Here is a 72,089-nt window from a genome sequence, read left to right as displayed (position 1 = left end):
AGTTCTTCGCTGATGCCTGAGGCCCTGGCATGAGCTCGCACCTGGCCTGCCAGCATCACAGCTGGGATGTTCTTTCCTCTGGCTAAATAAATGCCCAGCTGTTCATTGTTGGAGGTGACAATAACCTGGTGTCAAAGTTCTCTATTTCCATGACTCTATTTCAGTGACGTTATTTTATTACCAAGAGCTGAAACTTTTGATTGGATAGGAACCAGTGCATTCTGATTGATTTAGAGGACACCTCTACTGTGTGTTTCAGCCAATCAGATACCACCTCAACCTTGAAAACACCATAATTTAAGGGAAAAATCTTGTCCTCTTCTCAATGGTTGCAGAGGGCCCTCTTGCCACTGAATTGGTGCAACTCCACTACAGGGGTGAGGGCATCCTGCATGATGTGTCATAAAGACCAATTCTCCAGTGACTTCCTATGCTGCCTCAGAATTTGACATTCCTGCATGTACCCCAGAACTTGACAGTACTGCAGTCAGCCATTTTGTATGTGCAGCCACTGCCGAAAGAAAACCAAACATCACATAGCTAGGAATAATCTTATGCCTTTGTGAGACAAGGTCAGACAGCTGCATATTTGTAGTTTGTTAATTAGAATGGGAGGATGGGTTAGAAAGTTATGGAGGAAAGTGAGTGAATAGCGACGTTCGTTTTAGGTGCCCCTGACTTATTGTTGTTATGACTAAAAATATTAGAACTAAACTTGAGGTAATGAGTAGTTTGCTGAAATTAGGAGAATTGGTGAGCCAGTAGAGGTTATTATGCTGATCCACTAGGAGTCACTATAGGTTGTGTGTTTTGTTAGAGTAAGTTATGAAAGAGTAGGCAGAAGTAAATACCTTGGAGCTGTCCCAGGGAGCTTTTCTTCGGGGAAGGAGCTGACATCTAAACTTCCCATCAGCTGGACAGAAAGAGGGCCCCTGGAAATCTGGCTGGTGATTACACAAAACCATCTTAGACTGTGGGTAACTATATCTGGGATGTCCTAATCTTATTGCTTATCTCTGTGTGTGCTTAAATCTAATAAACTGTAGTTTTAGATAAGAGTACGCTTACTTGTATTAATCATTATTCAGACAGAAATTGCTGTGTTCCCATTGATTTATTCCTAGCACCATCTGGAGTGAAACAGTTAAGTTACCACTGCTGTGGATTCTGAAAACCCCAGATAACACCTACATGTCTGTGCACAGTGAGAGCTTAGATGTGGGGTGGATGTGACAGAACACACCCCTGTATTCACAACCTACGCACTATTGTCATAATCTTTGTACAAGGTATGCCTCTTAAGGTATCATTTGAAAACTCTCAGTTTGCTGGCCAATATTTTTCTGATAAAATATGTGTGGCAACACTATATGTGAAGTTATAAGATTTCCATGTACGATGTTATTAACACACATTCCAAACCCCACAGCACTGCCCAGGCAGAAGTCAGGTCTGTCCTAAACAAAGGAGGGAATATGTGCTTCCCTTAATTTGCATTTAAGCAGTAAACAGAGTAATCAAGCAGGAAAGGAAAACAAAGAAAATTCAAACATGTGAAAAAACCTGGCAGGGAACATCCTTCCACATAGACTCTTTGTCTCCTGGGTCTCAGCTGGAAATGTTTTTGAAGAGGTGCCTGAAACTACAAAAAGGAGGTACAAACACCCCAAGGAACCCCACTGTCTCTTCCTGCCCACCTCATTCATCCCTGAGAAAAGGCAAGGAAACAATTATTGGACTCTGAGGGGAGGGTTTCTGACCTAAAAGCTTGGTCAGTAATCTGCAGGAGCATGTAGTGAGAAAGTTTGCTTTGCAACTCAGATAGTTTCTTAAGTAGATACTAGTAAGTGTTTTACCTTTATTTTTCTTGCACTCATTTCTGACTATTATGCCTCATTACTGGTACTCACTTAAAATCTATCTCTTTGTAGTTAATAAACTTGCTTTATTGTTTTATCTAATCCAGTGTGTTTTAACTGAAGTGTTTGGGTAATAAACTGGCACATTATTCCCTTAAAGGAATAACAGACTTAATATATTTGTACTGTCCAGGAGAGTGCTCGGCAGTACAGGACATACATTTCTGGAGGAAGATCCGGGACTGGGGATGGGAGAGGGGAGTGTTAGGATCACCCTGCAGTATAACTAAGGTTGGTGAGAGCCAGGGCATAGCTGGCAATCTGCAGTTACACATGGATGCTCAGGGTGTGGTTTGCATGCTGGAAGGTTGTTTGTGAGCAGCCCGGGTGTGAGCTACTACAGCAAGGCACCCAAGGTTGCAAGGCTGGGGTGACGCAGCCCCCCACTAGTCTGCATTGTGCCCTGGTATGGCACAGTGGGATCATTGTAGGTCATTTACTTCTGCATAGGGTATGTAGAAACACTGCAGAGACTAGCAGTGGAATAGCAGCCACTGAAGCTCTGTGGTCTGACAGAGAAAATTCTGTGCCTGTCCTGCCCCAGAGGAAACTCCCAGTGCAGAGCCTGGCTGTTTGGGCTCAGCACTGGGGCGGAGATCAGGACTTTAATGAATAAGACACACTTGGAGTGGCTGAAGCTTATTTATGTCAAGCTGTGTGGGTGTCACCAAGGGATCCCTCATGTACAGCACCTAGCACAATGGGGCCCGATCTGCACTGAGTGCTACCACAATACAAATGATAAATAATACTCTTAATACAATAAAAATAGACATGCTTATTATGGTCCGATAGGGCTTTAAGGTTTTTAATGATCCCTGAGCACCTCAGTGATTTCTCTGGTCCAGGGTCTGTAGGCTCTTGTACGTAGATGGTATCAGAAGTAACTACATCCTTAGCCAATGGCAACATATCCACGGAGGGAAAGGAGATGGATCAGGCTCCCTCACTGGAATGCAGAGAATTAGCCCTCGCCGAATAATAAAACAATCTCCCCAGGCACTCTGGGGGGCCATACAGCTTCTTGTTCCTCAGAGGTAGGATGACTATTATAGGAAATCTTCCTAGCAGCCAGAGTAATTCTCTTGAGGAACAGTCTCCCCAGGGAACTGAGTGCTTGAGATGTTAGAAACTAGACTGGATAAGGCCTTCCAGGGCAATGCTGGGAAAGAGAAGATGGGGAGAGCCGTGAGTGCTGAGTGAGGATGACAAGGGAGAAGGAGGAGAGACTGGAGATTGGCAGGGAGAGAGCGCAGGGACTGTCTTTTCATTTATAAGGTGCTGAGCAGAATAGAGTCCTGGGCTCTGAGGTGCTACCACAGTACAAGACATAATAATAATAATTCATAATAGGGACGTTGCGGGGAGGGCAGAAATACCAGAGAGTCTGAGAGCACTAGTGGGGCTGGAGAGTGGCACTGGAGGGGCCCAAAGAAGCAGTGGAAGAGAGCTGGAGGAAGATACCTGGAAAGAACACAGCAGGCCAGATGAGTGCTAGCAGCACCAGACTGAATGCTGGGAAACACATGGGAGGGAGGAGGGACACTTGATGCTGCTGGGAAGTCATTTTCCCTGAGAACATTTCTCATGGGCAATTAATTAAGGTTCTTGGTGATCTTCAGCAAGGGTCCTCCTAGGATTCTAAACCCAGTTGCTTTTGAGGTTCACTCTCATCAAAAGGGCCTTTTGTCCCTGCCAAACTGTCATGGATAAGGGTAAAACCCCACATAGAACCTTCAAGCAGCTTTTAAAGGAAGCCCCATGCAGGGACAGGATCCTAAGGTCCATCCGGTGCTCCGAACTCATGATGTGATAATATGCCTCAGTACCAGCGAGCGATCGCTTGGAATAATGTGTGTCATTGAAACAGTGCTCTCTTTTGCTTGGAGATTACCGCTCACTGACACCACATACATTATTTAAACTGTAATTCTGAGCGACTCTGGCAGTGCAAGGGATGTGGTTACAGTAGAAAATTATTAGGCATATTTTTTTATAGAGTTTTGCTCTCTTACAAACATCCCTGATTCGATTTCTGATATTTATAATCAGGACACAAGCTGCTGCTAAGCAGTAAAATGCCTGGAACAAACTCATTTGAAAATTCTGAGCCAGAGGAATAAATCCCACCTTTCCAGGAACAGTGTGCACCCATCAGAGAGCTTGTTTTTTTAACCACAGCACCATATCAATGGCAAAATGTGAGGGGGAATCCCACGGAGAACTGATTCATGTCCTGCCTAGCTCTTCAGATCTGAACCTGTATTGCTGAAATAGGGGCCTCGTTCTCCACTGCCCTGCACCTTGGGCAGTCACTGACACCAGTACAAAGTGGCCGTGCACCGTAGGCGTGCACAGCCCATTTCATTAGGGTGTGCACCCAGGGAGCCACACCCCTGCCCTGCCGTGCCCTAGTCTCGCTCCCATCCACTCCCTCCTACTTCCCGCCCCCTGACTTCCTCCCTCAGAACTGCCAAACCCCCCTGCTCCTTTCCCCCCCCCCACTACCCTCTCCTGGGACCCCTGCCCCTAACTGCCCCCCAGGACTCCACCCCCTACCTAAGCCTCCCTGCTCCTTGTCCCCTGACTGCCCCCCTAGGACCCTACCCCCTACCTGTCCCCTGACTGCCCTGACCCTTATCCACACCCCCGCCCCCAGATAGACCCCCCGGGACTCCCGACCCATACAACCCCCCCCCCTGCTCCCTGCCTCCCTCAACCCCTCTCTACACCCCTGCCTCCTGAGAGCCCCCACCCAGAACTCCTGACTTATCCAACCCCCCCAGCTCCTTGTCCCCTGACCACCCCCTCCAGAGACCCCCCCCACTAACTGCCCCCCCAGGACCCTCCTTGCTCCCTGTCCCCTGACTGCCCTGACCCCTATCCACCCCCCGCCCCCTGAGAGACCCTGGGATCCCACCCCCTATGCAACCCACGCTGTCCCCTGACTGCCCCCACCCCTTATCGAACCCTCCTGGCCCCAGACCCCTTACCATAAGATGATGCTCCTAGCCTCCCCATGGAGCCAAACACTGCCCCACGGGAGTGCGCAGCCCCGGCCCCCAGAGCGCTGCACGCACGGCAGCATGGCTCCAGGGGAGGGAGGAAGGAGGGGGAGGGCCCAGTAGCTTGCTGTGCTTGGCAGGATGCTCTTGCCCAGGAGCGCGGACCCCGTGGCTTGCCGCACCGGGGAGTGGAGCCATTTGCCCACCCCTGCATTAGGGTGTGCCTGGGCACTCCCGATACACCCCGTGCGCACGCCTATGGCGTGCACACACTTCCATTCTGAGCTAGTAGCACTTTACATGCACTTTGCAAGGGGGAAGTGTAAGCACAAGACACAGGGCAATGGAGAATGAGACTTGATTTAACATAGCCCAGAGGCCCTTTGGGTGGGTGCTGCAAAGGGGCTGTAAAGCACATATCCGCTCCCCTGGGGGCCTGTAGGCCGGTTCTCAGGCAGGCAGGGGCAGACTGTCGGAGTAGGAGGGGAAATAGCTGGGCCAGTCCTTCACCTGGATCATTCTGTGCACTAGAGGTCTGTGCCTTGAGCTGCAGAGGTCCCTGGTAGATGAATAAGCACAGAACAAACCACCTCTCCTCGGGCTTTGCACCAGCCCAGGGCTGACTCTCCCACATAGTTCCTCGAATGCCCTCCAGCGCGGAGCTTTAAACATAGTGCTCCTTAATACAGGAAATTGCCTGTTGGATTACACTTAACAGGAAGCCAGATGAGTGAAAAGTAAAGCCTGGGGTGGATTGCTAGCAGCAAACCCCAGGCTCCTTGCCTTTCCTTACAAAAGGATGTCACTCCTTTGTGCGTTCGTGATCAATAGACAGCGTGTGCACCCTGTGCAGCTCTTCCCTTGCTGGTCTGCTTTTTTAACACCTCCAGATTTCCTTCTCCTGTTCACGCTTTCCCATTTATTTTACCTGTAATTTTCAGAGCCTCTCAAAACCCAACAGAGCCTTGGCATGGCAACCAATGGGAAATGCAGTCATTGGTCAGAAACTCCATTATTGGGTTTGAGGGGGATTGAGACTAGAGGATTTTCAGCTCAAGCCTGGGAGGCAGTCTGTATAAGCCTATGGAGTTCTGGGAACAGTAAGAATTGTGCACACACTGATCAGTATAGACCTGTGGTGGGCAACCTGTGGCCCGCGGGCTGCACGCGGCCCGTCAGGGTAATCCGCTGGCGGGCCACGAGACAGTGTTTACATTGACTGTTCGCAGGTACAGCCGCCCACAGCTCCCATTGGCCAGGAACGGCAAACTGTGGCCACTGGGAGCTGCGGGCGGCTGTGCCTGCAATGGTCAATGTAAACAAACTGTTTCGCGGCCCGCCAGTGGGCCCGCGGGCCGCAGGTTGCTCACCACTGGTATAGACTGTACATCGCACTCACTTATTCAAAACTGCCTCCTACCATTCCAAGCGCTGCCCTTAAAGATGCTCATGTAACTCACACGCCTCCTGGGTGTGGTGCTCTGTCCCCTCTAGTGGCACTGATTGACTTGCCCCCCCTTCAGGGGTCTGAGCTGAATCTACCTGAATGTATCCCTGAATCCTGGGTGTTCCCTGACTTCAGACAATCAGCTGTGAGTGGAATGTAGCAGAGGGGAAGAGCAGTGGGGTGTTAAAGGGATCTATGTCTGTCAGACTTTCATACTGCAAGGTGGGGAAACTGAGGCAAGATTCTGTGGGATAGGTGTTTGCTTAGGATTTGCATATTTTTAAACCATTGTTGCAGTGTTTGCTCACATTAATGCTGAGTTCTCTCCCCCTTTTAATAAAAGTTTTCATTTGTTATACTCAGTGCCCGCGAAGTATAGTCTCTTAGAGGTGCCTGGGCTCATGTTTAATTTCCCCAGATTTCTGAGTGGGGAGTGAGCTGTTTCTGTTTTATAATGTTAAGAGGAGCCAGTAGATATTTACCCTGCCCTTGTTGCTGCTGACACCCCCCGGGCAGAAGGGTTACATGAAAAAAAGCTCAGTACAGACAAAGCTACAGCATCTAGACCAGGGGTAGGCAACCTCTGGCACGCGTGCCGAAGGCGGCACGCGAGCTGATTTTCAGTGGCACTCACACTGCCCGGGTCCTGACCACCGGTCCGGGGAGCTCTGCATTTTAATTTAATTTTAAATGAAGCTTCTTAAACATTTCAAAAACCTTATTTACTTTACATACAACAATAGTTTAGTTCTATATTATAGACGTATAGAAAGAGACCTTCTAAAAACATTAAAATGTATTACCGGCACGCGAAACCTTAACTTAGAGTGAATAAATGAAGACTCAGCACACTACTTCTCAAAGGTTGCCGACTCCTGATCTAGGCATATGTTTGAGTCCCATCTCTGGTCCCTGCTAAGAACAGGAAGAAGAACAGGACAGTAGCCAATTTAATAATGTCTTGGTAGCAATTCTTAAGACATATAGGGCCATTGTTAAATAACAGTCTGCAGATTTCACACTAGTAGCCAAAGCCTGGTCTCAGTTGGCCTACTCACAAGCTCTTGGTACAATCCTGGTTTTATAGCTCTCTACATGCTGTATTACCCTTTCAAATATGAGGCCACTAGCCCTTGGACTAAATCAGAGGCACCAGCACTAATGGCCCTTAATGCACCCAGGAGCTGGGCCCTTTGGGCTCTCTCTGACTCTGGTCAACCCCAAGCATTCAAAAATCCAATGAGGACCAGCAATTAGTATTCTACAGATTTCTAGCTTAGTGTGCTTAGCCATGCTAGTCTCCCATACCACGTGGGGTTTATATGAAAGAGACCAATCTAGCTGTACCACCTGAGCCGAGTGAAATGCACAACATAAATAAATAGCACAAATGATGAAAGTAATATAGTTTAATAATCCAATATGTGATTAGCAGAGATGAGCACCTCAAATCCAAGGTCTTCAGATTTTTGGGTGTGAGGGGGAGAGATTTGAATACAGAGATCTGTTCCGTATTGAGTCTTATCATTGTAGTGTCACAATATAACTGCCCGCCCCCTCAGGGGGACCCCTGGGTAAGCAGTTTAGCATTGTATGTTGCTAGTGCTTGTATATGTAGTGGAGTGTATTGTGGGAAGGGTTGAAGGTGTGAGTGTGGAGTGAAAGGGTCCTTTGCAGGTTACGAGAGGCCGTAGAGGGAGAAAGGAATGGGTTAACTCGATGCTCCAGCTAGGTCCGAAGATAAGAAGCTGACTCCAGCCACCCAAGGCCAATGCACACAAACAAACTCTCTAATACCCAAAATCCGGGAGCTCACATCTCAATCCCAACCAACCATGAGAAAAGAAAAAGAATTGAGCTGAACAAAACTGCAGGGACTGCAAGCTAGTAAAACTGCGAAGGTCTGCGAGTTGGAAAACAACAGTCTCATGTCCTTGAAGCCAGTGTGTTTTGGGAAAGTTGAGGAAGCTGCGGAAAGCCAGTTGGGACTGGTACAAAGAGCACGGGGGACAAAGGTCCCTGAACAAAACGCCCCCAGAAGAACCCAGGGCTTAAAGCCCTCCCGAGAGCTGAAGCAAGTCGGAGATCAACAGTGAACCCTGGACGGCCTGTGCATAGGACAGAACTCTCGTCCACCCTTCCCCCTCGTCTTCGTACGTTACACCCAGGCTTGTTCAGCCTTGGGTTGTGCGTGTGTGAGTGTGAAAGTGGGTTAGGGCACGGGCACTAATGCTTTCTTCCTTCCTCTAAGTAACATGGGGAGCATCTAGCACTCACTGCTGTTATTTTATTAATAAAGCTTTAAAACTTAGTCATTTGGTGTGCTCCTTCATCTCCTCTCTTAACAATCCGACAGCCTCAGCCTGATCACCTGACGCCTCAAGCAGATTGGTAACAAAAAATCTATGACAGTAGTGTCTTTGTGTTCTGTATATGGTACCTTTAAATTGGTAAACATTTCCCCTATGTGCACAGTCCAGCAGCTATTTTGTACTCAGAGCTCAGTAATGGCTGTCCAAGGAGTCACACGCACTGAGCTTTCTCTTTACTTTTGTACTTTCCTGTTTTGTTAAGAATATAAGAACGGCCCTACTGGGTCAGACCAAAGGTCCATCTAGCCCAGTATCCTGTCTACCGACAGTGGCCAGTGTCAGGTGCCCCAAAGGGAATGAACAGAACAGGTAATCATCAAGTGATCCATCCCCTGTTGCTCAACCCCAGCTTCTGGCAAACAGAAGCTAGGGACACCATCCCTGCCCTTCCTGGCTAATACCCATTGATGGACCTATCCTCCATGAATGTATCTAGTTCTTTTTTGAATCCAGTTATGGTCTTGGCCTTCACAACATCCTCTGGCAAGGAGTTCCACAGGTTGAATGTGTGTTGTGTGAAGAAATACTTCCTTTTATTTGTTTTAAACCTGCTGCCTATTAATTTCATTTTGTGACCCCAGTTCTTGTGTTATGAGAAGTAGTAAACAACACTTCCTTATCTACTTTCTGTACACCAGTCATGATTTTATAGACCTCAATCATATCTCCCCTTAGCCATCTCTTTTCCAAATGTTACTCTTACATTTGGTCAGAATAGGCTTTATTTCAAATCCTCTGGTTTTGTGTTGTGATGTGACTAAACACAGCTCAGTGGTTTGAGCATTGGCTCTGCTAAACCCAGGGTTGTGAGTTCAATCCTTGAGGGAGCCACTTAGGGATTTGGGGCAAAATCAGTACTTGGACCTGCTAGTAAAGGCTGCAGGCTGGACTCGATGACCTTTCAGGGTCCCTTCCAGCTCTATGAGATAGGTATATCTCCATATATTATTAAATCTGAATCTATGTGTTTGCAGCATGCATAACATTTTGATCTAGTGAACAGGGAATTGGTGTGGGAATCAGTGAATAAGGGCTCTGAACTACTGTGTCACTTTGGGCAAGTTAATTCTCTCTGTGCTTTGGTTTCCTCTACTACCCTTTGTCCATGTTGTTTTGTCTAGTGTCACAGGCTGGCTAGGAGGAGTCAAGCTCAACTTTGCCTGTGATGCAGGAGCTATCTCCCAGCTGATCCTGATTTTGGTGGCTTAATTGCAATTTTTGGACAGACTTGAGAAAGGTCAGGAAGGTCTAAAAAGAGAGAGCTCAGGGGTGAAGGGGAAAGCTCCAGGAGAGAGGAAGGAGGTTGGGAGTGCTGCTCCAATGAAGGGCTTGTTAGGACTGAGGTGGGAAGGAGAACTAGAGAAAGCCATGGGGGAGCAGCGGCTGTAGTAAGCCCTGAAATAAGGGCAAGACTCCAGGTGAGGCAGCCCTGGGAGTTGTCATTCAACTGAGGAATGGAGCATAGCGAAAACTTGAGAGGGATGAAATTTCAAGCCTGTGGCAGGCAGAAGTGGTTTAAGTTTATATTTTCAGTGGGGATTTGTGGGGGACTCCACTGAGGAGCCTTATGAGCCTCTGTTCTGAAAGAAAAGTGAACCTTGAGAGGGTTTGACGCCTGGGAAGATAGAGCGATCATGGAGCTTTGAGGGAAGGGGTGGAAGGACCCATGGTCCCAGAGTCAGGGGCTGAAGACCTGACACAAGGCCAATGAGCTATTTGTGGGTGGGACTTTCTGTTCTCCCAGAGGCGATCTGAGGGGGAACGTAAGTGACTTGGCCAGAAGGCTGAGTCATGAGAAGAAACAGTCTGCTGCAGGTCTGGAGTAGCAGTCATCAGGTGGTGCCAGGGAAGAAGCCTGCTATGCCATGCCCAGCCACAAGGGGACATGTTGGCTAGTGAGTTGCTCTTCTACAGTGAGATTGTATTTGCACAATGGGACTCAGATCTAGGTCTTTGCTTGCTGCTGTATAGCTGAAATAATAATAATACTACAGCGCAACGGTGAGCACTATCTTTTACAAGTAGCCTCCCTGAAATTAAGATGCACACTAGAGTAAGAGAGATCAGAATCTGACCCAAAGTCCAATGACGAGACAAAATAACCACACCCACAAAAGCACAGATTTCTCCTGGTTCGGAAATGTCCTAAACGTTAAAATGAGGTTTGGATGAAAATAATTATTGCTGAAAAAGTTCAACGTTTTTTAAAAAAAGGAGTAGGTAGGCAATATGATCTCCCTGCAGATAACTGTCCAGGACTTATATCTGGGACAGAGAAGATAACACATAATTCACAGAAAACAAAGGGTGCAGGGGAGAAACTTGTGAAAAGCTTTCGTCAAAGAAAATTGAATTTAGGGGCTGAATTTGTCCTATAAATCTGGGAGTAAAAATAGCCAAGGCTGGCTGATAGTGGTCTGAAAAATGAGTTCAGTAAGAGCGGTCACAGCTTTGATGGATAGGGGAGCTGCTTCTTATCAGGTCAGGCCAGTAATGGAAAGGCAATGGGATAATCATCAAATAATTCTTTTTACTACCTATCAGTTACACATAAGTGGCTGCTGTACAGAACCAGTTAACTGGTGACAGTAAATCTAAGTTCAGCTTGTACACATGAAATGAGGATCTTGTTACGCTCCTTCCTTCATTCAGTTTTATTTTGTTTTTCTATCTCTGTTGGGATATCACTTGTGGGGTATATTTTTTTAGCCAGCTTCCCTTAGGTCAGTGCATATGGACAGGCCTGGTTACAGAGGGGTTCATGGTTCCCTCTGAAATTGCGCAGGGTGGTATTGGGTGGCCTAGGGGATTGTTAATGGAATACAGTTATTTGTCACTTTCAGGTCATTGGGTTAAATGCAGCTACCCGGGTTGTCCGTGACCAAGTGTCACTTAGTCTGATGATATCTTTGGAGCTTATGTGAAATGAGTTTGCAGTGTCAGTCTAGCTTAATGCAGGCAGGTCTGTCAACGTTACAAACTCTGCCCGAACTGGCAATTCTATTGGTGGTCTCAGCAGAGAGAGAAAGAACTGTATGAGAAGAGGGGACATCTTTTGGAGAAGAGGTAAAACTCAAGTCATCCTGACCACTCATGATCTTTGCAGATCCCATGGCGCTTCTTGCAAGAATAGGAATCTTGATCTGACTTCAGATATTTAACTTGGGATATTAACATTTTACCTATGTAGAATTTGCCTGCAGCTGCATTTGCATAGAGTGTTCTTCACTTCCTTTGCTAAACTCGAATGGACTTCTGGTGCGCACATCAGAGATAGTTACATTTTGATGGTGGGGGAAAGAATTCCTATCATGCCACAGTAAATCACTTTGAGACGCTTCTGACCTATGTCCTTATTCCTGCTCCTATTGAAGTCAATGGTAAAACACCTTCTGAGTCCAGTGGGGCTGGTTGAGGCCCTGTAATGATGTATGTTGTCACTTTAAGGCCACATGGGGATGTCTTTGGGATCAGGCTACTCCATTCCAGTTCTGCAGAAGACCCAGGGAATGGGAGAGAGAGATAGCTATTGAGAGGGAGAGAAGAAGTAATAAACAGTTGGTTTCTGGAAATCCCCCCGTATCCTGTTCTCCTTAGGCCCAGGACTACCAGCCTTGTAGAACTGGGTGGGGCAGGGCTCTTAGCCAATCAGGGCAAATTCTGGAAAGGAGGCCAGCATATAATCTGCCTCTTCCCTCATAACAGAGTTGATGCTTGATGGAAGAGGCCTGCTGGTTTGTGAGTGAGGCTGAATTACTTGGACTTTACCTCCAGACTGCACAGAAGACTGTGTGTGAACTCCACCCCGAGGGAGCGGAGGAAGTGTCAGGGGACAAAGATAGTTTGGTTGCTGAACATTTCATTTAACGTTCTGTGCACTGGAGAGGCTTTGTTGCCAGTCTGTGTAGAGGCTGTCTGGGCGTAATTTAAAGGGCCTGCTGGGAGAAGTTAGCTCAGGGTCGTAGCCTGCTATATGCCCTATCTAACTGTGCTATAAAAATCCTTTGGTAAGATTATAATGCTTAACTACCTCTCACCAGGTGATGGGTTCATCTCCTGGCTTCAGTGTTGTGATGAATCTCTTTAGTTCTTGAGCACTGACAAGATACTTGGTGCTGTGGAGAGAAGAGTTACTGTGGTGATCGGTGTTATAGAAATACTGTAGTTAGATGAGAGAGAGAGGGTGCATGGTCCATGCCACTAGGTGCTTGCAATCTAAGAAGAGAAACCTAGAATTAAACAGGAAGAACTGATGCTGGCACGGCAGAGTAAGTTTGGCTCGTTTCTTTTAACTATTGTATACTCTTCATGGTAGAGAGTGTGTCTTGCTCTGCTCCTACAGCACTTGGTACCATGGAGACCTGACTTGAGTAGGCCCTCTGGCTGCTACCTTAATCCAGATGCAATAACTGTCAAAAGGCAATATACATCCTCCCCCTACCTCTCTCTGCCCCATATGCACCCCTCTCCACCTGCCCACCCCTATGTGCGCATACACACAGTCTGTGGGAAGACATGTAGTGCTTGATTGCTAGCTATATCCTTCATCAGTAAATCCTGTACCTTTGCGCTTTTCAGTCGCGCCGTAGCCAGCTTCTGGTTTTAATTAGTTATGTGACTTTGTTTCTCTACACCAGAGACTTAAAGGAAAAAATGGTTCCAGTTTCCCAGGCGCCATGTCACACTGCACATCCGTCAAAGAGGACGTGGGAGTTTTCCAAGAATGGTTTGCTCTGCTTTCCAGATAACCAGAGTCTTTCGTTCTCTTCAGGGGCAGCCTGACTTAATGTTTACAGAGCGCTAAGTATTAATAATTAGCTAACTAAGCCTCCTCATAGTGCCCCCGAAAGTAAGGCTTACTTTCATGATGGAGACAGGGAGCATGGGCCATCCTGGAACAGCCTATCCCCACATGGTAAAGGACACAGGAAACCCAGGAAACTCTGTCAGGTGACCCTCTGGGACTGTTGCTTCCTACAGCAGACAAAGGTCTTGGGAAATCATGGAGGAGGCAGAGGGTGTTGTGTCCACATCTCATGGTACCCAGGCTATGCAGAGAAAAGAAGCAATGACTTAGCAGTGCTGGTGATGCCCAGCCTTTCCCCTCTTGCTGGGGCAAGGAGCCGGGCTGTAAGCAAACCCACCCTCTCCAGGTGCAAGTGGGGGTTAATGCTGTGTGGCAGAGCTCTGACCTTGCCCCCGTGGGTCCTGCGCTTCTAGGCGGAATATGCTAGCCTCAGTGGCTCACTGTGACTCTCTACGTAGCCCCTCTCTCTTTAGGGCCAGGGTTACAGTCTACTGAGCCCTTTTCATCATAGGCCAGCAAGGAGGTTGGTGAGAGAACTCCCACAGTCTCTGTTGTCCCTAGGGGCTTGTTTTAGAACAGTTTAGCCTCCTGTCCTGACAGGGGCCTGACTTCCCCTCCCAGGAGGTGGGTTGGGTTCCTGTAGTGGTGGGTTGGGGGGAACCCAGGCCCGCCCTCTACTCTGGGTTCCAGCTCAGGGACCCTAATGGTAGCAGCTGTTGGCAGCCAACCTTTCACTGCCAGAGTTGCTACATTTCCCTGGGCCACTTCCCCACAGCTCTCCTGCTTCTCCCTTCTTCACCCTTACTTTAGGGCTCCCTTATCAATAACTTGAGGGTGTCTTCATTAACCAGCCCTTCAGCCACACTTCCTCTCCCTGGCTCTACTCTGCCTGACTGGAGTGAGCCCTTTTTATAGTATCAGCGGGGCCTTATTTAGAGTCAGGTGGTCACATTCGCTTAATGGCCTCACCTGACTCTTTGCAGGTTAATTGGAGTCAGGTGTTCTCCTTAGCCTGGAGCAGCCCCTGCTCTGGTCAGTCAGGGAACAGAAAACTGTTAATCCAGTGGCCAGTATATCTGCCTTCTGCTATTCTGCTGTACTCAACTGGCCTGGGTCTATCACAGCTGGTAGGAACAGAATGAACTCCACTGTGATATCAGCATGGATAACGACAGTGTTCTGCACAGACAGCAGCTGCTTCCTGATCTCTCCCCTCCTCAGAGGGCCCCTTCTGAAGGCTCCACACCATAGACCAAGGGTCTGCCTCTGCCTCCCAGAGAGGGATGAATCACGCGCAGAGGCCCTGATCTTCTGTACCCCTCCCCCATGCTGCCACAGACTCTTGCTCCCCTTACAGGTGACAGGGAATATGGGATTCAGAGAGGTTGAGTGAATTGTCCAGGGACGCAGAGGAAACTGGGTGGCAGAGTCAGGCTCAAGGAGGACAGATCTCTTCCAGGCTCAAATGCAGGGAAAGCTCATTCAAATCAAAATCCTTTGAGTACATCCACTTAGTCTGTGAGTCCAGAAATGCCTGACGTGTGTGTCCTACTAGTCTAGAATAACCTACTCTTCCTAGAAGAGCTGATCAAGATGTTGCCTGATGTAGTGGTGAATTCCGTAAGTCTCCCTGTCCTAGGAGATGTTAGCATCCACTGGGGGTAATAGAATAGCCTGAACTCTACATGTTATATTTCTCATAAACAATCTCTGGACCTGTGAAAACACCGTTGGCCATATTTTGGACTGGATTTAGGCATAATTAATGGAAGGACCACCCTCCAATTCTTGTCAGATGCTCTATCCTGCAGGTGAAAATGAAAACTTCTCTTTGCAAATCTGGAGGTGGACTGGTGACTGTCTCTGACAAGGGAAAGGATGATTGGTCTACCTACATGCAGAGCTAAATGCCTACCTCTAGTTTTAAAACACAATTTCCCTCAATAATGTTGTGCCCTCACCCTCCCCAGCAACCACACTCACTCACTGACACAGCCATAAAGGGGCAAATCAACAAATATAAAAATCCTGTATATGCTGGCAAAAGAAACTGTACTCCTGTAGGCCTGAGCCAGGATCAGGGTCCCATCATGATAGAAGCTGTACACACAGCTGCCCTGAAAAGCTTACAATCTTAAAATACATAGACATAGGTGGAAGAAAGAAATTCTCACTATCCCCATTTTACAGATAGGAAACTGAGGCACAGAGCAGTTAAGTCAGTAGTTCTCAGCCTTTCCAGACTACTGTACCCCTTCAAGAGATGGATTTGTCTTGTGTATCCCAAGTTCCACCTAACTTAAAAACTACCTGCTTACAAAATCAGACATAAAAATACAGAAGTGTCACAGCACACTATTACTGAAAATTTGCTTACATTCTCATTTTTACCATATAATTATAAAATAAATGGCACCCCCCCCCAGATTGAGATATAATATAGAGAGCAGTATAAACAAATTGTTGTCTCTATGAAATTTTAGTTTGTCCTGACTTTGCTAGTGCTTTTCATGTAGCCTGTTGTAAAACTAGGCAAATATCAAGATTAGTTGATGTATCCCCTGGAAGACTGTGTACCCCCAGGGGGACATGTACCCCTGGTTGAGAACCACTGGATTAAGTTACTTGCCCAAGGTCTCCCACAAAGTCTGTGGCAGAGTTGGGACTTGAACCCAGCGCATTTGAACTGTTGCCTGCAATAGGATGGGGCTGGACTTGATGACCTCGGAGGTCCTTGTGTTCTTATGACATCCTAAAATGACAGCAAGTGATACACTATGTGCTATAGGTAATCAGTCAGCCTCAAGATGTGAGGTTGTCACTAACATGTCCTTGGGCATGTGCAGCCTTTGTTTGAGATGCATAAGCATTGTAGCTGATGTCCCCTGAGCAGTCTGGGTGTTGCCATTCAGGCAAAGGGCACAGATGGAGCAGAGAGAGGACTAGCAGCGAAGGGGGAGAGTGCCGCTCCTTTGGAAGGGCTTTCACTCGCTCCTGGAATAACACAGCCTTGGTTTAACTCAGGGGGAAATGACACTTTCTCTCCTCCCATCCCCCGCGACAAGCTGATTAGGAGTTTCTTGGTGTCTACGCTTCTCCTTGGGCTGCTACCCCAGTTGACTGCAAGGATGACGCAGCAGCAGCTTGTGGCTGACTCACCCTGTCCACGTCTCTGTGACGAACCACAGGCAGGAGGGGCACAGAATAGTTGTCTGTTTCCCTAGCTTAAATTCCTGCTTCTCGGTGAAGCCAGCGAGATGCTCCTAGCAATGGTGAGTGAGTGTCCTGTTCCGGGGAACCTTTGGGCCCACTCACTACAGATAGTTGTTTCTTGTGATATCCAGCACACCCACAGATTCCTAGCAGCCTGCTTTGTTGATTGGAGACATACAGTACAAAAAAGACAATAAAAAAGCCAGAAGGATGGTTCCTGGCACAGAGGTGAATGCAGTAGTCTTTCACCCATTTCAAGGAAGGGGGAGAGATTTTTGGGATATGAATGAGAGCAGCACAGGAAGGCAGATGATCGGATCTGAGCCAGAAAACCACAAGCAACCGGGAACAGCTGCATGTCGTACAAACATCCCTGTCTGTCTGTGGCACCGTCTTGGGACGTCTGATAAATCTCCTCTTTGTCTCAGCATGAATTAAAAAGCATAACTCCCCTTTGTCACCGGCGTCCTTTACACTCATGCTTGTTCTTCGACACTGCCTCCCAGTAACCTGACTCCTCCCCAGAGCGAATGCACGGTGGAGTCTCTTTGAATCTTTATCTTGCTGTCTGACATGGTCTTACTCTGAACATTGTGTGACTTTGCAAATTATAATCCAATTTGAAAGCGATACTTATCAAAAGCAGTGTAAGTTACTTACATCATAAATCCTCAGCTTCAATAAAAATGGTCTAGGCATCAGACACACACAAAAATTCTCTGTCCAGAATTTAATGTTATAATCTGTCAAGGGCTCTTGTTTGATGCTAGGGTTCAAATTCTTGTGTGTAATGCAGGAGTCGGCACCGTTTAGATGATCTAGATTTTGAGTCCTTAGACTACTGATCGCTCCGTTTCCCAAGCTGCTTCACCTTCTGTTCCTTATGCCAAGAGTCTCATTTCCCTGGGTCGCAGAGCATCACATCACCTCATCAGCAAACAGTTTGTGACATCAGCATCCAGGAGTTCAAAGGCTGACCTGGCTAATGTTGCCTCTCTTCTTGTCCTCTCAAGGACAGCCACAGCCACATGATGCAACATCTGGCAGGAAGGGAAAAACCAACAGGAATGATAAGCCTGAAGATCTCTTCTTCTTCAAAAAAGAAATAGGAATGAAAATCTAGTGCTTATGAAAATGTGGGGTTCTTTTGCTATGGACTCGTTCAATGCCTAGCCCCATGAGATCCTTGGCCACGACTGGGGTTTGTAGGTTCTACAGTAATACAAATAATTAATAATCGTTTCACTGGCTAGAGTCCGGTTTAACCCAGGCGGACAGTGTGTATGCCCTCTGTGACAAAGTTCCTCCTCTATCTTGGTGGGTCCTGCGCTTATTGGCAGATTTTCTTGCCTCAGAGATTCACCGTGTGGGTTGGGGAACAGCCCAGAGACCTTCCCCTCTGGAAGAACCCATAGTCCAGGTCAATTGGGAGGTTTGGGGGGAACCCGGGCCCGCCCTCTACTCCAGGTTCCAGCCCAGGGCCCTGTGGACTCCACCTGTCTATAGTGCCTCCTGTAACAGCTGCATGACAGCTACAACTCCCGGGGCTACTTCCCCATGGCCTCCTCCAAACACCTTCCTTATTCTCACCATAGGACCTTCCTCCTGGTGTCTGATAATGCTTGTGCTCCTCAGTCCTCCAGCAGCACACCCTCTCACTTTCAGCTCCTCACACCTCTTGCTCCCAGCTCCTCACACTCACACCACAAACTGAAGTGAGCTCCTTTTTAAAACCCAGGTGCCCTGACTAGCCTGCCTTAATTGATTCTAGCAGCTTCATCTTAATTGGCTCCAGGTGTCCTAATTAGCCTGCCTGCCTTAACTGGTTCTAGCAGGTTCCTGATTACTCTAGTGCAGCCCCTGCTCTGGTCTCTCAGGGAACAGAAAACTACTCATCCAGTGACCAGTATATTTGCCCTCTACCAGACTCCTGTAACCCACTGGTCTGGGTCTGTCACACCTCCTACATAGTGCTGCCATGGCATAGCTTTCCCAGTGTGTAACGCTCTTGATATTTTAGCTCTGGCTTGCCTCTGATCAGTGATGTGAAAAGATCTGTGATACAAAAAAATACAATGTCATCCAGGGACCAGGACCAGCCCATCAAACTCATTCCCCATTTGGCTTAAACAATCCTGGAAGTTAGAAGTGAGAGACTAGGGCAGTGGTTTTTAACTCTTTTATACCAGGACGCCCTCTTCCAAATCAGGATCACCTTGACTCTACCCTCCCCATCTAGCCAGAACCCTCTTATCAGTAGCAAGGACAGGATGGTTGTGACTCCCTAACACCTGTTTGTGAACCCCATAGCGAGACCCTAGATTCCTACACTAAGTCATTGTGCCACCTACTTACTGAAAACCTGATCTGGAATAGGCTGTAGTTAGGCATTGAAGCTTCCAACGAGATTCCAAGCCTGAAGAATCTATTCAGGTTTGGGATGGCTGAACATGGGAGCAGGACTATCAACTGTCTTTTACCATACAGGACCTGAAGAGCACCACATATGGATGTCAGGAATGGAGGAGGGAATCCCTCATCCAACAGGTTCTCCTCTGCTAGTGCTGCTACCGGTGGTAGATAATCACAAGACATTCCTAGAAGAAATAGTGCAATTTAGGAATTGCCATACTGGTGTTCAGACCCATGATCCATATAGTCCAGTCTTCTGTGTCTGATGGTGGTCAGTGCCAGATGCATCTGAGGCAGGCAAACGAAATCCCAAAGGAGGCAGATAGGGAGTAATCTGCCTCCGTGAGGGTCTTGGCTTAGACCCTGAAACATGAGGTTTTAGATCTCTTCCCAAACTCTTCTTTTAGCATTAGCTATTATAAGTCTGGCTATTTATTCATATAATTATACACCCCATCTTTGAATCACGCGGAAGTCTTGTCCCCAGTGGTATCTGGTGGCAGTGAATTCCGTAGGTTTATTATCCAACTGAGTGGGAAAGTGTTTCCTCTTCCGTTTTGAATTTGCCACCTTTCAATTTAATTGAATGTCCCCTTGCTCTCGTGTTATGAGACAGGGAGAACAATAGTAGTGTCAACTCTATAAGCCAGGGCTGAAGATATTAAGGCAGACCCGGGTGAATTCAAAGGATGTCTTGCAGTTCCAAAAGAGGGGACAGCGGTGCACCTGCCTTTTCACACTTCATGGGGTTGAATGTTATGAATCACTAAATTCTAATTGCTGCAGGTTTCATGGAAGAAAGGCTTGTAATGCTGCCTGGCCCTCTTTGTACCTGAGGTGTGTGTCATTTAGAGTTACCATACGTCCAGATTTTCCCGGACATGTCCGGCTTTTTGGGCCTCAAATCCCCGTCCGGGAGGAAATCCCAAAAAGCCGGACATGTCCGGAAAATAGGAAGGAAGGGGTCGTGGGGCTTGGATCCGGGCTGGAGCCGCTGGGGCCGGAGCCGCTGGGGCCGGCGATGCTCGGCCGCTGGTGCTCAGCCAGGTCCGGTGCTGGTGCTGGGCTGGAGCCGCTCGGTCGGAACTGGGGCCCGAGCCGAGCTGGGCTGGAGCCGCTGGGACCGGGGCTGGGGGTGCCCGAGCTGCTGGGGCCGACAGTGCTCGGCCGCAGCTGCTCGGCCAGAACCGGGGCCGGCGGTGCCTGGGTCGCTGGGGACAGCGGTGCTCTGCCAGGGCTGGTGCTGGGCTGGAGCCACCAGTGCTCAGCCAGAGCCGGTGCTCGGCCGGTGCCGGGCCGGAGCCGCTCGGCCAGAACCAAGGCCCGAGCCGAGCTGGGCCGGAGTCGCTGGGGCCAGAGTGGGCCGGAGACGCTCGGCCGGAACCAGGGCTGGCGCCCCAGGGTCCGAGCAGAGCTGGGCGGGAGATGCCGGGGCCAGAGCCTCCTGGCCGGGGCCAGAGCCTCTTGGCCGGGGCCGGCTGGCTGCCGGAGGGAGCCGCTCGGCCCGGGGGACTGGACTGGGCTGTGCCTCCTTGTGCTCCACCACCGCCCCAGCCCCAGCTTACCTGCTGCCTCCCTGTTTCAGGCTTCCCGCGAACATTTGATTCGCGGGAAGCAGGGGAGGGGGAGGAGCAGGGGGCGGAGCTTTCAGGGGAGGGGAGGGAGTTGGGGCGGGGACTTGGGGAAGGGGCGGGGTGGGGCCGGGGCGGGGTTGGGGCGGGGCCGGGGCCCCATGGACTGTCCTCCTTTTTTTAAATTAAAATATGGTAACCCTAGTGTCATTCCTCCTGTGCTATTGAACAAAGTGTATCACTGTCTGGGTCATAAGTGCTGACTCTGTGTGTGCTCTGGGACTGGAGCACCCACAGGGAAGAAATGGTGGGTGCTGAGCACCCACCAGCAGCCCCCCATCAGCTCCTCCCCACCGTGCCTCCTGCCCGCTGGTGGGCCCCGCCGATCAGTGCCTCCCCCTCCCTCCTCACGCCTCCTGCCTGCTGCAATCAGCTGTTTCGCGGTGTATAGGAGGCTGGGCGGAAAGGGGGAGGAGCGAGGACAAGGCACGCTCAGGGGAGGGGGCAGAACGGGGTTGGAAAAGGTGGGGCGGGGGTGGGAAGAGGTGGGGCAGAGGTGGGGCCTTGAGGGAAGGGGTGGAGTGGGGGCAGGGCCTGGGGCAGAGCCGGGGGTCGAGCACCACCTGGCACAATGGAAAGGCGGCACCTGTGGTCTGGGTGGCTGAAGCATGACTCTTTTATTGCTGAGTAATATTTGATGCAACATTCCAATGTTGCCTCTTTGTTTTCACCAAACTATAGCCCAGGGTTGCCATGTGGCTCCAAAGCTATGTAGCTGTGATGGAAGTGGGAGTTTTCTGTAATATTTTTATGAACTATCTGTATGACGCAGAACCGATCACCTGGGTACCCAGTGGGTGCAGAAGGGTTACAATGGTGCTGCTGGGGCAAAGCAGGAGACATGAGAGGTTTGTGTCACACAACTGTCTGGGGGGATATGCATGTGCCATGAAGGACTGGCTGGAATCAACCCCTGTGAATGGAAGACCCTGACAGAGACGATGGAAACCTAAGGACTGAACAGTTAACACTTATCAATGGGAGGCTCCCAGCAGGCTGAATGTGAGAACTCCGCATGGCTTTGCAGCCGGAGGATAATGGGTGGAGGTGATAGGAGGTGGTGATAAGAATTGGGCTCACAGAGACTCAGGCCTTGGCTACACTTGCAGCTGTACAGTGCTGTGAGTTAAACCTGACTTGGTGCAGCTGAGTAGGGAGAGCGCTGCAGTCTGTCCACACTGACAGCTGCCCAGTGCACTGTCGTGGCCACATTTGCGACAATTGCAGCGCTATTGGGAGCGGTGCATTATAGGCAGCTATCCCACAGAGCACCTTTTCCCATTCTGGCGCCGTGGGTTGTGGGAAGGGGGTGTGGGTGTGGGAGATTCTGGGTCCTGTCCCAATGCCCCGTGATGCATCGCTTCGCATCCCAGAAATCCCTTTGTTTCCATCTACCTTTGGTGCCATCTTTCAACGGTTTCTGTGCAGCGCGATCTGTCTGCGGGAAATGGAGTCCGAACTGCTGCGGAGTATGCTGACGAGTCTCGCCAGCACGTCACGTTTGGCTGTCGAACTATTCCTTAAGATCCAAAGTGACAGTGAGAGTGAGGGTGAGGAGTCCGACGATGCTATCGAGCCGCGTAACGCGTACGACACGAAATTGCTTGTGGCATTCACGGACATGCTCAGCACCGTGGAACGCCGCTTTTGGGCTCAGGAAACAAGAACTGAGTGGTGGGATCACATCGTCATGGAAGTCTGGGATGACGAGCAGTGGCTGCAGAACTTTCGGATGAGAAAAGCCACTTTCATGGGACTGTGTGAGGAGCTTGCCCCCACCCTGCGGTGCAAGGACACGAGATTGAGAGCTGCCCTGCCAGTGGAGAAGCGGGTGGCTATTGCAATCTGGAAGCTGGCAACTCCAGACAGCTACTGATAGGTCGCAAACCAGTTTGGAGTGGGAAAGTCGACCGTTGGAATCGTGTTGATGCAAGTATGCAAGGCCATTAATCACATCCTACTCAGAAGAACCGTGACTCTGGGTAACGTGCAGGAAATAGTGGATGGCTTTGCACAAATGGGGTTCCCTAACTGTGGAGGGTCGATAAATGGGACGCACATTCCTATTCTGACACCACCCCACCTAGGATCCGAGTAGATCACCATGGGCATTTCATTGACATTAACACAGGCTGGCCCGGAAAGGTGCATGACGCATGCATCTTTCGGAACACTTGGCTGTTCAGGAAGATGCAGGCCGGGACTTTTTTCCCAGAGCAGAAGATCATGGTAGGGGAAGTTGAAATGCCCATTGTGATCCTTGGAGATCCCGCTTACCCGTTAATGTCGTGGCTCATGAAACCCTACACAGGGAGCCTTGACAGCAGCAAGGAACGGTTCAACTACAGGCTGAGCCGGTGCCGAATGACTGTGGAGTGTGCCTTTGGCCGTTTAAAGGGCCGCTGGCGATCTCTGTATGGGAAGCTGGACTTGGCCGAAAACAGCATCCCCGAGGTTATATCCGCATGCTGTGCCCTCCATAATATTTGTGGAGGGAAGGGTGAAAGCTTCACTCAGGCATGGACCTCCGAGGTTCAACACCTGGAGGCTGAATTTGCACAGCCAGAGAGCAGGGCTATTACAGGGGCCCAGCGTGGGGCTGCAAGGATTAGGGATACCTTGAGGGAGCAATTTGAGGCTGAAAACCAGCAGTGATATCTGGTGCCCTGCACGGGAGTGAAGTGCAGTAGTTCCAATCTTTAGGAATCAGTGTCTGCTTAGCAGACAAGCAGACTTGCAGTGCCTGTTTATTTCCTGGGCTAAGGAGTCTTTTACTTTATGCAATAAGAAAGTATGTTTTCAAAGCCAAAGAATCCATTTATTGAAAAGAAAAAAAAATATTTATTGAAAAGAAACAAGGGGGTGGAGTGGGGAACAGCACAATCACAGATTCGCCTATGTCCTGTCTGGTGTGCTGTGCAGTGAGTGCTGCACTTCAGGACAGCTACACTGCATGGTGATGGGGGTTGAGTGCAGAGGGTAAGGGTTGTGGTTTTCAGGGCTGGGTGGTGAAGATACTGGTGTTGGAGGCAGCGGGTGGCATGAAGAACATGGAAGTTGGGGAAAGTGGGTTGGAGGTGACAGTGGGGCACAACGTAAAGAGTTTTGGGACAAGGGCTGTATGGGGGGTGGCGTTTGCGTTTGCAGTACTGCTCCTCTTTCTGCATGGCTACCAGCTCCTGGATAGCATCTGCTTGGCGCTCCAGGATGCTTATGAGCCTATCAGTGCTTTGCTGCTGGTGCGCGGTGCTTTGCCGCCGGTGCGCTGCGTTTTCCTGGCGGATCCTGCTTTTTCTCTCCCTCCAGTCCTGTGCTTTCTCATTCTCTTTAATAGATTGCCGCATCACTTCTTGCAGCATGTCTTCTTTGCGTTTTCGCGGTCTCTTCCTGAGTCTTTGAAGTCTCTGAGCAAGCGATAAGAGGGATGGCTGAGGTCTCAAGGTTGATGTAGCTGTATGATGGGGGCGGGATAGCTCAGTGGTTTGAGCATTGGCCTGTTAAACCCAGAGTTGTGAGTTCAATCCTTGAGGGGGCCACTTAAGGATCTGGGGCAAAATCAGTACTTGGTCCTGCTAGTGAAGGTAGGGGGCTGGACTCGATGACCTTTCAAGGTCCCTTCCAGTTCTAGGAGATGGGATATCTCCATTAATTAAAAAAAAATTATTAAATTAAAATTAATAGGCAAAATGAAGCATTTAACAGAGGCAGCATTGTTTATCCCAGACAGAGTAATGATTCCCCCTGCACTTAAGGAGTAGAAAACACACAGGGTCTACACAATAGCATAATTTTTCTGTCCAAAACAGAGCACACATATCCCATGGGAGCCTCAAAATGGTGAGTAAGGGGGACTGATTGTTTCAAGGCTGCACTGTCCTCTGGGTTTCTGTGCCTTGGGGAGAGCCAACAGCTTCAGGGGGCACCTACACTGAACACTGTCCCAACATTTTCTACAGGAGTTTGTCCTGGACAATATCTCGCTGCTGAGGGTGACCTGGAAAGCAGGGGAGGGTCTCCTACTGCAATGCGGCTTCCACCCTGGCCCATATGCAGCTTGCCTGTGTGCAGCAATGGTCCCCCCACCCCTCGCGGCATAGTGGCGTGGACACATGAGCCTGGCTGGGACAAGGACCACGGTGGCTCTCCCGATAAACCTGCGCAAGCACATTGCACACGTTCTGGATGAGACATTCGAGGAGATTACCGAGGCCGATTACCGCGATGTGATAAACCACATCAATGCACTATTCCGCATCTAGGCATGCATGCCTAACCCTCCTCTCCCAAAGAGCCCGCACCGAAAAAATTCCTTCCCGAAAAAAAAAACCGCTTACTGGGAACCTGCTCTTCAGTTTGTCCTCCACCAAGTACCGGCTGCTGCGACTGGCTACCTTCCTCCTGGCTCGAGAAGAGCTCCTGGCTGCATGGCTCCAGGGATTCCGGAGTGTCTCCATCCGGCCCACCACCATCACTCCCGTTTTCCTCCTCCTCCTCCTCTTCCTCCTCCCGCCCCCACACCGGCTCTGAAGTGTCCACGGTGGTGCTCGGAGTGGAGGTGGGGTTAACCGCAAGTATCGCATCCAGCTCTTTGTAAAATCAACAGATCGCGGGGGGAGCATCCGAGCAGCCATTTGCATCGCGGGCTTTGCGGTAGGCACTCCGCAGCTCCTTCACTTTAATCCTGCACTGCAGGGCGTTCCGGTCATGGCCCCTTTCCATCATGTCCTTTGATACCTTCCCGAAGGTGTTGTAATTCCTACAGCTGGAGCGCAGCTGGGACTGGACAGCTTCCTCCCCCCAAACACTGATGAGGTCCAGCAACTCGCCATTGCTCCATGCTGGGGCTCGCATGGTGCGTGGAGGCACCGTCACCTGGAAAGATTCGCTGATAGCACTCCACGCCACGCCGGGCTGAGCAAACAGGAAGGGGATTTTTAAAATTCCCGGGGAATGTAAAGGGTCGGTCACATAGTTGGTTACCTGAGGCCAGGGCAGTAGAGTTTGAACTGATGACCAGAGTGGCTAGAACAGGCATTGTGGGATACTGCCGAATAATTCTGGAGGCCATTCACAGCGCATTGGGCAGCCACACTGGCGCCGCAGCGCTGCAGCGGCAGCGCAATACTTGCTAGTCCTCTCGGAGAGGTGGAGTACATGCAGCGCTGCAGCCATGGAGATACAGTGCTGCAAATGCCTTGCCAGTGTGGACGGGGAGTGAGTTACAGCGCTGGGGGAGCCTTTACAGCGCTGTAACTCTCAAGTGTAGCCAAAGCCTCGGGGTTCTTGGTGGGACTAAAGCCTTGTCTATGCTACAGAGTTTTGTTGACTCAAGCTGACGATCAAAAACCAGTTTAACTCCATCAATTGTGCATTGTCCACATAATGCTCCTACTGTCGAGGGAGCGTGTCCCCAGTTGATGCTCTAGCATCAGCAGTAAGAGCAGTGCACTGTGGATAGCTATCCCCACTGTGCTACTCACCACCTTCTGCAGCTAGCAGCTGTGGGAAGGCGGAGTGGATCGCAGTGCATCATGGGTGCAGGCTCAACAGCCCATGATGCAGTTTTTTCTGTCCCATCATTCCATGGGCTTCCGACTGTGTTTCATGCCATTTTTCAACGACCCCTGTTTACTGAGTGCCTGTTGTCAGAAAGGATGGATCCTGCGCTGCTCTCTACTGTTGGGGTCATGTTTATGAACACATTGTGGCTGGTCATGCAGTAGATCATGAGCTCCCAATCTAAACATGAATCCGAGGTGCCTGTCCTGCTGTATGCCATGGAAAGAAACAGCACCAGAATACTTTTGGCATTCATGGAGCAGCCGCACATGGTGGACTATTGCTTTTGGGCTTGGGAAACAAACACTGAGTGGTGGGATCGCATCGTTATGCAGGTCTGTGATGATGAGCAGTGGCTGCAGAATTTTAGGATGTGGAAAGCCACCTTCCTGGAACTGTGTGCGGCACTCACCCCAGCCCACTGGCGCAAAAACACCAAAATGAGAGCTACCATCTTGGTGGAGAAGTGTGTGGTGATCCCTGTGTGGAAGCTGGCAACTCCAGACTGCTACCTGTCAGTCACAAATCAGTTTGGAGTTGGGAAGTTCACCGTTGGGGCTGTGTGGTAACGCAAGTGTGCAGGGCAAATAATCGCATTCTGCTATGAAGGACTGTGATGCTTGGAAATGTGTATGAAATAGTGGATGGCTTTGCAGCAATGGGATTCCCTAACAGATGGCATGCATACCCCAATTTTGGCCCCAGACCATCTTGCCACAGAGTACGTCAATAGAAAGGGGTACTTGTCTGTGCTATTGCAGGCGCTTGTGGAACACTATGGTTGTTTCACTGATATTAACACAGGATGGTCAGGCAATGTGCATGACACATGCATCTTCAGGAACACTGACCTGCATAGAAAGCTGCAAGCAGGGAATTTCTTTCCAGACCAGAAGATTCCAATGGGGCGGTGTTGAAATGCCCATAGTGATCCTGGGAGATCCAGCCTACCCCTTACTCCCATGGCTTATGAAGCCTTACATGGGAAATCTAGACAGCAGCAAGGAACGCTTCAACAATAGGCTAAGCAGGTGCAGAATGACCATGGAGTGTGTGTTTGGCAGATTAAAAGCATGCTGACGCTAGCTTTATGGCAGGTTAGACTTAAATGAGGAAAATATTTCCATGGTCATAGCGGCCTGCTGTGTGCTGCATAATATTTGTGAGGCTAAGGGTGAAAATTTCCCCCTGGGGTGGAGTGTTGAGGTGGATCGCCTGGCTGCTGATTTTGAGCAGCCAGATACCAGGACCATTAGAGGGACACAATGGAGTGTGTGGGGGGGAAGGTGGTATTCAAATCAGGGAGGCTTTGAGACACCATTTTGACAATGAGCTCCAGTAATGTGTCTTTCTATACATCACTCTGCCATGCTTTGTTAACTGGCCGCTGTGCATGAAAATTTTGATGATAGCTTCCCGATCGTGATTTGTAGTCTGCAATTGTTCCAACTGCCATTGTGTATTAATTCCAGCAGCAACCACCATGTGTAGGAGACAAACACTGATTATCTTTCAGAGAGTATGTTTTTATTAAATACCAATTAACCACACACAGAAAATGTTTGGTGGAAAGGGAGATAACAGTGAAGGGCAGTGTCTTGAGGTAGGCTCTCATAGCTGTGTGTAACTCCAGCTCTCATTTTGGAAGCTGTCCGAAGGGGTAGAGTGAATGGGGTACTGAGATGAGCTGGGAAGATGCAAGGAACGCATGGAAGGAGTTTGGAGAGAGCATACCAAGCACTTCAGTATCGGCTGCAAGGGACGGGGAGCACATATGTATTCTGCCTGCAGCGTGAATAGGCACTTCAACATCTTTGTTTGCTCCTCCATCACTTTTATCATCCACCCCTGGCCCTTTAAAATATGCTCCTGATTCTCCTTTCAGTCCTGCCTGTCTAGTTTGATTTTCATTTACAGTCTCTCTCCACACCCTGTGTTCTTGTTTTTCTGTATCTGAGGATTGGAGCACCTCTCTAAACATGTCCTCTTTGCTTCTCCTCAGTCACTTCCTTATCCAGCAGAGACGCTCCACCAGTGTGTAGGGGGTTTCCTTGAAGGCCACTTCTGCTGAAGCACAAGAAACAATAAACAGAAGCATGATTGTTAGTGCACTCAGAGTGCATAACATTGAATCATGATCGTAAAATACATCTCTTTTAAAATACAAATCAGTTTCTCACTGTCCCTTGGCTAGCACACAGCTCAGTGAATGCCCTAAACATGGTGAGTTCGGCCAGGGGAAGGCACACTCAAGATGTGGCAAAGGGTGTAGGCAGTTTTATAAGGAGACTACTGCAAGCAACTAGGGACAACATTGCAAATTGCCACCATTTTCCACAGGCAGGGGTCATTGAAGCTGATATCTCACTACTGAAGGTAAGTAGTGGCATCTTCTGCATTCTTGTGGCTTCAGACTGGGTATCTATGCTGCTCGGCTGTGTGCCACTTTGGTTCCTGCACAAATGATTGCTGATTGGTGTGGGAAAGTGTCCTACAACGGGGGAAAGAACAAAACAGTTCTGCCAAGGAACCTTCAGCAGAGGATTGGCGAGTACCTCCAGGAAAGTTTCCTAGAGATCTCTCTGGAGGATTCCCATGAAATCTCAGTGTGTATTAACACACTATTCTGCCCCACTGCATAGCTGCACGGGGGAATGTGAAGCACACACAGACAGTGCGAGTTTTGTACATTTCTAACCCTTAATCCACTTCTAGCATATAACAAAGCAAAGGACAGCTCTACCACTCATAACTGAGCAGCATCAACTCCGAAAGGTCACTTACCAGAGCTCCCTTCTCCTGCTTCATGCGCACCAGAGTCGGAGTGCTGGGACTGGCTTGAACTCTTCTGGGTTGAGAAAAGGTCCTGGCTTGGCCTGATACCAGACAATCCTATCGCCGGTCCCATCTCATCCACCACTTCGTCCTCGGGGTTGAGTCCACTGTTCGCTATCTCCAGCCTCCCCACCCCCATGTATCCACAGGGCTCTTGGTGGTGGAGGTGGGGTCGCCGCTGATTATTGCGTCTAGCTCCTTATAGAAGTGGCAGCACAGCACCAGAGCAATAGGTTGACTCCCTTGACTTCTGGTACACTTGCCTCAGCTCCTTTATCTTCGCATGGCGCTGAGGCGTGTCCCATTCATAGCCTTTATCCAACATGCCACGTGAAATCAGACTGTAGGTATCAAAGCTGGAGCGGACCTGGGACTGCACAGCCTCCTCTTCCCACAGAGCCAGCAGATCCACATCTCAGGTGCGCTCCAAGTGGGAGAGCGTTTGCTGCACGGAGCCTCCATGGTCAGCTGAGAAGATGTGATGTGAGCTCTTGACACCGAGCAAACAGGAAGTAGAATTTCAAAAATTCCCAGGTCTTTAAAGGGAGATGGGCAAGTGCCTGTGTACCTGGATGCAGGGCAGTGGATTTCAAACTGCTGACCAGAGCAGTCAGGATGGGCATTGTGGGACACTCCTGGAGGCCATTTACAGCAACATAACCAAGCAGGGTGTCTACGCTGACACTTTGTCAATACAACTTTGCCGCAAAAAGCTCTACACCTCTCGTCAAGGTGGTTTTATTTTATCAGCAAAGCAGGAGAGTTGTGTCGGTGGAAGGAGTATTGTAATGTGTATATCCCCACTGTTTTGTCAACAAAAGCTGACTTTTGTCAACAAAATTCTGTAGTGTAGACAAGGCTTTAGACAAAGGACCAAAGAGAGAAAGGAAACCAATATGGTTCCTACAGCAGCATAGAGCCCTGGCTTTAGCCAGTATGGACTGTCTTAACCTTTGCTGCCCTATGTTAAGCTAAGGACTTCCCAGTGTTGTATTCCAATTGACTAATAAACCCTTCTCTGTTTTGAAAAGGCTGCATGGAGTTGCTGAAGTTACTTGCTGATATGCGCTGGTCCCTGTAGAGGATAAAAGTCTCTGAGAAACAGGAGTGCTGGAGCTCAAGGCTCAGCCGAGGAGGTGCTGGGGCCATGTGGCCTATCCTTGTGGAAAAGTGTGACCCGTGTGGGGTCTGGCATTCTGCAGGAGTTCAAGGGGGAACAGGCTGAGGGGAAAGTGTGGTGGGGGAGAGGAACATTACCGTCTGGGGCAATAGGCTTGAGGGATGACTGGGACACAGAGGGGAACTTTTCCACCCTTCATCTTCCTTTGACTCCAGTTCTCAGTCTGTTCTTCTCTGAGCCCCTGAGCTGTCCCTTCTTACCTTCCTGCCACCATGGGCATGAGCAACTGGCTGCTGCCAATGCCACCTCCTCCACTTAGTGTTTCCATACTGTCTTCAGGGAAGTGGGGGTTGTACATGATGTGCAGCAGAGATGTACTCTCTGACCTGAGTGTCCAAGCTATAGCTGTCCTTGGTGGCTTGGAGTCTCTGCAGGGGAAGCCCTGCTTGGACCCTGCAGCTCTGCTTGCTCCGGCGGGGAAGTTGTAGTTGGAGCTGGAACAAGCTCACAAGTAGAGATGAGGGAAATTCAGAATTTCTGTCCTAAGGAATGTGTCAACATGTCAACACTTGCTTTTGTCCCATCTCCCATCATGCACCCAGAGTCATGTGTAGTCCTTTAGGAAGTCTGTTCCCTATGAGAGAATGGGGGCCTGAACTACAACTCCCATAAGGCAATGTACTAATAAGCCATGCAGTCTTATGTTTTACTGAACTGATTCAAAACAAAACATTTCAGGTTAGTTCAACAAAGCCAGATATTTTGATTTGGGTTGTATCTACCTGAAATGAATTACTTCTTTTTGTTTTTTTTCCCCCTTCCCTGATGGAAAATCAGATATTTCTGGCAAAATCAAAAATTTCCCATGGGCAAACTTTAGTTTTGCAGAAACTTGATATTCCGTGGGAAAATCATTCTAACAGAAAACTCCCAACCAGCTCTACTCATAAGGGAATCTCATGGTTGATTCCAGATAGCTACTTGCTATCTCTTGTTTCAATTGAAAAACATGATAAACATTTCAGGCTCTAACGGGACAACGCCCAGGCCAATAGACCCAGACATCCACCTCAGCCTCTGTTTTATATTCCTCTCTAGGTACGGCATAGAAGACCCACATGAAAGGATTAATTATAAAAGGTTGAAGTTTCTCACCTGAGAAGGAATGGAGCAGGATGGGACTTCTTCCTGAATTCCTGAAACTAACTTAATCCATCTGCCTGCTATCAGATGGCCTCCTTTTATTCCCTAACATGTACCTCATACATGCCCTCTGTCCTCATCACCAGTGGTAAAAAGTTCCATTTCCTAGCACTGCAGAGTTGTGAGATACTGAACATCTAACTAGTTAGTGCATGACTGAATCTTGCTCATCCTAGGCCCAATGACATTTTAAGTGGGCAATTCCACACTTGTGAAAGAAACATTTTTATAGCAGGTTGATTTTTTTTTTCCAGGTGAGGCATTTGTTTGAAGCTGCAAGTTTGGAATTTTAGAAATGATCTTGGTGGAGATTAGTTAGTGGTCAGAGTGGAGGTGAGGTGACTTACCACAAGGCTATCATCACCAAATATGTGGAACGAGTAGATCTCGTATGTGTGTGTCTAGAGGTGGTGGCTGTACCTATGGGTTTTCTTCAGACCATTACCATTTCATTGAAATTTTGGAAGACCCCATTATTCACAAGCAGCCCTTACCCTCGTACTTTGTATATGCCATCCATCTTACAGAAGACCTATTCTAAAATTGAATGAGAAAGTTAGAAAATATTTCATGGGTACTGCACTTGTGTGAATCCTGCTTACCTTAGTTACCATCTGTCCAGCTATACCAGGTGATGGGAGAGAGAAATTAGTAACTATACATATATTTTAAAAAAAGTCTAAAGATCCTCTGAGTTGTGATATTACAGACCAGTATCTTGCATTTTACCAGACTAGAAGACTATGAGTGCAGGGTCTAGGAATCACTGCTCTAACAGGATACCTGATCTATTTATAGTCTTACTGGTTCAGAAAATACTGGACTTTAACATTAGTCTAAGGCTAAATATTGTCAGTTTTAGTTCTTGGGCCCATAGAATACAGTGTCCCTGCTTTGACCCATGGGTGTGTGGGGGAAGAGAATGTTTTTTGAGGCAGGTTTTTTTAATTTTTAAATGGTAGGGCTGCTTGAACACAAAAGTATGGGATGTTATCCTGGTAAACATTAGTACATTGTTGCCAACTTGCATGACTTGATCACAAGTCTAGTGATTTTCGATTTTCTTGAAAGCCCCAACTCCTGGACTCAATAGCAAATCCATGAGACTCTTAGCGTGCATTAAAAAGAAAGGTAAGTTTTTGGCCTTTGTGGTTGCAGAGAAAAGCTTGGAGAGGTGAAGTAAGTGCACCCTAAAGGCTCCGAAACCAGAAGGTAAATAAAACAATCCAAAATCTGTTCTTTTGAAAGACACCTAAGATTTTCTGGAACCCCTGATTTCTGGATTCTTGGGGTCAGCAAGATCCCACACCAAAGGCTCTCAAGCAAAATAAACAGTCATGGGACAAAGGGTAGGGTCCTCTCATAGATCACTAATTGGTTAAAAGACAGAAGACAAAGGGTAGGAATAAATCATCAGTTTGCACAGTGGAGAGAGGTAAATAACTGGGTCCCCAAGGAACTGCTGTGACGTTGTGCAGTCTATATGGTTTTATAAAAACTTGATAATAAGTCAATATAATGTAACTGAGATAGTTTTAGAGAAAATACGGTAATAAGTGAATGTAAGTAACTGGGATATGCCTCATGCAAAAGGTCTCTTGTAAGGTATCATTACAAAGCTTATAATCTACTGAGTGTGATCATCTGATTTGTATAAATGTACCACTCTTGTATCTAAAACTAGAAATATAAAATGTAACTCTGAGGGCCTATTGTAATTGTGTAAAGTGTGGACCATTAATGATGGTTTGGAATCTTGATGACTCCCATTGTCTGCAGATGGCTGTATTTACCTGTGAGTCTTCCTGTATATGTGTGTGCTGGCAAGTGAGTAATGAAGTCTTGCAGTGACATGTGATCATGTCACCTGAACTGGAATCCATCTTTAACCTGGTGCTTTTCCAGTGAGGGGGGGTGGAAACCCAGAGAGACAAAGAGTTCCCGCCTTATGCAAAAGATATATAAAGGGGGGAAGAGAACAGAGAAAAGGAGGAAGCCATCATGAAGAATCCCCTAGCTACCACCTGAGCTGCAACAAGAGCTGTACCAGGGGAAAGAATTGTGCCCAGGCCTGGAAGGTGTCCAGTCTGAGAAAAAACTTACTGAAGCATCTCTGAGGGTGAGATTATCTGTATTCAGTTTGATTAGGCATAGATTTGCGCATTTTATTTTATTTTGCTTGGTGACTTACTTTGTTCTGTCTGTTACTACTTTGAACCACTTAAATCCTACTGTCTGTATTTAATAAAATCACTTTTTATTTAGTAATTCACTCAGAGTATGTATTAATACCTGGGGGAGCAAACAACTGTGCATATCTCTCTATCAGTGTTATAGAGGGCGAACAATTTATGAGTTTGCCCTGCATAAGCTTTATACGGGGTAAAACGGATTTATCTGGGTTTAGACCCCATTGGGAGTTGGGCATCTGAGTGCTAAAGACAAGCACGCTACTGCGAGCTGTTTTCAGGTAAACTTGCAGCTTTGGGACAAGTGATTCAGACCCTGGGTCTGTGTCTGGGGCCAGACGGGAGTGTCTGGCTCAGCAAGACAGGGTGCTGGAGTCCTGAGCTGGCAGGGAAAGCAGAAGCAGGGGTAGTCTTTGCACGTCTGGTGGCAGCTCCCAAGGGGGTTTCTGTGATCCAACCCGTCACAACTGCACTGGGACCTCTGCTGTTCAACATATTCGTAAATTATAAATGATGTGGAAAAGGTGGTTAACAGCTAGGTGGCAAAATTTGCAGGTCATACAAAATTACTAGATAGTTACGTCCAAAGCTCATTGTGAAAAGTTATAAAGGGATCTCACTAAACTGGATGACCGAGCAACAAAATCGCAGATGAAATTCAATGTTGATAAGTGCAAAGTAATGCACATTGGAAAACATAACATCAACTATATATACTAAATGATGGGGTTTAAGTTAGCTATTACCACTCAAGAGATCTTGGAGTTGTCATGGGTAGTTCTCTGAAAACATCTGCTCAATGTGCAAGGGCAGTCAAAAAAGCGAACACTGTTAGGAACCACTAGGAAAGGGATAGATAATAGGACAGAAAATATCATGATGCCACTATATAAATCCATGATATACCCACACCTTGAATACTCTGTGCAGTTCTGGTCACCTCATCTCCAAAAAGATATATTAGAATTGGAAAACGTACAGAAAAGGACAACAAAAATGATTAAGGGGTATGGAACAGCAGGAGAGATTAAAAAGATCGGCACTGTTCATCTTAGAAAACAGATGACTAAGGAGAGATATAATAGAGGTCTATAAAATCATGAATGGTATGGAGAAAGTGAATAGGGAAGTATTATTCCCCCTTCACATAACAACTGAACGAGGGTTCACCCAGTAAAATTAATAGACCGCAGGTTTAAAATAAACATAAGGAAGTACTTCTTCCCACAATGTTGAATTCATTGCCCCAGAAATGTTGTGAAGGCCAAAAATATAACTAGGTTCAAAAAAGAGGTAGATAAATTAATGAAGGATAGCCATTGATGAACCTACTAGCCATGATGGTCAGGGACACAACCCCATACTCTGAGTGTCCCTCCATCTCTGACTGCCCGAAACTGGGCTTGAACAACAGCATATGGATCACTCAATAATTGCCCTGTTCTGTTCACTCCTGCTGAAGCAGCTGGCAACACTGGCTACGGGTGGAAATCAGGATGCTGGGACAGATGGTTGCTGGGATGGTTGTTCTTATATTCTTATGACAATACCAATAGTGGCCTAAATACAAGCCTATGCTATTGGTTATTAATACCACCACAATATGTATCCATCTAGGCTTTGGTTTTTATCTCCTTCAGGCCGTAAAAGTCGTCAGACTTTAACGAGGCATTAAAAATAAAAACACACAGCTCGATAGTATCGTGTATGTGTCTGTGTGTGTTCTTTCATTCCATGGACGAGCCAAAAAATTCCAGGTACTGAAATAATGATTTGCCCTCAGATGGACGTACAATATTATCCTAAAAGTTATGTTCATTGAGAGTGTTTTCAGATAATATATCCTGAAATTCTCTGAAGATTTTATTTTTCCATGCACAAAAAGTAAACTGGTACTTTTTTAGACTAAGAACAAATGAATAATACAGAACAAAGGCAAAGTCTCCAAAGGAGCGCACACAGTGTTTGACAATCTTCTGACAATCTGTACTAAACTCTAAGAACAAAATGGCTGCTTACTATGCCCACCAGGGCGGATACTTAGAAACTTAAAGATGCAGTGCAAAGAAAATAAAAGGTATCACTGGTTCCTAGTCACACAGCCCAGTTATACTGTTCAGCCCTTGAATAATCTTTATTTGGGAAATGTTCCTGTCTGTAAACCTCCAGTCACTGCAGCTGAAGTGTTTAGTTCTTGATAGATCAACTTTTCCTCTAGTAGTTGGCTTGTGATTTCCAAATAGTCATGGCATGTTTAGTCCATGTATTGATTCTTGCATTTAGTTAATTGCTATAAATGACATAACTGCATTGGTCTTTATAATAATGTATTGACTTATATTGCAATTTTTGCCTGTAGCAGAGCTGAACTCAGATGTGTGCAAGTCACATCTCTGAATCACACAGTGGTGCTCGCTGATATTAGTAATATTAAATTTTTATTCTGCTCTGATGATCAGCCTATCTAAATTAGGCAGAAGGGAATCAGTGTGGATGTCTTGGCATGACCTCTTCAATTCTTTGAATTAGAAAGCAGAAGGAAGGCTTCTATGAATATTCTCAGGTATTTAGGAACTGGTGGAAGAACATGCACAGCAGATTTTGGTTAATACTTTTATCTTCCGTATATGTGCTGGAAAATTCCAAAAATATGAGAATCATAGAATGGTAGGACAGGAAGGGATCTCGAGAGGTCATCTAGTACAGTCCCCTGCACTCACGGCAAGATTAAGTATTATCTATCGGGTGATCGTTGTCCCATTTTGGTTGGGACAGTCCCTTTTTTAAGCCCTGGCCCAGCTGTCCCGACTTTTTGGGCAAAGGTGGGCATTTGTCGCATTTGCTGTTGCCAACTTGTTCAGTTGGCAAGAGCAAACAGGACAAATGCTCACTTTTGTCAAAACATTAGGGTGTGGAGGAATGTGTGGGAGGGGGCGAGCGGCAATGCCAGCCCTATGAAGGGCTTGGACGGTGGGCAGGCAGGGCTTGGGCGAGTGGCTTGGGCCAGCCTCAGGGGAAGGCTTCAGGCAAGCAGTGACACCAGCCCTGCATGGCAAGGAGGGGGGAGGGCTCAGGTGAGCAGCTCAGTACTGCCCCACGTGGGGAGGGGGGCTCAGGCGAGTGGCTCAGGCCAGTCCCAAGGGCCGTGAGGAGGACAGCTAGCCCCATGAAGTGTCCCATTTTCCCTTGGGGAAATGTGGTCACCCTAATTATCTAGATGATCCCTGACAGGTGTTTGTCTAACCTGCTCTTAAAAATCTCCAATGATGGAGATTCCACCACCTCCCTAGGCAATTTATTGCAATGCTTAGCCACCCTGACAGTTAGGAAGTTTTTCCTAATGTCCAACCTAAACCACCCTTGCTGCAATTTAAGCCCATTGCTTCTTGTCCTGTCCTCAGAGTTTGAGGAGAACAATTTTTCTCCTTCCTCCTGGTAATGATTTTTTATGTACTTGAAAACTCGGTCTCTCTTCTCTAGACTAAACAAACCCAGTTTTTTCAATCTTCCCTCATAGGTCATGTTTTCTAGACCTTTACTCTTCTCTGGACTTTCTCCAATTGGTCCACATCTTTCCTGAAATGTGGTGTCCAGAACAGGATACGATACTCCAGTTGAGGCCCAATCGGCAGGGAGTAGAGCGGAAGAATTACTTCTCATGTATTGCCTACAACACTCCTGCTACTACATTCCAGAATGATGTTTGCTTTTTTTGCAACAGTGTTACACTGTTGACTCATATTTAGCTTGTGATCCACTATGACCCCCATATCTCCTTCCGCAGTCCTCTCCCACTTGTATATGTGCAAATGATTGTTCCTTCCTAAGTGGAGTTCTTTGCATTTGTCCTTATTGAATTTCATCCTATTCACTTCAAACCATTTTTCTGGTTTGTCCAGAACCTTTTGAATTTTAAACCTATCTTCCAAATCACTTGCTAGCCATCTCAGGTTGGTATTGTCCACAAATGTTATAAGTGTACTCTTTATGCCATTATCTAAATCATTGATGAAGGTATTGAACAGAACTGGACCCAGAACTGATCCCTGCAGGACCCGACTTGATATGCTCTTCCAGCTTGACTGTGAACCATTGCTAACTACTCTCTGGGAATGGTTTTCCAACCAGTTATGCACCTATCTTATAATAGCTCCACCTAGGTTGTATTTCCCTAGTTTGTTTATGAGAAGCCTATGCGCGACAGTATCAAAAGCCATACTAAAGTCAAGATATACCACATGAAGTGCTTCCCCCCTATGCACAAGGCTTGTTATCCTGTCAAAGAAAGCTATCAGGTTATTTTGACATGATTTGTTCTTGACAAATCCATCTTGACTGTTACATATCATCTTTTTATCTTCTAGGTGTTTGCAAATTGATTGCTTAATTATTTACTCATTATCTTTCCAGGCACTGAAGTTAAGCTAACTGGTCTGTAATTCCCCAGATTGTCCTTTCTTCCCCTTTTTATAGATGGGTGCTATATTTGCCCTTTCCCAGTCCTCTGGAATCTCTGCTATCTTCCAGGAGTTTTTAAAGATAATCACTAATGGATCAGATACCTCCACAGTTAGCTCTTTGAGTATTCTAGGATGTGCTTCATCAGGCCCTGGTGACTTGAAGACATCTAACTTGTCTAAGTAATTTTTAACTTGTTCTTTCCCTATGTTAGTCTCAGATCCTACCTCATTTTCACTGACATTCATTATGTTAGCTGTCTAATCACTACTAACCTTTTTGGTGAAAACTGAAACAAAAAAGTCATTTAGAACTTCTGCCATTTCCACACTCTCTGTTATTGTTTTCCCCTAGCCCCCTCATTGGGTAATGGGCCTACCCTGTCCTTAGTTTTCCTCTTGCGTCTCATGTATTTCTTGTTACCTTTTATGTCTCTAGCTAGTTTAATCTCATTTTGTGCCTTGGCCTTTCTAATTTTGTCCATACATACTTGTGTTATTTGTTTATATTCATCCTTTGTAATTTGATATAGTTTCCACTTTTTAAAGGATTCGTTTTTGAGTTTCAGATAATTGAAGATCTCCTGGGTAAGCCAGGGTGGTCTCTTGCCAAACTTCCTATCTTTTCTATGCAGTGGGATAGTTTGTTCTTGTGCCCTTAAGAATGTCTCTTTGAAAAATATTCTGGTTGCTTATCCTGTCATATCTAGGGCAGAGCTGTCCATAGGATTTTTTCTTGCCAGACCTGTGAAGTGCTTTGCCACCTAGATCAGGATGCTGTGATATTACAGGCTAATATCTTGTTTCCTATCAGATTTTTAGACAGGTCGTGTTCTGCTGATATTGCAAAGTATTCCTTGACTCACAGAAGAGCTCCAATTCTGTAAGTCTTGAATAAAGTTACAGAAAAACTAAATTCTGCAGAAATCATGATATAAAATAGCTACGGTCAATAAAATGTGCCGTCCTGTGTAGATGTGGTGGTCAGGAATGGAATCAGAACCCTGAAAGTGGAAGGGGAATTTAGATCGGCATAATCTAACTCCTCAGGTAGCAGATGAGCATGCCCTGCAACATATATTAATTCAGGAATGTTCTTCACAGTTGTAAACACGTCAGTATTGCTTCCTTTTGGCTCCAAGAGGTGCAGTAGTCTAGTCAGAGCCGGGGAGAGGAAACTGGGACACTTGGGTATCATTTCCAGCTCTGTCGCTGAAGGGCTATGTAGAAACTTACTTGACTTCTCTATGCTTTACCTACCTATGTAATGGATGTAACAATACTTACCTACCTTCCAGGGGTGTGGAGACTTTCGTTTTTTGTAAAGGGCTTTGAATCCTAAAAAAAAATGTGGTGTATAAATAGGGGTGGAAGGATTTGATTTTCATCTGTAAAGGTTGATTTCACCATATACACACACAAACCATCGAAAAGCTATTACCAACAATCATAGCAGAGATTAACAGATAGGCACAGTAAGAAAATGTTGCTTGAGAACTTGTTAGAGTTTGATTTCAGGGTATTTTTTTTTTGACATGTGATGTTGGCCATTTGTGTTTTTAACAGTTATAAAGTGCAACTCTTTGAATCTCAATGTCTGTGGTAATTAAATAATTATTGTCTGGTCCCCGTAAGTTCCTGCAACTGTAAAAATTTTAAATTGGGAAAAAAAAAAAGAAAAAAAGAAAAAAAAGAAAAGCGTAAGTCCCATAATTTTGCACAACTGTGAAAATTTAAATCAATAACAATTGAAAATAATGCTTAAAATAAATATTGATATTATCCATTGAAATGATAAAAAATAAATACTGCATTCTGCCAATAAATGCTATTATTCGTAGGATGTATTTTCACTGTTTCCAGGTTGACGCAATGGGAACTAGATATGCAAATATAGGACTGGAATCCTAATCCAAGTGCAGAATACCAAACTGTAGACAACCCATATATTGTAGATCCCAGGTTCTCTTGTGGCCTGAGACATATTGGATAGGTATTTTTTCTCTTGCAGCATTAAACATAGATGAGTAATTCTTATAGACTTTAAAAATAGCCCAGGCAAGGCACTACCATCTGCACAACGAATATCGTTATAACCATCACATCTTGAAATTGCTTAGCCTTCTTTAAAATGGTCCTTGTTCCAGCAATTTGAGCTTACTGTAATGATAATTATGGTAACATTGCCACCCTGGCTGGGGTGAGGGGATCAGAACGGGTGAGTATTAAATTACTCCTTGAGGTGACTTGAATCTCGACAAAAATATGTTTTCCGTTGCTATTTTAGTTGCTGGCTGAGCACTTCTCTGACCGCTCACTGCCTCTGCTCAGCAGCATGGTAGCTTTTTATCACCCCTCTCTCCCAGCACAAGACTATTTTCTTGATCAATGATGGAGATGCCTCAACCTGCCCGCTCAAGAGCTTCATTTGCAACTTGCCAGGAGACCTCTGACTTGGTCTGTTTGTGCAGTAGGCCCTCCTCTTTAGATGGAGAGGGAGGATCAGATTCATCCCTGTGCTGGGGCAGAGGTAGGAGAGAGGCAGCTTGTGCTTTCCCATCCAGGGCTTAATGAGCCCGCCAGCATATGGAAGGGCTGCCCTGACATACACCCGTTATTGGTAGGATGCAGGAAGATTGCGACTGAAGGAATTTGTGGGTTCAATTCCAGGTGCTGGTGAGGGCTTGTGCTTCTGAGTCCTCTAGCCTGCTCCTTTCCCAGTCCTGTCTCACTTGCTTTTCTTCCCTCTGGGCTTCTCATCCTAGTCCTAATCCCCCCCTGCATCCAGGCTCCTCAGCAGAGTCCCAGACTCGTCCGTCCTCCCCTCCCCCTCCTCTGCTTCTGGTCCCCTGTGCTTTCCTGTCATGCTACTCCCTGGGCTCTGTGCTAATGCCACAGAGGCCCCTAACAGCCAGAAGGAGCAACTTCAGGGAATGTTCTGCTCAGCCCCTTTGGACGTGGGTTGGAGCATGCTAAGTGCATACAGAAGCTTAGCAGAATTTAGCTGCCAAATGTAACATACTCTTACTGAGTGTATGCGAACGGCAATTTTTTCAATGCTTATAACAGCCAAATGTGTCTGCAAAAGGCACATCTCTGCCATGCAAGCCCCCCCGCCCCCTTGCAAAATTTCAAGTCCCTGCTTCAAAGATTAGAGGTGCTGCAGTTTGCAGTTAAAAGGCTGTTAGAATGTTTTAACATAGGCAAAATGTGTTGCCTCATTCTCTGAAACAGCGAAACCGTTTTTGCTGAAACTTTCTCCAAAAAGACTTAGCTTAAGGCAGATACACAGTATGGAAACTTTCAGCCCAAACACTTAAAATTCGGTAAAGTTTCATAAGCAACTCAAACCAGGGTCTTATGAGGGAAAATGCCAGGCAATCTTTAACTACAGGCGGTGCTCCCAGTCCGGCGTATAATACACTAATCAATCCTTAAGAACACTAAGCGGCGGCAAATCTGTTTTAAATGGCAGTCCCGACCGATCATTTTTAATAGAGCTAGGCAGTGAATTCCCTCATCAAAGCATGTAATTAAAAGAAAGTTCTAGCTCCCATTGTCTGCTGATAACTAATCAAGTAACTTAGTACTGATCTTAATGGAAGCTTGGGAGCACAGGACAGTGAAAGATGACTGAGACAGGCACACAAGGCACATGGAGAGAAGCTCAGGCAAAATATGTCAGAACCGTGAATACATTCACTTTCTGCCTGCACAGCTTTGCTTGTTTTCCTCCGGCAAAAACTGCCTTTTTGCTCCAAGCACAGCTTGTGGGTCATTGAAGATGGAAGGGCAAATTCTGCTGCTTGTGATTCACTTTTGTGTGTGGAAACCGAATGTAAAGGTTTTAACCACAGTTACAGGGATACAATCAGACCTGTGGGGAGTTTACAGAGGTTTGCTATGTAGGAGCCTAAAGATGCAGGTAGGTGTCTAGTGGGGTTTTCATAGGCACAGGCTTGGCTCCTAATTCCCATGGACTTCCTGCTGCGGCACATCTATAAATCCCACCTGGCTTCTGTCTTGCATCTTTTGGCCCTCTAATACTTTGGTAAATCTTGTCCCCTGTCTACACTAACTCTTAACCATGTAGTCACCAGGGGCCAGATCCACAAAGGGACTTAGGCACCTAAACCCCAGTTTTAGGCACCACTGTGATCCACAAAACCCCTCATTGGCCGAATTGTGCTTGGTTACCTACATTTTCCCTGTAAAAATCCCCTAAGCCCCTAAGTTTCTGCCTCTGGGTTTGCACACTGCTCACTCACTCTCGGTGTCCAGAAGAAATCTGATGAGGTTCAACAAGGACAAGTGCAGAGTTCTGCACTTAGGATGGAAGAATCCCATGCACTGCTACAGACTAGGGACCGAGTGGCAAGGCAGCAGTTCTGCAGAAAAGGACCTAGGTGTTACAGTGGACAAGAAGTTAGATATGAGTCAACAGTGTGCCTTTGTTGCCAAGAAGGATAACAGCATTTTGGGCTGTATAAGTAGGGGCATTGCCAGCAGATCGAGGGACGTGATCATTCCCCTCTATTTGACATTGGAGAGGCCTCATCTGGAGTACTATGTCCAGTTTTGGGCCCCACGCTACAAGAAGGATGTGGAAAACTTGGAAAGAGTCCAGTGGAGGGCAACAAAAATGATTAGGGGTCTTGAGCACATGACTTATGAGGAGAGGCTGCGGGAACTGGGATTGTTTAGTCTCCAGAAGAGAAGAATGAGGGGGGATTTGATAGCAGCCTTCAACTACCTGAAGGGGGGATCCAAAGAGGACAGAACTAGACTGTTCTCAGTGACACCAGATGACAGACCAAGGAGTAATGGTCTCAAGTTGCAGTGGGGGAGGTTTAGGTTGGATATTAGGAAAAACTTTTTCACTAGGAGGGTGGTGAAGCCCTGGAATGGGTTACCTAGGAAGGTGATGGAATCTCCTTCTTTAGAGGTTTTTAAGGTGTCAGGCTTGACAAAGTCCTGGCTGGGATGATGTAGTTGGGGATTGGTCCTGCTTTGAGCAGGAGGTTGGACTAGATGACCTCCTGAGGTCCCTTCCAACCCTGATATTCTATGATTCTATGTGTACCTCCCACCTATGCTCCATGCACCGAGGGAAGATAGATTGCGACGTGCCTGTCTCACCATGGGGCCCGATCTGGTGGGCATTCTCAGAGGCCACCTACCTGACTGGGTGTCATGCGAGATGTGGGGGCAGGGATGGTGCCCACCTTGTAACTTTTAGTCCAGCGGTTAGAACACTCCCCTGGGATCTGGGAGACCTAGCTTTAATTCCCTCCTCTGCCTACGAGGGAGACAGGACTTGAACAGGGGCCTCCCACGAGAGTGCTCTAACCACTGAATGAAGTGAAATTCGGATGTGAGGCTCCCTCAATCTCTCCTGTTGACGCTGTTTCACTTTGGTTATCTACTTAGCCATTGGAGCAGGGTGACTGGCCCTAGGTCTCCATGTGGGTACCAAGCTACTGAGGCATTCCCGGCCTCTCTCTTTCTGTTCCAATGACTCTTTCATTATTTAATCCAAAGAGAAGCAGCCTCCATAGTCTCCACACTATCCCATAGCCCAGTGGTTAGAGCACTTTTCTGTGGGAAGCCTCTGTTCAAATCTTTGCTCCCTCCCGGGTAGAAAAGGGAATTGAACCTGGGTCTCCCACATCCCAAGTGAGTGCTGTAACCACTTGGTTAAAAGTTTTATTTGGGGGCCAAGTGATGATGGCACCAGGCTTCAGGAAAGCACCTATCTTTGTGAGGGTCCTGGCTTAGGACATACCAATGAGGGGTATCTTCCTGTGGCTAACTTAGGTGGGTCCTCGCCTAGGATGTTGGTTTTTGTGGATTGGATTCTAAGCTTCCTATCTCTCCCCATACATTGTATAGGGAGTCTAAGCCCCTAACTCAGGGTTTAGGGATCCAAGTGATGTTTCTAAGCAGCTAAAAGTTAGATATGGTGATGCTGAGCATTGCAACACCTAAGTCCCTTTGTGGGTCTGGGCCCAGGTTCCTGGGCTTGGATATAGGTATAGTGCAAATTCAGGCACTGTTACTTGTGGTCACTTCCTCAGCACAGTCCACTTCCCAGAACAGTCCATGTTAACTCCTCCTAAACACTCATTCTCCTGAGCTGCTCAGTCCTCCTGTTTTTGTCATGTCACACCTTGATTACTACAACACCCTTCTCTGCGTCCCCTCAAAGTTTGCTGCCCTTTCCTCTTACACCCCCCCACAAAGAGTCGGAACCTCAGATACAAACACTCCCAGAGTTTGGCAAACTTTGAATCTGACTCCAGATATAGACTTTACAAAGCTGGGCCCATCTTTTGTTGTTACACGGTGTGATATTTATTGGGACCAGTGCATTATCAAATTGAACGGTTATTTTTCAGGTATTTCTCCCCTTCTGCAGCATCCATAAGGTACAATTCATCCTTGAAATGAATTGATTCTAAGCAATATATTTTATGGTTACTTAGAAAAGTTAACAGATAACTTATAAATATTAATTCCAAGCAAACTGGGTTTTGTTTAAAAAAAAAAAATAATTTCATAAAGGAAAGTAAATATCCAGAAAAGAAGTCAGAAACATTTTGGGTGAATAATTTTATATAGCCTCGTCTTAGATTTAGTTGCCAGTTTGCCAAACGGTACAGAAAATATTGTGATGTGAATTGCATACATTTACACATATACATGATACATCAGACAAACTCAAATATGCACAATAAAGTTCCTACTGTATGTGACTCTCTGGGTACCTTACACACAGTGAACTTAAATATCAGTTTTGTGTTTCACCCAATGCAGTATTAAAAGAAAACGTTTTCTAATTCTGTCTCTGTTGTGATCAGTTGACATCCTCCATCCCTGTAATAAAAGCAGTCATTCCACTCATTAAGCACCAGGAAGCAATCCTAGATGGCACTTAATTGAGTGCTCCTTAAAGAAAAAGTTGAGTCAGCAGCTCTGAACTGTAAAGATTTATAACTTGGTTTCACCTATTAGTTTACCACTGAGAGATGCTAGGGCCAGCGAAGAGAGATGAAAGGGTAACCTTGAATATTGTAATGAAGACATTTATTATCTCGGTGGTGGTTGGGACTACATATAGTTTCTACAAAGAGTTGTCTTCAGAGCTAGTATTTAAGTTCTTCTTGCGTGTGTAGCAGTCATCAGTTCTTGCAGTATTATCCCACATGCTCTCTCACAAGAATATTGCATTGACCACTGATTTATCATGAGCTACACTCTTCTTAGGAAATCATTTGCATAGACTTTTGAGAGCAGAAGGGACCATTAAAATCCTCTAATCCAACCTCTACCATTACACAGGTTATCCACGGTCATCCAGTAATTCCTGCATTGAACTCAATAAACTGTGGTTGAGTTACAGCACTCCTCTTGGAAAGAGATCTGCATCTAAATAGAGATTCCAAGTGATGGGGACCCTTCCACTTTCCTTGGTAATCTATTCTGGTAATTAATTACCCTAGTTATTAAAAATTGTGCACCTTACTTCTAGTTTGCCTTCCTAACTTCTGTTACCGGTTGTTGGCTCTTGTTATGCCCTTCTCTGTTAGATTAAAGAACCCTGTATCAGATACCTTCTTCCTGTTCAGGTACTTATTGACCATGATCAAGTGGCCCCTTACCCTTCTCTTTCATAAGCTAGATCAAACTCCTGTAGTATTTCATTATAAGGCATATTTTCCAGACCATAAACCATTCTTGTTGACTATAACAGCATTTAAAAGAGAACTGGATAAATTCATGGTGGTTAAGTCCATTAATGGCTATTAGCCAGGATGGGTAAGGAATGGTGTCCCTAGCCTCTGTTTGTCAGAGGGTGGAGATGGATGGCAGGAGAGAGATCACTTGATCATTGCCTGTTAGGTTCACTCCCTCTGGGGCACCTGGCATTGGCCACTGTCGGTAGACAGGATACTGGGCTAGATGGACCTTTGGTCTGACCAGGTACAGCCGTTCTTATGTTCTTATGTTATGTTGTTGCTCTCCACTGAATCATTTGTAATTTCTTCGAAGTATGAACACCAGAACTGGGCATAGTATTCCAGTAATGGTCTCACTAATACGAAATGCAATATTGCCTCCTTCCTATTTCTACTCAGTATTCCTCTGTTTATACGTTTTGTCTGGTTGGGAGAATGTGTAATGAGATGCGCTAATGTTGTTGGTTTAACAAAGATATTAAATTGTGCCACTTGCAAAGACATAAAGAGAAGGATGATCCCTTGCATTCTTCCCCTATTTCCCTCTGCAACTTGCCAGGAACAATTTTGCTGCAAATATGAATGCCAATATGAATCTGTATTTTCAGTTTGAAAATGCTTGCTGTACAGACAAGAACTGGAAATACAGAGGATTGGCGTGTTTGTTTAAACTCCTCACAGCAAGGTTCCTGCCACGGTTGAGACCCGTGGGACCTAACTATAAATAATAGAGGAGGATTTTTTTATTATTTTCCTCCCAGAGAATTCATAACACTTGTCTCATGACAAAAATAAAATTAATAAGAAATAATAACACCCTACTTCATGAGAATGAAAGATCAAACAGAATTTGTTTTAAATACCTCCATTGTTATTTAGTAGAATTCCACACCTTGACTGTACACTCTTTCTTGACAGCATAAAAAACTACTTAATGCATTTATGTCCAGTCCCTTTTTACACTTCATCTCTTTTTCTTATTATAAAGCATTATCAGACAAGTAGCCAGTCAGTGCTCTCTGTATTGTACGGTTCATTAGCAACCGTGCTAAAATGTTCATGAGATTTTCAACAGCCATGCCATGGAGCTTATGTACGTATATATTTCTATATTTGGGTCAAATTTAGTGTCCAAAATGGTCTCAATTAACCTGCCTATCAATTTGAGTCTCTGGTCCTCCTTTATACTGAGTAGTTTTAAATGACAGGTTATAATTTCATCTACCACAGTCTGTCTTTTCCTATTCAGAGTAACATTCTCTATTGCTAAAACAACTGGTAATATTTTAACATTATCTAGTTCGGTATTAACTCCAGAAAACATAGTACTCATTGGGCTAGACTGCGACAAGCCTTGTGCAAGAGGGGACGGGTGGGGCACAAGAAGAACATAGCCAGAAAAACTGGGTAGGCATGAGGGGATGGGGAGAGCAGTGGGCACTGTGGCCCACATTCCTAGAGGCTGTGTACATGAGTTGCACCTGGAACCATCTCAGCACTGCCTCCAACCATGCCTAGTAACCTAAATTCCCAATCTGGCCCATGGTTCACCGTCTTTGTTCAGATGTCTATGTATTCACCTCTAGTATGAAAATGTGTAGGGCACAGGCATCAAAGTCAGAGAAGCGCCTTTGATCCAGATTGTTACCCAGTGGACTGCTATACTATGTGATAGAGAGCTCAATGCTGCAGTGCAAGATGATCTCCCCTTTGGCCATTGATTTGAAAGAGCAAACGCAGATTTGTCAGCTTTTAATTTAGCCAGTCAGTTGTGCCCGTTTCCAGGGACATGGGGGTGCCATGCAAAATTACAACAGTCACGAAACCCAGACAGGACCCATTGGCACAGACAAACAAGACACTCAAAATAAAAATGGATAAAAAGAAAATCTCGAAGGGAAGAGTTGACGGGAAAACAGAGGCATTTCTCCAAGAAACTTGTGGAACAAAATTCCAAGAGGAGAAACTTAGACAGTGGGCCAGACTGACAAAGGGATTTAGGTGCCGAAAGATACAGCTAAGTGCCTTTGTAAGTCCCACTAGATGCCTAAGTGAGTTAGGGGCCTAACTCCCATTGAAAGGCAATAGGAGATAGGCACTTAGCTTGCTTAGACATTTAGTTGGATTTACAGGAGTGATTATCTGCACCTTTAGGTACCTAAATACCTTTATCAATCTAGCTCAGTGTCCAATGAGCTACTGGGAAGAAAAACCATCACCTGAACTCCAGATGGAGCAACAATAGTCCTAGCATGCTACCAGGCATAATCTTCCCCCTGGGAGCTGCATATTAATCCCACATGTTGATGCATAAACTTGGGACAGGAGCCTCTGCTGAGGTCAGTGGGAGATGTGCCCTTAAGGTCTAATAGCAGCAGGGTTGGACCTTTGCTCATGGTAATGTGTAAAATATTAAAGATTTGCCATAGAGGAGTTGTGAGAAGGGCACACTCTAGGAAGTGAGCTCCAGTGTGTGGAGTCTAGTCCTAGGATCTAGCTAGAGTACCTGTAGGGTTGCTTGAGCACCTGGCCGAGCAACTGGCTTACTCCCTTCGAGAGCCTTGCGGGCTAGAGTGCACAGCATTTGCCAGGCGGGCTGGCCCTTAAAGATAGCATCATTCTTCCTCCTGGAAGGAGGGCCTTGGCAGCAGCAAGTACCAGTGGTGGCAGCACCGTCACTGCTCCAGAAGTCAAACCGCTCTTTGGCAGGGTTAGGAGGCTGACAATGGGGGCAGCTGGAAGAAAAGGGAGAGTAGCTATTAGGCAGGGGGTTAATTTAGAAAAGAACCGTAAGCCACATTCCAATCAGTGGGGAGCAGAGGTGCCAGGGCTGCCATTAGCCAGTGAGAGTAGTTGAAGGTTGGAGGGAAAACATGGCATGAGCTGTTCACCTGAAGGCGTTTAGGAAAGAATTCCCTCCCCGGTATAGTCAGGCAATAGAATCTGGTTCACTGAAGAGCACTGATTCATGTCCGTTGGCAAATGTATTATTTGTTTTCTCAGGGACAATGCTGGCCCCCACCTTAAGCCTTTATGTGCTGCTCTGGTATATACTTTAACTGTACTCAGTGGCCCCAATGTAGGGAGCACGTTGTGGGAGCTGGGAGCAGATCAGAGCCCATAGGCAGCAGCCGGGAGGCTGCTCTAGGTCAGAGCAGCCCCAAGGCTGCTCCCAATTATTCTGGGGCCATTTTGACTCCCACAACAGCACAGAGTGCAGGTGGGGCAAAGGTGATTTAAAGCCATCTTTGTCCCCTGTTACAGGGTCAGCTTACCCAGTCCTTCACTCGACCTGTGGCCCGGTTTTTCCCACCCTTCTGTGGCAAATAATCTCCCCTCCCGAGGTCTGGTTTATTAATAGACAAACTGCGTTCTAATAGTTATACAGAAAACCCTCTCCCGGCCACATCTTGTCGCTCAGCTTCTACAGCCTTCTCCATACGGTCTGTGTCTAACCCTCCATCTCGCAGGGTCCAAGAGCCCGGACTCCAGCCTGATCCCAAACATTTCCACAGCAATTAAACAGCCCCTTAGCCGAGCCTGAGTCAGGTGGTGTGGGCCAGCTGTGAGGTTTTAATTGCAGTGTAGACATACCCTAATCAAACTTGCTGCCCCGTGGCTCCAGGATTCTCTACAGCTCTCCCACTAGAGTCTAGGAATAATCCTTTTACCCTGTCAGGGGCCCACCCCAGCTGCAGGCAGTTGCCTACTACTTTCATCAGTTTCCTTCTCTAGACCCTTACCAGCCTTGACCAAACAGCTGCAGACGTTCCCCTTCAGGCATTCCATTCAAAGAGTCCGTACTCTTTCCTATGCTGAATAACAAACTGGCTCTGTCTTTGTTTCCTGTCTCTTCTCCCAGCTGGCATTGCTCTTGGCCCAGCCGCATGCTCCGTAGGGGCCACAAATAACAGAATGCCTTGCCTTCAAGGAGTTGAGAATCTGTAAAGGGGGTTCTGGCTGGGCCCTGAAAGGGTCAGTGTGCTGCTAGACACCATTCTCCTTCCTCCAGGCTGTGTCTTGTGTGATATGCCCCTTCATCTCTACTTCAAGCTATGAGGCAGCTGCAACTTTGGCATCATTCCAGGATCATGCATCTGGAAATGGGACTTCAAGGCCTGTCTGTGTAGAGATACAGCATGGCTAGAGGGTCCTAGGTACCCCTGTGATTTGGAATTATGCTCTTCACAGGGTTACTCGTGACGCGTCCAGCTTGGCAAGCAGCTTGCCACATGCTCTCATGGCTGTATTGTCAACTGCTCTGTCATTTTGCTGTGACACTTGTGATGTGAGAGGTAAGGAAACTCCGACAGATACTCGCAAGGAGCCAAGAACAACAACAAAAGACAAATAAATCTTCCCACCGAGGTAGAGATCTCGGAGCTCATTTATTTAGAGCTCAAACTTGAGCTGAGATTTTCCGATTTGCCAACATTGAAAAGTACATCAAAGCCTGGCTGAAATACAAGCTCTCCAACAATGTTTTTTTAAAAACAGCTGAATTCATATCTAAGGATGTAGAGAAGATGCATAAAAGAGTGGATGAGGATCAAGCATACCAATCCCAGGACCAGGGATTTGCACAGCACACTGCGAACAGTGTGATCGAGTTGTTTCCTGTGTGTTCCTGTAGCACTGAAAGGCATCAAAGATAATTTCCTTGTTCACAGAACTGTTAGAAATGGAAGCGACTGTGGTAGATTTAGTCCTTCTCCTGCTTTCTTCCCCACGCTCCAGACTCTATTATCTTTGATTTCTCTGAACTATCTCCAGCTTGTCAAGGTGTGATGTAGGCAGAGAGCCTGATTCTACCAGCTCTTTCGGAAGCTGGTGCCTGCTCACCAGGAGGGCCATTGAGCGGTCGTGATTGTCACTGTGGTTTCTCTCCTCCCAATCCTAGGGTAATTCAGCACCTTGCTGTTTGGAGTAAAGGGCAGCACAGGCGGAGAGTAGGGACCAAACTGTGACTTGGTCAAACTCAGCCTCTGCTTCCCTTTTGCTTTCTGGTAGAATAAGCTGTAACAGCCCCTTTGCTGGCACAGCTTAATTCCCATACAACAGTAGATCGACCGGGCTCGCTGGCAGACTGGAGTTAGGGGAGTCTGGCCACGACTGGAACGCAGGTATGGAGGGGTATGCGCTGTTTAGGAAAGACCGGGATAAAGGTAAAGGTGGGGGGGTGGCATTGTATGTCAATAGTGAAATAAGCTGTACAGAAATAATAGTGGACGGAATAGATAACACAGAGTCCGTCTGGGCGATACTCAAGCTGGGTAAAAGGACTACTAGAGCCTCTCCGGGGATAGTGCTTGGGGTGTGCTATAGACCGCCGGGATCGACCCAGGATATGGATAAGGAACTATTTAATGTATTAAGGGAAGTAAATACTAATAGAAACTGTGTAATTATGGGGGACTTTAACTTCCCGGATATAGATTGGGGAACAAACGCTAGTAGCAATAATAGGGCTCAGATGTTCCTAGATGTGCTTGCTGATCAATTCCTTTATCAAGTGGTAGCTGAGCCGACGAGGGGGGAGGCCATTTTAGATTTGATTCTGGTAAGTAGTGAGGACCTTGTTGAGGAAGTGGTAGTGGGGGACAACTTGGGCTCCAGTGATCATGAGCTAATTCGGTTTAAACTAAATGGAATGAGTACCAGAATTAAGTCAAAGACTAGGGTTTATAATTTTAAAAAGGCCAATTTTAACAAATTAAGGGGACTGGTAAGGGAAGTGGATTGGGCAAACATATTAAGGGATCTAAAGGCAGAAGAAGCCTGGGATTACTTTAAGTTAAAGATGCATGAGCTGTCAGAGGCCTGTATCCCCAAAAAGGGAAAAAGATTACTAAGCAAGAGATTTAGACCGAGCTGGATGAGCGACCGACTGAAAGGGGCGATTAGGAAAAAACAGAAAGCGTACAAAGAGTGGAAGAGGGGAGGGATCAGTAAGGAAACTTACCTTAGTGAAGTCAGAGAATGTAGAGATAGAGTGAGAAAGGCCAAAGGCCGAGAAGAGTTGGACTTAGCGAGGGGAATTAAAAGCAACAGTAAGAGGTTTTACAGCCATATAAATAGGAAGAAAGCAAAGAAAGAAGAAGTGGGACCGCTGAAGACTATGACCGGAGAGGAGATTAAAGATAATTTAGGCATGGCACAATATCTCAATGAATATTTTGCATCGGTGTTTAATGTGGCCAATGAAGGTATTAGGGATACTAGCACCGTTACAGAGGGGCATACAGGATGGGGGATTACCGCATCCGAGGTAGAAACAAAACTAGAACGCCTTAATGGGACTAAGTCGGGTGGACCGGAAGATCTTCATCCGAGAATATTGAAGGAATTGGCGCGTGAAATAGCAGGCCCATTAGCGATAATATTTAATGAATCTGTAAACTCGGGGGTGGTCCCGTTAGACTGGAGAATAGCCAATGTGGTTCCTATTTTCAAGAAAGGGAAAAAAGTGACCCGGGTAACTATAGGCCTGTTAGTTTAACATCAGTAGTGTGCAAGGTGCTGGAGAAGATTCTGAAAGAGAAACTAGTTGAGGACCTTGAGGTTAATGGCAAATGCGATAAATTACAACATGGTTTTACGAAGGGCAGATCGTGCCAAACGAATCTGATCTCCTTCTTTGAGAAAGTAACTGACTTATTAGATAAGGGAAATGCGGTGGACCTAATATACCTGGATTTCAGTAAAGCATTTGATACAGTACCCCATGAGGAATTATTGGTTAAAATGAAAAATATGGGGATCGATATGAAAATCCAGAGGTGGATAAGGAATTGGTTAATGGGGAGAATGCAGCGGGTTGTATTAAAGGGAGAATTGTCGGGTTGGAGGGAGGTTACTAGTGGAGTGCCTCAAGGTTCGGTTTTGGGACCCATTTTATTTAATCTATTTATAACTGACCTCGGGACCGATTGCAAGAGTGGGCTGATAAAGTTTGCGGATGATACGAAGGTGGGAGGAGTTGCAAACTCGGAGGAGGATAGGGATATTCTGCAGGGAGACTTGAATGAGCTTGTGAATTGGAGTATCAGAAATAGGATGAAATTTAATAGTGAAAAGTGTAAGGTGATGCACTTGGGGATGAATAATAACAATTTTAGTTACAAGATGGGGACGCATTGGTTAGAAGTAACGGAAGAGGAGAAGGACCTAGGGGTCCTTGTTGACCGCAGGATGACTATGAGTCGACAATGTGACGAGGCAGTGAAAAAAGCCAATGCGGTCTTGGGATGTATTAGGCGAGGTATATCTAGTAGGGATAGGGAGGTCCTGCTTCCGTTGTATAAGGCGCTGGTGAGACCTCATTTAGAGTACTGTGTGCAGTTCTGGTCTCCCATGTTTAAAAAAGATGAACTCAAACTGGAACGGGTGCAGAGAAGGGCGACTAAGATGATCAGAGGAATGGAAAACCTGTCGTATGAAAAGAGATTAGAGGAGCTTGGGTTGTTTAGTTTGACAAAGCGAAGGCTGAGGGGGGATATGATTGCTATCTTCAAATATATCAGAGGGGTTAATACAGGGGAGGGAGAGGAATTATTCCAGCTTAGTACTAATGTGGACACGAGAACGAATGGATACAAACTGGCCGGGGGGAAGTTCAGGCTTGAAATTAGACGAAGGTTTCTGACCGTCAGAGGGGTGAAATATTGGAACGGCCTTCCGAGGGAAACGGTGGGGGTGACGGACCTGTCTGGTTTTAAGATTAAGTTGGATAAGTTTATGGAGGGAATGGTTTAATGGTAAAACATAGTAGCCAAGGAAAACCAAGCAAGGGTACATGAATAGCATAATGGCCAACAAGGGTAAGGCTAGAGACTCTTGCCTATATGCTCGGGGTATTACTGATTGCCATATTTGGGGTCGGGAAGGAATTTTCCTCCAGGGTAGATTGGCTGAGCCTCTGGAGGTTTTTCGCCTTCCTCCGCAGCATGGGGCAGGGATCACTAGCAGGAGGGTCTCAGCCGATTGAAGTCACTAAAACACAGGACTGGGGACTTCAACGGCAGAGTGCAGGGAAGGGTCTTGCGGCCTGCAGCATGCAGGGGGTCAGACCAGATGATCATAATGGTCCCTTCTGACCTTAAAGTCTATGAGTCTATGAGTCTATTCCCTGCTCTTGCTCACCCACTCCTTGCCCACCTGGCAGAAGTAGTTCCCCTCTCATAGAATCATAGAATCATAGAATATCCGGGTTGGAAGGGACCTCAAGAGGTCATCTAGTCCAACCCCCTGCTCAAAGCAGGACCAATTCCCAACTAAATCATCCCAGCCAGGGCTTTGTCAAGCCGGGCCTTAAAAACCTCCAAGGAAGGAGACTCCACCACCTCCCTAGGTAACGCATTCCAGTGCTTCACCACCCTCCTAGTGAAATAGTGTTTCCTAATATCCAACCTGGACCTCCCCCACTGCAACTTGAGACCATTGCTCCTTGTTCTGTCATCTGCCACCACTGAGAACAGCCGAGCTCCATCCTCTCCTGAACCCCCCTTCAGGTAGTTGAAGGCTGCTATCAAATCCCCCCTCACTCTTCTCTTCTGGAGACTAAACAATCCCAGTTCCCTCAGCCTCTCCTCATAAGTCATGTGCTCCAGACCCCTAATCATTTTTGTTGCCCTCCGCTGGACTCTTTCCAATTTTGTTGCCCTCCGCTGGACTTTCACCCCAGTTGTGAGCCGTGATGTGGCTAGCCTGGACAGGGGAGTAAGGCAATGGCTTACTTCCCTCTGCTGATACATAGGCTGGCTCACAGCTGAGCTCCGAATTATACATCTCTGTGCTAGGCCAGCATGACTTGCCCTGCGTAAGCACTTTAATCTCAGTGGAACCTGAGCTCCTCCAGTCCTCGTTCGTATAATTCTTATGGACCTCCATGCAGACTACACAAGAGAATGGGAGGCAATAGGCACTGGCTTATGGAGGATGCAGCTGAGTCTGGAAAATTGGAACAGTTGCTGGAAAAGGCAGGACATTGCTGCTCTAGGTGACCTTACTACTAACCCATCAGTCTCTGGAGTGTATCTACCTACCCACCTTCTTCCCCACTATTTGAAGAGCTGAGATGTGACCTTATACGGGGAGACTTTGGCAAACCAGTAAAGTGCTTGCAACCACTATGGCTTATTGTTAAAAGCAAGCTGTTAAAAGCAAGTCTCAGCTTGACCAAGGCAGGAGGGGAGGGGGTTTTGGGTGCCTCAGACAGGGCAGCTTGACCCCGCGTCCTTCCTGATAAGAATTGTGTTGAAGTTGCTGATACATGCATTTTAAAAGAGCAGGATGTACCCTCAGGAATGTCTGTTGGGGTCTCAAAGCTGCAAACTCTGGAAAGACCCACACCTGGTTAATCAATAATCAGAAGGAGCCTCTTGCTTGCCCATTGGAACTGCTTGCTTGACCAGTTTTCTTTAAGGGACATGTCATTCAATTACTAATGTATAAATAAGGGGAAAAAGCTTGAGATGGGGGGGAATCTTCAGGACTGGTCTCTCCCTCTGAATGCATCTTGTGTTCCCCACTGGCAGACGGGCTGCCGCTGTGCCACTCGAGAGCCACACTCAGCTGTGGTAATTATCAAGGGTTGGGGGTGTTTTACTAATCTTGTTGTGGACGTGTGTAAGTGCTTGAGTCTAAGTAAAGTTTAGCTTTAAGTGAAAGCACTCTTGTGTTGTCCTGTTTGTGCCAGCCATCTATCAGTCGTACGGCCGTGTCTCCCCTGATTTATTTCCTGACACCTCCTCGCACAGAGTAAAAGTTACTAAGAGCTTTGGGTTGAAAGAACCCCGGGTAACAACCTGTCCAGTAGCCCAGTGATCAAATGTTTCAAAGTGTGAGTCTCCCAGTAAGAAGTGTGCAGTTCCATCAAAATACATTTCCTTCTAAGCCCTGATTTGGTTTTGCACTAAAACATATAATTGCTCGGTGAGTTAAAATGTGGGTTTGGGTTTTTAATGCTCCTTAAACTAAACGACTCTTGTCCCAGTTTAAACCCATTCTATTCATTGCAAACAGATGAGACTATCCTCCCCCAGTGCCAGTTTATGTACTTCCTTGCAGACTTCATTCCTTTAGGCGGTGCATATAAAATTCTAGCAATCATTCCCCATCGTCCACTCAGCTTGGTGGCTGGAAAAGACACTGGGCCTAATTCATCTTTGATGCCAGTTCACTCAATTCAAATGAAGAATTCTTCCAGGTCAGGTTCATTGGCAGGGGGAGCGTGAGGGGAAATGTGCATTCTCATGGCCTGTGCTGTCTTTGTTGCATGGATAAACAGACACACAGACCTGGTCTACACTTGGGGGGGGGGGGAGGGCATCGATCTAAGATACGCAACTTCAGCTACAAGAATAGATCGAATTAAAATTACTTACTTCGCATCCTCACGGTGCTGGATCAACGGCCGCCGCTCCCCCGTCAACTTTGCTAACTTATAGATAGATACATCTACATCGATAGTGTAGATGTAAGGGTACATCTACACTACCCGATCCGGCGGGTAGTGTAGATGTACCCTTAGTGTCAATCCTATGCCTATCACGAATGCCCTCTGTCACGCTGTCTTAAGTGGCTCATGACAGTGAGTGCCTACCTCAGGGCAGACTGTTAAAAACAGGACAGACACCCCAAATTGATGATATGTTCTATAATTAGATTTCACCAACCAGTAAAAAAATGTGAACTCCTTGATCACTATAGTAATTTTACCATGGAGGCACAGGCACTCCTCTTAGACTCTCCTGTGTATCTTAGGAAAGTTGGACTGAGTGATAGATGGTAACTTACCCCAGAAATCACAAAATATTCAGATGGCTGCCAGAGTCCCAAAAGGCCAGTCACCTATGCCAGATAAATTTGTACCTTAGATCTCACACCAAAGACAACACTTTTTGCCAATCCCGTCATAAACAAACTTAAATGTTTATTAACTAGGAAAAAGAAGTAAGAGATATTTACAGGTTCAAGCAAGCAAGCATGTACACAACTGAGTTGCAATCTAAATCCTAAGAGTAACAGAGTTGTAGTGATCTTTCAATTCAAATTATCTTTCAGGGTGGAAACGGGATAAACCCTGGGGAACCCTGGGGGGGGGGCCTTCAGTTTAGTGTCTCTAGCCCTGTGAGAGTTCAAATAGCAAAGAGATGAAAAATCTTCATGTCAACAATTTATAGTTTCCTCTTCTATCATTCAAACCGATGGCAGGAGGCATTCTGCACGTACTTCTCCAAAGGTGGAGGGGGCAATTAACAACATTTTATCTTCTAATGGCCCACTTCATTTTTGATAGTCCTCCTCGATGGGTGGCAGAGGAGCAGGAGAGAGGGCGAATGATTCCTGAGCCTGGGTTCACAAGTTCAGAGCAAACATGTTCAACGTTATAAAGCAAAATGTACATATTTCCTTATAGCCTGGAATACAGACATTGCAAGTGAGATTAACGCATGCGGCAATTTACAAACATTTCATAGAGTCTAAACACTACTTATATTCTTATCAGACTATTTGTAACAAAACTACTATATTAGTGAATTGGTCTGGTCTCCAGCTATGAGTTTGTCGGCTCTTAGCTAATGCCTGCAGCCTTGGCAAGAGCTGGCACTTGGCCTGCCAGCGTCACACCCTCCTCCCAAGAGTTTGAATGGCTGGTTTGAAGACTCTGACCTTGAGATACTTGCAGGGCCGGCTCCAGGCACCAGTTTACCAAGCAGCCACTTCAGAGAGGGACAGCACGTCCAGCTGTTCAGCGGCAATTCGGCGGACGGTCCCTCACTCCTGCTCGGAGCGAAGGACCTTCCGCCGAATTGCCGCTGCAGGTCGTGATCACGGCTTTTTGTTTGTTTGTTTGTTTGTTTGGCTGCTTGGGGCGGCCAAAACCCTGGAGCCGGCCCTGGACACTTGATCTCTAGGCTGCTGTAGATGGAAGAGTCTCAGCTCTTCGAGCAGGGGGTGAGATTGTCCCTTTTGCCATCACTGTTGCTGGGGAGCTTCGAAACCCTGTATATAGTTTTCAAAATACCTCTTCATAATAATAATAATCCTGGAGGGAGAGCATAATTATCATCATTAAAGGGCCTCTCCGAGGAAAGAAATAGGTAATTGCCTTGATGAGCTCTTTGTAGTCTAGGATCACAGTCTTTCTCTGCCTGACTGGTCTCACTTTCAAGATCAAGCAGCCACATTTTCAAGTTGAAGCATTATATGTATCGGGAAGCTGGTCAGGCTAGCTCTTCCCAACACACCAAACAGGGAGCAGTGATTTTTTGGGTGTTTCTCCCAGTGAGCCTGGAAAGTGCACTGATGAGTAGCTGGAAGTCCAGAGCAGTGGTTCGGTTCTCCACCTTTTCCACACTGGTCTCTCCAGAAGCCTCACTCCCATCCAGTTGGGATACCCCACCCATTTAGCAATAGGGAATGGGCGAGGGGGTTGAGAACCTGTGTTCTAACTATAGAATGGGTTCCTTTTTTCCCTGAGAGGTGGAATTGGGGTTCATGACAAGTGGGAATCAAGGGATAGAAACAACCTCAGTCATAACAGTTTAAATTTCTTGGTATAAAACACTCCAGTCAGGATGCTAAGCATTAAAGCCAGCTACCGTGTACTCAGATGCCTGGCAAAAGAGGGGTTCAACCAGCAAAGAAACAAATGATGGTCTCCCAGAGACTTACTGAACATTAGTGCCCCAATGCTATAGTGCTATTCCTTTCCATCGCTACTAATCAGAGATGGGAGAGCAGGAAAAAGGAATCGCTACCTGATGCTTTCCTAACATATTGGTTGACACTAATCACCAACTTAACAAATCTCCTAATGGTCCAACTAATGATCCACTAGAAATATGTGCACTGCATCAAAATTGCTCCTTCTCTTGGGGTCTGAGCTGAATGGCTGGAATCTGATTGGATTGTAAGCTCCTTGGTGAATAGACTATATCTTAGTCCCGGTCTATACTATGAGTTTAGGTCAAATTTAGCAGCGTTAGATCAATTTAACCCTGCACCCGTCCACATGTCGAAGCCATTTTTGTTGACTTAAAGGGCTCTTAAAATCCCCGACGAGGGGATTAGCGCTGAAATTGACCCTGCTGGGTCGAATTTGGGGTAGTGTGGGTGCAATTCAACGGTATTGGCCTCCGGGAGCTATCCCAGAGTGCTCCATTGTGACCGCTCTGGACAGCGCTCTCAACTCAGATGCACTGGCCAGGTAGACAGGAAAAGCACCGCTAACTTTTGAATTTCATTTCCTGTTTGGCCACCATGGCGAGCTGATCAGCTCAGGTGACCATGGAGTCCCAGAATCGCAAAAGAGCTCCAGCATGGACCGAACGGGAGGTATTGGATCTGATCACTGTATGGGGAGATGAATCCGTGCTATCTGAACTCCATTCTAAAAGACAAAATGATTAAGCGCAGCCAGACACCAGGGTGATTAGAAGAGCGCAGCAGGGCGCGCTGCACATCAGAGAAGCTTTGAAACCCAGTTTCATGACTGGCCAGACTACGGTGTGAAAGTTCTGTTTGTGTCTCCTTGATGAAAACCCGCTCCCTTGGTTCACTCTAGTTCCCTGTAAGCCAGCCGCCCTCCCCTCCCCCCTTTGATCTCCGCTTGCAGAGGCAATAAAGTCATTGTTTCAAATTCATGCATTCTTTATAAATTCATCACACAAATGGGGGGATAACTGCCAAGGTAGCCCGGGAGAGGTGGGGGAGGAGGGAAGCACAGGGGTGGTGTAGTTGTAGGGGCACCCCCTAGAATGGCATGCAGGTCATCATAGAAGCGGGATGTCTGGGGCTCTGACCCGGAGCGGCCGTTTGCCTCTCTTGTTCTTTCGTAGGCTTACCTGATATTCCAGGCAGGACTGAATCTCCATTAGACGAAACTTAAAGAAGGGGATGAACTGGAGTCACTCCCATTTATGTCCAGGTGCCCCCAACTGACCTCACCGAGGCTGGCCAGGAGCACCCATGTCTGCCCAGGAGCTCCCGACTGACCTCACCGAGGCCGGCCAGGAGGAACCAGGAGACAGCAGCAGACGATACAATACGGCTGCTAACCCTCTTCGCTAACTTGCAAAGGCAAGGAGCTGCTGCTGTGTAGCACTGCAGTAACGCGTCTGCCAGCAGCACCCAGAAGATGTATGGTGACAGTGAGCTGAGCGGGCTTTAGGCTTGCCGTGGTATGTCGTCTGCATGGGTAACCCAGGAAAAAAGGCGAGAAACAATTTTTTGCCATTGCTTTCACGGAGGGGGAGGGGGGCTGAACCACCCACGACAATGTTTTTGCCCCATCAGGCATTGGGAGCTCAACCCAGAATTCCAGTGGGCGGCAGAGACTGTGGGAACTGTGGGATAGCTACCCACAGGGCAACGCTATGAAAGTCGACACTCGTCTCAGTACTGTGGATGTACTCCGCCGACTTAATGGTCTTAAGCAGGGACACACACAATCGACTGTATCAAATCAATTTCTAAAAAACTCACTTATATTAAATCGACCTAATTTCGTAGTGTAGCCATACCCTTTGTCTCAACAACGCTGAGCAGGCTGTCCACACTCAATACATTATTATGATAAACAATATTGCATTTTGGAATGGTCTCCTAAAGGAAGCAGTTGGAAAACTCCATTGCCTGAGTCACTTAGAACTAGGCTAGCTAGCAAACAGTAGGGAACCGTCTTGCACTGGAAGTGGAATGGTTCCCAAATCCTAGTCTGTGGATTATGTTGCTGCAGGATGCGTCGCAGAGGTGTTTTGCAGAGAGCTGGCTGATGAAATGGTGCTGGCTCCTTCTTGTTTCTAGCTGCTGCTGCATTCACTGCCCAACGAAAAGTTTGGAGGCCTGTAAAAGCAACTGGAAGCAAAAAAGAGGAGGATCTATCCCAGCTGGAACTGTTAAGGGATTCCTCTACATAAAGAGAGGAAACAGGAGCTACCAGTGGAACTGGAGTTGGCAGACACCAGCGGGAGAGGGATGCTAGGGAAGACGAGGACAAGGCAGCTGAGAACCAAGTCCAGGGAGGCAGATGAGAAGGGAAGAAAATGAAGGGATCGGGAAAAGAACCAGGTGGCAGAGAAGCATTTGTAGGGAGCGAAGGGATGGCGAATACTAGGACAGATTGGGAGGGAGAAATGGACTAGAGAAGAGAGGCAGTGTGTTCTCGTGGCTAAGGGGCTGGGAATGGGGTCAGGAAACCTGGGTTCTATCACTGGCTCTTTCACTGTTTGACCTTGGGTAAGTCACTTCCCTTCTCTCTGCTACCGATTCCCCTTGCATCATTTGTCTAATAGATTTAAAAGTCTTCCAGACCGAGACTCTCTTACTACATGTCCGTACAGCAGTAGTGCCCCGATTTCAGCTGGGACCTGTAGGTGCTACTGTAATACAAACAATTAATGAGCAAAAGGAAACTGCACAATTAACTCTTTCAACATGGACAAAACAGGCCTTTTCTCAAACTCAGTCAGTATGTAAGATACTTTTCTGATACTTTCCCCCAGCTGCGATTGCTGCAGTTGCCACAGGGACATCATCCAGTCACAAATGGAGGCGATGCGTCCACAAGACAATTGTTCCATTGAGGTGTGAGCCCCATTTCGGGAAAAGTCGGACTTGATGATCTAAGAGAGCTCTCCTATGCTCAACTTCTACCATTCTCTGATTCTCTGACACTAAAGTTCATTGCCCACGCATATTCTAGGATCGCTCCAGCTGCCTGGTTTGCGGCTATCTGAAAAGCTCCTGCTGGAGAGTAATAATATACACATGAAAGAGGTTATTGAAAACATTACAGATCATAATTTTAATCAATGCTGGCTCCTGTCATCAAGTTCTCCAGTATTTATAGTTTTATATACTGCCAACAGATCCAAGTGTTTTGTCTTTTTGACAAACATTTCATGCACTCATAAATTAACTCATTTTTCAACAAAATCTGACATCAGCGGTTAAGTTGTCAGTACGTAGACGTACCAGGTCCTCTCCCATAATGAAAACAAAGAGGTTTAAACGTGTACCAGCCAGTAAGCTAAGTGCACTGATGTCCAGTTTGCTACCGCAGGCCCCATGGTCGCATTTTGACAGGAGGTGCCGAGGTTGCAGCATGCACATTGGCCCAAACAACTGCGGGAAATATTGGATGATTTTGAGTACGTACTGCACAGATGTGCCAAAAGGGGCCGGGTGACACCCACTAGCTCTGATGCAGCCAGAAAAATCGAGGCTCTTGGTCCTATTTGCTGTTCGTGACAGTCTGCAGATGAATGGCCGGGATTCTAAAGCCATGTCACACCAAGTGAGTTTTCAGATGCAGTTGTAATAAAAACAGGTCCCATCCTTTTGTGTAAGTAGTCCCATCTACCCAGCACCTGACCCTGGGAGGCCTCATTTCAGCAAGACATGAAGCAAATGCCTAGGTTAAAGTTAACTTTGCTGAATCAGGGCTGCTTGTGCAGGTCTGATTGCCACACTGAGGGCTTGGAGAGATTTTGCCCAGTTATGTAAAAGGACGGGGGGGGGGGGGGGGGGGGGCTATTTTTATAGGAAACGTGGCATTAGCTGGAATTCATAACCACCCTTCCCTCTGCACAAAAGGCTCATCACTTGAACCAGTGCCATTATTCTCCTTTGGGGGGAGGGATAGCACAGTGGTTTGAGCCTGGGCCTGCTAAACCCAGGCTTGTAAGTTCAATCCTTGAGGGGGCCACTTAGGGATCTGGGGCAAAATCAGTACTTGGTCCTGCTAGTGAAGACAGGGGGCTGGACTCAATGACCTTTCAGGGTCTGTTCTAGGAGATAGGATATCTCTGCTTATCTTATCTCCTTACTTGCTCACTTCCCTAAATCATAGCAGCAGACTAACTCTGGAAGCTCCTGCCACCTTAGAGAGGTTGTAGCCAATTATCTCATTTAATCAAGGATTTATTGGTGTGGTTAAGTATAATTAATTAGTGTGTGATGGGTAGGTTTAAGTAGGATAGGATCATAGAAGTATAAGGCTGACAAGCATTTATGAGTGATGAATGTGTATTAAATGTAAGCAAAGTAAGGCTTTAGTGCAAGGCCTACAGGCCTGTAAGATGTCAGCTTAGCCATGCTAGACCTCAGGAGGGTTGACGTCAGTAGGAATAACGTTATACCAGTAAAGTTACCATTTTACTGTAAAGAATGTGCCAGTGGGTGATGTTCTGGAAATTATTCCACAATGTACCTCTCTAGACTGCGAGACACCCGATGGTAACATCACGAGAAATTCTGCGGTCACCGCAGGTTACCGTGGGTACGTGCGTATGTAGATGCTAATGAGAATAAGGGGCACTAAGCGAATAACCTATAAAAAGTGGGGCACACCAAAGTTTATGGGTTGTGGAAGTACAGGTAAAGAAAAAGGGGTTGGAACCGTAATGCATCTATATGTAAGGTAGTAGGTGTGGTCAGAACATGGGATAGGGAGGGAAGACTCCATCAGGAGATATCCCCCCCACTCCCTTTCCACTGATGACAACCTGACTCTGATTTCTTTGGAAATGTGAATATGAAGACAGTACTGGCTATTGCATGAGCTCTCTCAGGGTTTGTATATGTGTTGTGATCGTAACATTGATTATCTGCTCAGTGAAACTTATAATACAGACAAAATTCCTTACTTGTAACTGTGTTTGTGATCACTGTATTCATTCTTTGTGTGCTCCTAGTGTCTCCAGACTAAGGAAAGCCGTCAGGTTAACTTTTACCCTGCTGATTCTAAAACTGTAGTAGCACGGGAGATGGACGCACTCATTAGGGACACTGTGGCACTGAAGGCAGAGGTCACATGGAGGAGCGGCACCTACATCACCCTTTGAAAGGGGGCAGCACACCCCCACCCCAGACCACCAAGACTGCAAGGTGTAGGGCAGATCTGTGAGTTGTCAGCATAACGGTGGTAAGTGAAATGAAGGTAATGGGCAGAAGGAGAAGAGGAAGGAACTGAGGACATAATGCTGAGGATGACTGGCAGAGAGGGGCAGCGGACCAAGATAGGGAGCTATTGGAGGAGATGCTGAGAGAGTGGTTAGCAAGGGCTGAGGAAACCAGAATCCTACAGACTCATGGGACCCCAGTGATGAGGGGTCTTGAAGTTAACAGGGAATAATAAAATCTGCTGCTTAAAGGCGTGAGCAGAAGCTGGGAAGGAATCCCGCATGCGCCAGGCATAGAATTGCACCACTGGCTAGGTGCACGATGGCCAGAGAAATGACCTGCTGCTAGAGGCCAAAGAACAGACCAAATGGACTGATAATCTGATCCAGAATGGCAAATGCTATAGGTTAGATCCTGGGACCAGGCAGAACTGTGAATGTGGGCAAAGCTAGCAAGGAACTGATTCAAAGCCTATTGAAGTCTATGGGAATCTTACCATTGACTTCAACAAGCTTTGGATGGGGCCCCAGAATTGCAGCCAGGGATGGGGATAGAATAGTGGTGTCCGAGTCATGCCCCCTTTCCCTTGCCTCCCACCAATAAGTGGGAACAACCCTGGACCCTCTCCATCACCTCTATGCCCTGGAAGATCCTCGTTACACTGAGATGATCTTCCCGAGACTAGAGTCAAGGGTTTACCCCCTAAATCCCAGGGTGGTGTAGCACTGTGCCACCATGGTGCAGAGTATGACCTGACCTTTCTAGGTGGCTCGTGACTCTGCAAACGTCACGCTTTGCAGACTTAGTTTGTGTTTTCCAGCACATTCCTCCGCGAGAGGAAGTGGCAGATTGCTTAATTAAACATGGTTGGCATTCAGCTTAGCCAGCATTTATTATTAAGCCACAAAATAAAATAAACAATCCTGGTTTAATAAGCAGCAGCCTTCAGATTAGCTAGTGACAATCAAAGTGGGCCATGCCAATGCTTTACTTGCTTGTTTCAGCATTCCTGCTTCAGCTAATGTGTGCTCTCACAGTCATCGTCTCTCTTCAGCATGTTGGCTTTTCTCCCAGGCAGGAAATATTTTTTTTTTAAAGGACTAGACTATAACAGGAACCATTTTGGGGGGTTGCTGCGAAACACACAAGGAGATGAATGGAATGTGAATCAATAAAAGATGAGACCATAGGTCTTATTTAGTTATTTAGACACTGCTGATCTCCTCATATTTCCTCAGGGTAAAAACAATGATTGTTTAACGTAGAGTTTATGGACATATGTTTGGAGAAGGAGTTTGTTTGTGCATCGGCATCTCCAAAGTGGTGTATTCCTCTTGTCTTCATTGCTGTTATGGGAAGCCTCTCAAGATCTTTATCTCAACTCTTCTCTCCCTAAAATAAGGGCAGGTAGAGTATTTGGTTCAAGATGGTGTGGTGCTATAGTTTGATTGGATTCTCAGGTTTTATCACTGTAGAAGGAGATAATTCATTTCCATTGCCTGGGTGGCGGGGGAGGGAAAGCAAAACCCAGGTGAGAGTTCAAGTAAATATCACTGCTTTAAGGAACTGAAACACCAGGTTCGTCACAGTTTTAACTGTGGTGATTCTGTATCTTGCCGGACATGGAACTTTGCCATGAAATCCTCTCTGATCCTCACTTACAGAACTTGCACTGTGGGCACTGGCTGCCCCGCCACCCAACCAGAGGATAGGATGCAAGCATGATATTGACGTAGCTAGGAGTGAGATATTGATATACTGTATGGGGAGGACCATGGAAAACAGACCCTACTCTAGAGTGCAGTCTCTACATAGTATAGGCAAGCTGTGGGTCTGGTTCTAAGTTCTCTTTTTCTACGGTTTTGTTGCATCTGGTACTGAGACAAAGCCAGACTTGGTTTTCTCTGGTATCATGGATGGGGGATTGTGTGTCCAAGGTCATGTTGGCAGGGACAGAGTGGTGTACTTTTCAAAATGGCATCCTCTGTTCTGTGTGACCTGGCATGCATGGTACATGCAAAGTCACGCTGGCAGGGGTGGACCCATGCCATTCACAGAAGTACCAGAATGTCTAGTATTCTCGATATGTGGCAGCTGGCAGGAGTGCTGGAACAATTTTTAAAGTGGGGGGTGCTGATGATGGAAACCATGAAAACCACATATTTGGTGTTTGTTATTACTACTTCTACAGATGTCGACTTTCCAAAGTTCCGGGGGGTGGAGGGGAAGGCTTGACACCTGGCTCGACCCAAGACCCTGCCCCCACTCGACCTCTTCCCCCAAGGCCTCACCCCCACCCTGCTTCTTCCTACCTCTGCTCCGCACCTGCCCCACCTTTTCCCGGCCCTGCTCCACCCCTATCTCACCTCTTCCCGCCCAGTTCTGTCCCCCCCCAAGGTGCTCCACATCCTGGATCCTTCCCTCCAGAGCCTCCTGTGTGCAGCGGGAGGCATGGGGAGGGAGGGGAAGGATCCGCTGGGCCCGCTGGTGGGCGGGAAGCACGGGGGAGGGGGAGATGATAGGGGGGCAGCCGTTGGGTGCTCAGCACCCACCATTTTTCCTATCTTTCCTACACAGTGGAATAATTTGCTCTTGTGCCCTTAATAATTTGCTCTTGTGCCCTGGATCGGCGGGTAGTGATCGCTCTATCGGGGATCGATTTATCGCATCTAGTGTAGACACGATAAATCGATCCCCGATCACTCTGCTGTCAACTCCTGTACTCCACCGTGGCGAGAGGCGGAAGCCAAGTCGATGGGGGAGCAGTGGCAGTTGACCCCACGCTGTGAGGATGTGAGGTAAGTTGACCTAAGATACGTCGACTTCAGCTACACTATTCTCGTAGCTGAAGTTGCATATTTTAGGTCGATTCCCTACCCCTCAGTGTAGACCAGGCCTAAGTTTGCTAAAATCTGCCTTCTAGAAATCCACTGTCTTTATTTTGCTGTTCTCCCTTCTACCATTCCTTAGAATCGTGAACTGTACCATTTCATGATCACTTTCACCCAAGCTTCCTTCCACTTTCAAATTCAACCAGTTCCTCCCTATTTGTTAAAATCAAATCTAGAACAACCTCTCCCCTAGTAGCTTCTGAAATAAAAAAATGTCTCTAATACATTCCAAGAACTTGTTGGATAATCTGTGCCCTGCTGTGTTATTTTCCCAACAGATGTCTGGGTAGTTGAAGTCTCCCATCACCACCTAGTCTTGTGCTTTGGATGATTTTGTTAGTTGCTTAAAAAAAGCCTCATCCACCTCTTTTTCCTGATTAGGTGGTCTGTAGTAGACCCCTACCATGACATCACCCTTGTTTTTTACCCCTTTTATCCTTACCCAGAGACTTTCAAGAAGTCTGTCTCCTATTTCCATCTCAACCTCAGTCCAAGTGTATACATTTTTAATATATAAGGCAACACCTCCTCCCTTTTTCCCCTGCCTGTCCTTCCTGAGCAAGCTGTTCCCTTCTATACCAATATTCCAGTCTTGCGTATTATCCCACCAGGTGTCTCTGATGCCAACTATGTCATAGTTGTGTTTATTTACTAGAATCATCCAAAGATTCACATGCTTACCTGAACATCTAGGGTCTTCAGAATGAGAATGGCACTTCAAAGCAGGCCAGGCATGATCAATGGCTTGACATGATGAGCACCTGCATCTCCCATTGACACAGGTGTTCAGCACAGCTGAAAACCAGGCCATTATGGCCCCTGTTCGTGGATCACTTAAACACAACATGTGCTTAAATGCTTTCCTTAATTGGGATAAATTCCTGCATTGAGGACTAAGTAGCTTGTCTAAGGCAGCACAGCAAATTTATAGTACAGGGATTGGCAACCTTTGGCACGTGGCCCATCAGGGAAATCCGCTGGCGGGCCAGGATGGTTTGTTTACCTGCAGCATCTGCAGTTTCGGCTGATCACAGCTCCCACTGGCCGTGGTTCACTGTTCCAGGCCAATGGGAGCTGCGGGAAGCAGCGGCCAGCACATCTCTCTGTCCACGCCGCTTCCCGCAGCCCCCATTGGCCTGGAACAGCGATTTCTAGTGGATTTCCCTGATGGGCCGCATGCCAAAGGTTGCCGATCCCTACATCAGAGATCTTGGGACTCCTGCTTCCCTATCCCCACTTGTAAGCAAGATTATACTTCCATATTTCAGAAGCTTCAGTAGTTGGTAAATATATTTAGCCTAGAAAAGGACTAATGAAATGCAAATCACAGATCTAATAAGAAACCAATAAGGTAAGTGGTGCTGAAGAAATCAGTGAGAGACTCAAGGGCATAGAATTCTTGAAGATCTGTTCAACAAAGGCCTTTCAGTGGAGAAACACTGCTCAGTACATCAGCTACTTCAGGAAAAAAGTAAAAAAGTCTGCATGAGTCAGTATTGGACCAGATATAAGAGAGGAAATAACCTCACTGCACTGGAGTTCTGCTTCACAGTCATTCCCATAGCTGGTACAATGTGTGTTTATATTGTACGCAGGTGTATAGACCATATATAGGTGCTTCATAAAACAAGAGTTGCATGAAAGAACATCACAAACATACCCTTCTGTGCATATCATAAGGAACAACTAGTCAGATGTCCTGCCAAAGTGAGGGCATGTTGTTTAAATGTACACATACACGTTCAACAGAAATGGCCCAGAAAACCCCAAGGACAATGTTGCAATCTTCACAGCTTATCAGGAATGAGCGGGTGCCCCAGAAGCTTTGATTCAGGGAAGCTGAAACTGCAGCTCCTTATACTAGTACAATGATAACAATGATCCTTGACAATTCTGTGGCTGGTATTGTGGAGGCACTAAGAGCAGCTCCATAGTTAAGGCTGGGGCTGGATTTCACCTTTTTTGACAGGTATAAATTATAGCCCAAATGTGAACTTTGGTGCCTGACATTAGGCTGCTCAATCCATGTTTAGCTACTTCGGCCTTGTCTATGCTAGAAAGATTCTCCAGTAGCGTTTCTGCCAGCGTACCGGAGCACATGCATGCTTGGCTGCCTCTGACAGTCCAGTGTGTCCTCACAGTGACAGGGGGTATTGCCAACAGTCGCACTGTACTGTAGGATGGTATTCTAGTGTCCCAGTTCCACCATCCAGTGCCCTGCCTTGTTGGACAGTGTTGCAGTGCATGGTGGGATACCAGCATGCCTCTCAGGGAACTGTGGGAGCTTGAGGTCAAGGTCCCATAATTCTTCTCTCCGTTCCATCCCCTAATCTTCTCTTTTTGCACCATTTTTTTGGTAAATTCTCACCATTACATCCCATAATCTACTCTTTCTCACACTGGTTTTGAATCTCTGCCATCCAGGGGTGTGCACAAGGGGGGCAAGCAGGGGCATGCGCTTCCCCCCCCCAGTAATTGTTGGGGGCACAGAACTCCTCTAGGCCCGGGCTGTGGTGGCGGGAAGAGCGAGCTGCTCCCGGCCCTCGGGCTGTGGAGCGAGCTCTTGCTGGAGCTGGTGGGGGAGCGAGCTCAGGCCAGGACAGGCGGAGGGAAGAGCAAGCTCCAGCCGGGATGGAGGGAGTGAGGGAAGGAGGGAGCAAGCTTGAGCCAGGGGGAGGGAGGAAGAAAGGGAGGGAAGAGGGAGCTCCATCTGGGATGTGGGGAGGAAGGGAAGAGGGAGCTCCAGCCGGGATGCAGGGTGGGAGGGAGGAAGGAAGGGAAGAGTGAGCTTGAGCTTGGGGGAGGGAGGGAAGAGCTAGCTCGAGCTGTGACAAGGGGAGTCGCTGGGTTGCCAACTTTCTACTTGCACAAAACTGAACACCCTTGCCCCGCCCCTCCTCTGAGGCCCTGCCCTTTCCCCAAGGCCCCGCCCCTGCTCTCTTCATCACCTCTGCTCTCTGTCGCTCACTCTCCCCATACTCCCTAGCTCATTTGCACCGGGCTGGGGCAGGGGGTTGAGGTGTCTGGGGTGGGCTCCAGCAGGCTCTGGGGTGGGGCCAGAAATGAGGGGTTCGGTGGGCAGGAGGGAGCTCCAGGCTGGGGTAGGGGGTTAGGGTGTGTGTGGGGAGTGAGGGCTCCGGCTGGGAATGTGGGCTCTGGGGTGGGGCTGGGGATGAGGGGTTCGGAGGGTGGGAGGGGGATCAGGGCTGGGACAGGAGGTTGGAGTGTGGGGGGAGGTTAGGGGTCTGGGCTGGGGGTGTGGGTTCTCGGGTGGGGCTAGAAATGAGGGGTTCAGGGTGTGGGAGGGAGCTCCGGGCTGGGGCAGGGGGTTGGGGTGCCGGGGGCGGGGGGCGTGAGGGCTCTGTGCCGACGACCAGACTTTTAACGGCCCGGTCAGCAGTGCTGACTGGAGCCGCCAGGGTCCCTTTTCGAGTGATCATTCCCGTCGAAAACTGGACACCTGGTAACCCTACTGGGGAGGGAAGGGCGAGCTGGAGCTGGGACCTGGGGAGGGAGGAAAGGTAGGCTGGAGAACTTCTGGACGTGGAAAGCCACGTTCCTGGAGTTGTGCGCCAAGTTGATTCCAGCCCTCCATCGCTGAGACACCAGAATGAGAGCTGTTTTTACTGTGGAGCAATGGGTGGTAGTTGTGCTGTGGAAACTTGCAACCCTGGATTGCTATCAGTCAGTGGGCAATCAGTTCGGTGCTGGTGAATCTAAGGCGGAGACAGTGGTCATTGAGGTGTACAAGGCTATTGAACGTGTCTTGGGCCTGGTCTACACTACGGGTTAAGGTCGACTTTAGCAGCGTTAAACCGAATTAAGCCTGGACACGTCCACACAATGAAGCCCTTTCTTTCGACTTAAAGGGTCCTTTAAACCGGTTTCTTTACACCACCTCCGACGAGGGGATTAGCGATAAAACCGGCCTTTGCGGGTCGGAATTGGGGTAGTGTGGACGGAATTCGACATTATTGGCCTCCGGGAGCTATCCCACAGTGCTTCATTGTGACCGCTCTGGACAGCACTCTCAACTCAGATGCACTGACCAGGTAGACAGGAAAAGACCCGCGAATGTTTGAATTTCATTTCCTGTTTGCCCAGCGTGGAGAGCACAGGTGACCACGCAGAGCTCATCAGCACAGGTAACCGTGATGGAGTCCCAGGATCGCAAAAGAGCTCCAGCATGGACCGAACGGGAGGTACGAGATCTGCTCGCCATATGGGGAGATGAAGCAGTGATAGCTGAACTCCGTAGCAGTAAAAGAAATGGAAAAGTATTAGAAAAGATCTCCAAGGCCATGAAGGACAGAGGCCATAACAGGGACACACAGCAGTGCCGCGTGAAAATTAAGGAGCTACGGCAAGCTTACCACAAAGCCAGAGAAGCAAACGGAAGGTCCGGGGCAGAGCCGCAAACTTGCCGCTACTACGCGGAGCTGCATGCGATCCTAGGGGGTGCAGCCACCACTACCCCAACCGTGTGCTATGACTCTCTCACTGGAGAAACACACAGGGAAGACGGTTCGGGGAACGAGGAAGATGACGATGGAGGTACTGTAGGTAGCTCACAGCAGCAAGGAAGCGGAGAAACCGGTTTCCCCAACAGCCAGGATATGTTTGTGACCCTGGACCTGGAACCAGTAACCCCCGAACTCACCCAAGACCCTCAGGGCACACAGGAGACCTCTGGTGAGTGTAACTTTGTAAATATTTGTAAACATTACAAAAAAAAAAGCAAGCGTTGTTTAATGATTAATTTGCCCTGGCAATCGCGGCCAGTACATCTACTGGAAAAGTCTGTTAACGTGTATGGGGATGGAGCGGAAATCCTCCAGGGACATCTCCAGAAAGCTCTCCTGGTTGAAATGGGGTGATTTTATTAAGGGGACATTCAGAGGCGCCCGTTCCTGCTCTTCTGACCAGAAATGTTCCCCGCTGTTAACCACGCGGTGGGGGGAGGGGTGAAGTGATCATCCCAGAGAATCGTGTGTGTGTGTGTGGGGGGGGGTGGTTTACTTGTGTTTGTGCCGCATGTTAACCTGGAAACCGCAGCCCCTCCCTTTACATTGAAACCCCATTTTAAATGGACAACCCAATTCATCCTTGATATGGGAAATGCGCTGCTGTTTGCAACCTTTCCCGCATGTTAAGAAGGTTAAAAAAGCCAAAACACTGTGGCCTACCATGGCTGCCTGCAAGCCAAAATATGCGACCTTGTAATGAAAGAGTGTACCCATTGTTCTCTAAAATGTGTCTTTTTTAACCACCTCTCCCTTCTCCTCCACCAGCTGCAAATGTTTCTCCTTCGCAGAGGCTCGTGAACATTAGAAAGAGAAAACGTAGGACGAGGGATGATATGTTCACGGAGCTGCTGATG

This window comes from Trachemys scripta, chromosome 2, assembly GCF_013100865.1.
Source record: "Trachemys scripta elegans isolate TJP31775 chromosome 2, CAS_Tse_1.0, whole genome shotgun sequence".
Lineage (NCBI taxonomy): Eukaryota > Metazoa > Chordata > Testudines > Emydidae > Trachemys > Trachemys scripta.
Note: the sequence above shows the minus strand (reverse complement) of the source record.